At 36.9% G+C, this 52,476-nt stretch overlaps 1 protein-coding gene across 1 annotated transcript; it reads left to right on the top strand.

Annotated features, from left to right (window-relative positions):
• Positions 1 to 25,798: 25,798 nt before the first annotated feature.
• On the top strand, positions 25,799 to 51,942 carry SLC38A11 (solute carrier family 38 member 11). Its single transcript, XM_054209195.1, has 12 exons — positions 25,799 to 26,096; positions 28,547 to 28,664; positions 29,833 to 29,907; positions 32,172 to 32,306; positions 33,752 to 33,817; positions 35,573 to 35,679; positions 36,130 to 36,209; positions 44,310 to 44,380; positions 45,361 to 45,522; positions 47,258 to 47,370; positions 47,899 to 48,030; positions 51,129 to 51,942. Exons 1-12 carry the CDS (start codon positions 26,052 to 26,054, stop codon positions 51,372 to 51,374), a joined length of 1,350 nt encoding a protein of 449 aa, XP_054065170.1. The 5' UTR covers positions 25,799 to 26,051; the 3' UTR covers positions 51,375 to 51,942.
• Positions 51,943 to 52,476: the final 534 nt, after the last annotated feature.

Raw genomic sequence — 52,476 nt, 5'->3', positions numbered from 1 at the left:
TACAAATAAATTATCTGATTATACAAATATCTGATCTTAGGTGCATTAAAGGAACATAGCAGAATAGAGGCTAAGGTTGCCATTAGTGCAGAAATGTCAATATTAGTACTTTCTCATTGTACATTTATGTACATTCCAATCCTTATATTTGTCTTAAATTCACTCTTTGAACTGTCCCAATTTCTTTATTTTTAGTTACAACCTTCTTTGGCCTTTTTGTCTTACTGAAATACAAAGGATGAAAGAGAACAGCCATGTAAATATATGCTGGTTACTTTGACACTAGTCCTGGATAAAATCATAGAATGGAAAATAACGACTGCAATCAGTTTAGAAATAGAGATGCTAGAGTAACTGATGAGCATCAGAACAGCTTTAGGAGAACTAAGTCTTGCCAAACACTGCTTTTTTCTGAATACAGGTTTATTTGATCAAAGTAACTGTATTGACATCAAATGCCTTGCAGAAGTCTGTTAGCAGGCTTATATGACATTCTGAGAAAAAAAAAAAATCAGTACTATGAAAAAAAATATGTATAGGGTCTGAAACCAATTATATCTATAAGTTACAGGTATTAAAAGGTAAATGTAAATGAGATGCTACTAATGCAAGGGAGTATTCCCATGTAGCTCCTATGTGGCTGGTTTTGGCCAACAGTAACACAAGCATCTTTATCATAGACCGGAACACGGTCTTGCATCACATTCTGTCATACTCACTTGAGAAGAAAAGAAAAAAAGTTGACAAACTGAAAATTATCGGGAAAAAAAAAAGAGTCAAGGAACAATTTTAGACCTTAAATAACGACAAATGAAAACTGTACTTCACGTACTAATTACTTTACCCAACTGAATACTGAAGCAATGTGATTATCATCTACATATTTTTATATGCAGAAGAGATTTCTTTTACATTTTTAAGATGTAAAGTGTTATGAGATCATATGGTTTGCATGCTATTCTCTTCAATACCATAATCTAGTAATAGATGCAAAGCCTAATACAGAGTCTTGGAATTCTTGTTAGAATACTTGCATATAAAAAGTTTGAGCTACAGCTCTGTAAAAATCACCCCTTTCCTTTAAGTATGATTTATATACCTTCTTTTACTCTTATAAGGAGGAGTTATTAGAATTATTACTAGAATACTAGGTAAAATACTATAATCAAAATTCCTGCAAGAAATAGGAAAAAACAAGAATTAGAAGTTTAAAAAAAAAAAATCACACAAACTTCCCTTCGGATTCACTGTATTATCGTGCACCTGAGATTACATACATAGGAATTCAAACTGCCCAGTTCCAGTATCGTTTTCACCATTAGTGCAGCTTTATATCTTAAAGGTATTTTTTTAAATCACATACAACCTGTTATTGAAGAATTCTGCCTTAGTGTGACTTATGTTTGGATTTCTTCTTTTTACCATTCCCTCATTCGCTTAGATAATCCATTTGCTTATGGTACCATCTGAGAAAAGATTACAGGTTAGCATCCTGGAACCTATTAGCCAGCAGACTGTTTCCCTTCTAGATCAGCACCTCTGGGCAGATGGTCTGGCAGGCCAGTTCGCTCCATCCCAATTCTCCCCAGACAGGGAGAAAAGTGATTCATCCCTCCTGGCAGATAAGCTGCTGACATTTCCATCTCTGTTTACTGGCTTAGCTGACAGATTGTTGACATGATCCTTTTTTTTTGTCCCTATTCTCTTTACATTAGAGCCGGGAACTTTAGCAGGTGAACAAGCACTTTCTGCTATAGTCTGGAGACGCCACATGGAGTCGACTTTACTAGTAGTTTCATTTTCAGAGCATAGAAGTTAAGCATGAATATTAAAAACCTACATTGCAAAACTCAGTTTGACAAAAAAAAGAAGGTCCTGAGAAAACAAAGGTATTGCAAGTCATGTGATAGATATTAATTTCACATACAGGTGTTATTTATCAAGAAAAGCAAAAGATTTTGCAAAGATTTCTTAAGGTAGTGAAAAACACTTATGAACACATCTTGCTCCATAAAAAAATTAAATCAGACCTCTTTTTTACCTTAAGTAACAAGCAATTAAATTCTATAAGCTAAAGAATTTTAAACTCAGAATTTCCAAAAGCAAATGAATATTTTAAAGCAAACAACTGACTTAAGCAGCTCCAGGAGTGTTAAGAGTCAGATCAAAAAGTTCTATCTAGCTATAAAGGAAGGATATATTACAAATTTTAATGATGCTTGCCAGATCCATAAATTTTAAGCAAGTTAATCTTGAGGCTGTTCAACAATACAATACACAAAAAACTTACTTATATAATAGCATTTCACAAATAAATCTTCCTAGACTGGAAGCTTACAAGTCCTATAGGATATAGAGAGAGGGAGGACAGGCTTAGATACAGGGTTAGCAGAATAAAAATAGACTAATAGTGCTCTAAGAAGCAGAGAAAGCAATCACTAACCACTCCTAGACATGGACCTATAAACTCCCAATGCCACTAGACTTCATGACATGGCCCACAAAAATGTGGAAAGCCATTTACTAAAAACTCACTAAATAGTGATTGTGTTCTAATATTCAAGAAAAAAACCCTATGTTTTGCATATTATTTCTAAATTATTAGGATACATTATAAAGGTAAAAGCTGACGGGATATTTAGCTCTGGATTCTTCCTTCTTTGCCCTCAGCCACCACCAGCTGTACTTTTATCTTTGAGCTCTGCCCACTGCTTTTTTGCTGTTGCCTCTCTCTCAGAAACAGCTCACACTTTTTTTTTTTTAATGTTGATGTGATGTGCTTCTTTAGAAATGCTAAGCTGGAGAACTTACATGCAGAAATAAATACTTAGTACCTCTAAGGCTAAATAACTATTTCGTCACATTCACCAGCCTCTAGGGTGCTTACTACTGTAGCATTTTTGCTGAATTAATTCAAAGTACATAGGAACTAATTCTAATGCCTGTATTTTAGATTTGACTGGTACCTGCAATCAATCCTGATAAAGAAGAAAAATACCCTAAGGAGCACAAAAAAAATATTCTTTCACTGGAGTCCAAATCTCCAAATATTTTATTTTTAGCTTATAAATAAGAAATTAGACTATACAAATAATTATTTATTGTATCAACATTGATCAAACATTTCTTGTGCCTGTGATATTTTAAACAGATATTTTTTTCCTAATTCAACAACCTGAAGTTGCAACAGAAACAATTCAAATATGACCCATTTCAAATACCCTTCTCCTATTCACTATTAATGATTTAAATCACCTACTAGCTCCTGAAATTTCTAAGAGACAAGAAAAAAATACCTTCAGATAATCATAACAGAAAATGGAAATAATTCTTATCAGCATGTTTTCAGTGATAGTAAGAGTGATGCTGAAAATCTGCCTCTCTCTCACCCATTTCCTGCACAATAATGTAGAAATCACTAAATACATGGGGAACATTTAAAAGGGAACGTGATTAAGCATTTCTTTTCAAAGTCTGTAGGATGGGAATTATTCAAAATAGGAAGGATACCTCAGATTTATAAACACAGAAATTAGTGTTAGACAAAATAAGATTGGGGGACGCCCCAGGAGACTGGAAAAAGACTACTGTCACCCCATCTACAAGAAGGGCTTAAAGGAGGATCCAGGAAATTACAGGCCCATCAGTTTCACTTCAGTACCTGGGAAAGTTACGGAACAAATACTCCTGGGAGCTATTGCAAGTCAGATGAAGCACATCACTGGGAAAAGCCAGCATGGATTCACCAAGGGCAAATCATGCTTGACAAACTTGATCATCTTCTACGGCAAAGTAACCTGCTCCGTTGATGCGAGGTAAGTGGTGAACGTTGCCTACCTGGATTTCTCCAAGGCTTTTGACACTGTTCCCCACAGCCTCCTCCTAGAGAAACTGATGCGTTACAGTCTACACATGTGGTCTGTGCGGTGGAGGGGGAACTGGCTGACAGGCTGCACCCAGAGGGTGGTGGTAAACAGCTCCTTCTCAAACTGGCAACCTGTCACAAGTGGGGTCCCCAGGGATCAATATTGGGCCCAATGCTGGTTAATATCTTCATAAGTGATCGGGATGATGGGATCAAGTGTACCCTGAGGAAGTTTGCTGATGACACCAAACTGAGGGGGGAAGTGGACATTTCAGAAGGGAGAGCCACCCTGCAGGAAGACCTGGATAGGCTGGAAGTGTGGCCTAACAAGAATATTATGAAGTTCAGCAAGGACAAGTGTAAGGTCTTGCACCTGGGAAAACATAATCGAGGAGTGCAGCACAGACTGGGATCTACCTGGCTGAGGAGCGGCTCTGTGGAAAGGGACCAGGGAGTCCTGGTGTACAACAAGCTCAATATGAGTGAACAGTGTGCTGCAGTGGCTAAGAAAGCCAGCAGGATTCTGGGTTGCATCAACAAGGACATCACCAGCAGAGACAAAGTCATTATCCCACTCTACTCAGCGCTTGTCAGGAAGTGGAATACTGTGTTCAGTTTTGGTCCCCAGTATACAAAAAGGATGTGGACAGGCTGGAGAGGGTCCAGAGAAGGGTCACCAAGATGATCAAAGGCCTGGGAAGCCTGCCATATGAGGAAAGGCTGAGAGAATTGGCTTTGTTCAGCCCTGAGAAAAGAAGGCTTAGGGGAGACCTTATCACCATGTTCCAGTATTTAAAGGGTGGCTACAGAGAAGATGAAGACTCCCTTTTTACAATGGGTGACATGGAAAAGATGAGGGGTGATGGGTACAAGTTGCTCCTGGGGAGATTCCAGTTAGACACAAGAGAAAAATTTTCCACAAAGAGAATAATCTCCCCAGAGAAGTGGTGGATTCCCCATCAGTGGACACTGTTAAGATTCAGCTGGACAGGCTGCTGGGCCATCTTGTCTAGACTGTGCTTTTCCCAAGAAAGGTTGGACCAGATGATCCTTGAGGTCCCTTCCAACCTGGTATTCTATGATTCTATGAAAGCACACTAGCAAAGGGTTTAAAAAGTAACAATAAAACAGAGTGCACAATATAAAAAACACCAGTATCAGACCTCTAAAACATTGGGTATATACTTATTTTTAATTATTTACAGAACATTTCTGAAAAGGTATCAACTAAACAAACAGATGGAGGATATAGCTAAAAATTGCCTCTACAGCTTCCAAAAGAAAGAAGTTTTGAAAGAAAGACTCATTTTTCTGTTCAGGGCTTTTGCTCTTGTAATTTATTGCTTTTCATTCAGCAGAAAAGAGTATTTTTCATAAGTTTCCCTTGAAAACCACTTTAGATAGACACACACATGACAAAGTACATTTGGCAAGGTATGTCCTTGAGTCACACTGATTTATCTGAACCTGAGTTGAGTTAGACTCAGACTGTTGTAAATACAGTGTATGGGAAAATGGACCTATGACAAAAAATTACAAAAAGATTCAAGTTTCGCAAGACCTGAGTAAGAGTCCCCAAGTGAGCTGGAATAGTAGTATAATGTTATTAGAAGTATATTCTCCTTTGCCATCATGAAGGAGCTGGAATAAATAATATTCTATCCTGAAATGGAGAACTAGAAAAAAAAAGTTTGAAGGATTTATCCATCTTATCATCCACGGTTTAGCATTACAGGGAAAATAAGACTGATTTTAGAAAATCTTAGTATCAGGAAAAAAATTCTGAATCAACAAGACTTCAAAAAGCTATGTTTCTTATTATTATTGCATCTGTGAATGATAAAGGCAAAATAAAAATCAAGTTAATTAAGCAGTGAAGAAAGTTTTCATAGCTCTGCTAAATATTTCCTCCCAATATTCCTAAATCACACAGGAAAAAAAGAAAAATCCCGTATTTTCCAGTTAGGTTAAATTACTTCACTGGAAGATGAGAAAACATCTACAACCAAAATACAATTCAAAATCTATGTTGATACTCTGTGGCCCTGTAAGTTTGATTTGCATACAGAAGTTCTACAGAGATTTCAAATTTAATTGTCTCCTCCCCAACTTCAACACAAACAATGCACTCTTTGTAACGAATAATGTCTATATTATCATCAAATACAACTGTACAGTACTTCTGATATTTTAGAAAAGCTTTGTATTATTTGGCCACTATTTAAGATGCATTTTCAGAATTTTGTGCAGATAAATTTTAGTACTTTTAAAAAATACTTAAATTCTAGTTTGCTGTGAGGACATCTGCAAAAATAAAATATTTTGTTACATTCTTATTATACATTTTTATGTTCATGATTTTGTGAATCAAAAATGCTACTCCCCTTTATGAAACAGATAAACCTTTTGGGAGGGTCAGCAAATTTAGTCATTTACAGCAAGAAAACATTTTGTTAAATTACTGAATTAAACAATAACCGATCTGAAATGTTTTCATATGACATAATCTACAAAATAATTGAACTACCAAGGAAAAAATGAATATAATTAAATGTTTAAAAGTCCTTACAATTTCTATTGTCCCGGTATGCCCTTAACTTCCTACTTAGTTATTCTAGTGCAGCAAATAGAACAAAGCTACACTGATACCAGTGTTTCATTCCTGTTATATGTAAATTCTGTCTCCTGAAAGAATGATGCTCACTCACTGTAAATTGGTTCACAAGATGTATTCACTCAATGTAATTAGATGAACTCAACACTGAAAAGGGGAACGTTTCCTCACAAAATTTTCTGACTGCTTAAATACTTGACCTCCTCCAGGGTAAGTGTCTTTTCCCTCCATTTTATTTACTTAAATATACAGCCAACCATTTTAAGATTTTACATAAGATATATACCCCCAGAAAGCACGTTCTGTCTGCTGACTTACTAAAAGGGCAGCTAGGCCATTTTACAGTGAAAACACATCAATGATCAAAAAAATACATTGGTTTTTTTCCAAAGAATAAAGCATCATCAACAAAAAGCACCATTTTGCACACATATTTATCTGACAAGGATGGTTAAAAACCAAGATATTCTGCAGCATCCTAGTACAAGACAAAACTCACTGCCTAAATTTTAACATACTCCAGAAATTCACAGAATTCCAACATGCCCACTTCCTACTCTCTAGGTTAACAGTCCCTTTTTTCTCTTTCTTAGACCTGAAAAAGCGCTGCTTGCGCACAGTGTCTGTAAAAAAGTTTATTAGCAATAGCCCCTGAAAATAAACCAAAATCAACTTACTCTGCTGAAGCACATCATGAGCTGCATTGTTTCTACATATCCTTAATCTCTTCCTTTCTCAGTGTATTTGTTCCTTGTCAGTTTTAATGGGAGAAGGTGGTGAATGGGACTGAGCACTGGACCCACCAAAACTTCACTATTCATGATGCAGCACCTAATGGGACAGTAGAAAAAAGCTGGTTTGAATAATTTAATGTAAAAAAATAAAGAGGGGGGGATTATCGTGTGAAACAAAAACAATCTTTGATTCCCACAAACTTCTAGGTTTGAATTCTACCTGTTTGTGAACACAGACTATTTGTGGTGAAACTGAAAGAATTAACTGTACTGAAATGGGACACAACTATTGAAGGGTAAACTAGATAAGTGAAATCTTGCTAAGACTATAGAATAGTTTAAAGATTTGAATCTCGTTAAATTCCATATTGATCAAAATTATGAACATGAATTTATTACTCAGCAGTCCACTAAGCTTCTTGTTTCTGAAAGATTTGCTAAACTTTTGCTGGCAAACTTTTTGCTGGCAAACTTAGAATCTAGAATCAACAAGAACGTTGATCCCAGTAAACTAAAGACCAGGCTACCGCAAGATACACAGGGAATTTGATATATGTAGGACCTTCTCCTCACGTCTCAGAGGTGGACATTCCATTGCACTAGAAATGAGTTGTTTCAGATGCTTGCATGAATGAAGTTGATTTCTTAGTTTTTACAGCATATCATGGTTTTCCACTTAAGAATGATTCTACAGCTCCCTCCCTGCTCGCCCCCCCCCCCCCCAGTATTCATCTGCCATATTTCACCTCATTTTTTGACAGGAAATAAGAAGGATTTTTCAGATTCAAAATGCCTTTCAGCTTATTTTAAGGAGACTTTAAAACACAAAACTGAATTGGGCAGAAACCGAACATCTTTTTATATTTTATAAAATGGAGACCTGCAAGTAAATTCAATTTGTGGTCAAAAGAGACACAATGTTTCCTTCAAATGCATGGTAGGATAGCTCAAAGTGCCTGTAAAATGTGCTCACTGATGCAAATGCTTAAAACATTATCTACTGCCAGTAGCTGCACCACTGGCAGTAGATTACAACTGCAGAAAATTTCTATCTACTATAGCAGAAAACTGACACTTTGTGCATGCTTACAACTAGGCAGAAAAGCCTAGCAAAAAGAAGAAAAGCATTTTTAATAAATATAATTATAAAAATCAGGTTTTAGATAAAAATTTTCATATACCATAAAACCTTATCTCACTGAGATGGTGCTGATGAATAAAAACATTTAACAAAATTATTGTTACTGTAGGTTTTTACCTATGTCTGTAAGAATGGGCCTTTAAAATCTGAAAAAGAGGCGACCTGAGATCTATAGGCTTGAAAGCAAAGAAAGCGTGTTATAGTAGCCACCTAGCTGTTATGACTGGTACAGTTCTCAGTTTTGAATTTCTCAATGCATTAAATATCTCAGATTGTCTGTAAATGTTTCCATCAAAGCTGCTTATATTAAGTGAAAATTGTGTTGTGCAAACATTTTATTAGGTCATTCTTTCTTTTTACTGTCACACCTCAGTGACAGATGAACATTTCCCATCAACTGCTGACAGACTGGGCCTATGAAAGCTGAAACTGGAAAATTTCTTTCATGGGTCTGTACAGAGCAGTAAAGTCCTGGTGGGAAAGATACCAGAATCCACTGGCCTAAGCACAATTGAATAAGTTTATGGGGAAGCACAGGAGCACAGGATGCATTGCTGCTCCAACGATAGATTCCACCATAGCTTCTTTCCACATTTCGATCTCATTCAGCACAATCACCCGAGATTCACGTACATACACAGCCACTGTGATAATTTTTTTTTCACCATATTATCTGAAGGTAAGAGAAATCACTGAATCATTTAGGTTCAAAGGGACCTCTTGAGACCATCTAGTCCCACTCCCTTGCGCACACAGGGTTGCCCAGACCAGGTTGTACAGGACCATGTCCAGACAGCTTTTGAATGTCTCTGCAGACAGAGACTCCACAACCTCTCTGGGCAACCCGTTCCAATGTTTGACCATCCTCACAGTAAAAATGGTTTTTCTTTTGTTCAGAGGGAATTTCAAGTGTTTTAATCTGTGCCCATTGCGTCTTGTCCTATCAGTAGGCACTAATGACAGGAGTCTAGCTCCCCCTTTTTCATTCTCTCACAGTAGGTACTTATACACATAACAAGATCCCCACTGAGTCTTCTCTTCTCCAAACTGAAAGTCCCAGTTCTCTCAGTATCTCTTCATATGACAGATGCTCCAGTCCCTTGATGATCTTTGTGGTCCTTCTATGGACTCAATCCCGGAAGTCCACATATGTCTCATACTGGGGAGCTCAGAAGTGGACATAATACTCCATATATGACCTCACCAATGCTGAATACAGAGGAAATGGATCACCTGCCTCAATCTCCTGGCAGTGCTCTTCCTAATGCAGCCCAGGATGCTGTGGGATTTCTTTGCTGTGAGGGTGCATTGCTGGCTCATGTTCAACTTGCTGTCCGCCAGTACCCAAAAGTCCCACTCTGCAAATCTGTTTTCCAGCTGGGTGGCGCCCAGCGTGTACTGGCAGGACTTGGCACTGCCTCTTGTTGAACATCATGAGATTCCTCTCTGCCCAGTTCTCCAGCCTGTCCAGCCCCACCTGAATGGCAGCACAACCACCTGGTGTGTAGTATTGTATAGGAACTCCTCAACATTTTTGCATTGTCTGAAAATTTGCTGAGGGTGCACTCTGTCCCATCATCAGGTTATTAACAAAGAGGTTGAACAGTACTGGTCCCAGTACCAACCCCTGGGGTACACACCAAACAGTGACTTGCCTCCAACTGAACTTTGTACTATAACGTTATTCTTCAGCAAGTAATGCAAGAACTTCAGTTAGTTTGCTTCAAATTCATTATTTATATTTTTTCTTGGTTCAACAAATTCCATAAATATTAATACACATGCTATCAATTAAATAACTTGAGTACAGTTTTTCTATTTGACCATCTGCAGCCAAAATAACTTTCTGCAGCAAAATGGAGAGGAAATCTAAGTACTACAAAGCCTAAGAGGACACGGATTTAAAACAGAGACTATCTAAAGATAGGTTTAAGTCACTGTGTCCTCAATCTGTGGCACCAATTTCTGAAGATGTTTTTATACTGTGTTGTCTTTGTAATATTAACAATACTGTGCATATTTTATCACCATTTCCCTTTTGACAGAACTAGGTCTTCATAAACACATACATATCTGGAAGCAGAGTAAAAGTGTTTGAAAACAAGCATCTCAAATGTTGGACAGCATATAAAAGCTAAAACATTATCATTGTTTTTACCATTATTGGCCCTGTATTATACAAGGAGGTTACGCTGGATTTTATTTTTTATATTAGTATCACAACAGGAAGCCAAAATTATAAGACCCTTATAGTCTGAAAGCAAAGGTGCTGTTAAGTTCTGTCACAAACCACTTTTTCCACTTAGAACTGCTAGTAAAGACTCTGTAGGCTATGGGACCCTTGCTATGAGACCAAAGAGTCTTACTATTCATAATCCCACATTTTACTTCATTTAGTTCATGCACAGTCACTGATTTTTTTAAGTCACTTATTCTTTAAGAACATTATCCAGAGGAATACTTGAAGTTTTTGATATCATGTTTCTTGTATCAGGATTTTCTGCAGGTAAATTCAGGTGCTCCAACACCATCAAAGTCTACCAGAATTTTAACTCCACTGAGCACACTTTAGACCAAGTAAATCTAAAGGTAAGCTAAATTTAAACAAACAAACAAAAACAAACAAACACACACCACCGCAAACACTCACCAACACCCCTCACTGGTCGTTCAGGTTGGGAATATGAGAGAGAAATTAAGTAACAAGCCACGAAATATCACTGTAAAAATAAGTATTTTTTAAATCCTCCATGGCTTAAGTGCTGTCAGGCTGCTCAGGAAGGACCAATCTCAAAAACTGGATTATGCTTGGTCAGCTCCTACAATACTAAGCAGAGTTCTTCTGTCAGGGATGTACTACTCAAAAGGTCTTTCATCTAGCTCAAGACAGAGAACTCCATTTAGTTGAGTCCAATGTATGCAATCAGCAGGGTAGAAATAGTGCGAGCTATACTTCTAGAGCCAAGGTTGCCCAATAACTAGATCCATATTGTATAAATTGATTTCTTGCTATATATAGATGTTAAGTGATTTGATCAATACCATACCGTGCATTTTGCCCATGTATCTAGCTGGGTGTTATTCTCTGCCCACTCAGAGTATTTATATCTATGCATGTACTAGATGTGTTGCAGTACTTCATAAATGACTTAACACTTTAAAATGCTCTACATACAAAAGGAAATAAAATTCTCAGAAACAGCTATTAAAAACAAAGCTGTCAATATAGAGTTTTTAAAATGTGTCATGTTAGATATTTGCTTTGTAGATTATTTGCCTACATTATTAAACATCAATTAAAAAAATGTAGTGCAGTGGAATGTATTAAAACACCCAGAGAGGTGCAAAACATCTATGGGAATTGTGACTGAAATATCTTACAATTTGAGAAGAAGAAAAGAAATGAAGTAACTTATTTTTTAAAAAACTGTATGCAAATACATGCACAAAATACAAATTAGACACAGGTAAAAAAACACTGAAAAGAACATTGCTCATGCATAACACCTACTGAGATAGTTTTAAGTCGGTTTCTCATTATTTGTAAAGAAACTGTTGAGGCTCTTGCACCTAAAGTTAGACTTACTATATCAGTTATGTTTCAATTCTTAGCTGCGACATTCTTTCAGCCTGCCCCTACACTGCACTCTTGTGAGCTAGTGTGGTAATGCAATAGCTGAAGATACTTGTTTCAACAGTATGCAGTTTCTTCAATACAGAGATGCGCAATGGGAAAGGAGTGATCTAGCAGTTGTATGCATGGCAGAGAACTCCTTGGCCTTAATTTGTTGGTGTTGAATGATTCAGCAAGAAAACCGGATTTAACACACCTGCAAGCATTCTGTAGATCACTGTAGGTACTGTAGATCACGACTACTAAATATTTATTTTGCAGATCAAACTGACAGAAGAGAAAGCAGTCAGACAAGCTTTTAATATCACATGCTATTGAAAAATAATTATTCATAGAATAATCAAGAAAAAAAGTATTTTAAGTGGAAATAATCTGCTGTAACTCATTATGTAATTCCATCTCTTAGGTGTAACAGGAATCAAGATACTCAACTCCTTCATAGCAATATGTGTATCTTGGCTTTAAGCATACCTATGCTTATCCGGCCTATAGTGACTGTGGCCACACTAGCACACTTCTCAACCAAATCTGGTGAACTGTACCTATAACCTGCTGCTACTATCTGGATCATGCAGACGTTTCCAATTTTATAATCAGTGTGCTTATGTTTTTAACGTAGCATCAGTAATTTTAAAATCATCTTTAGAAGCATTTAAATAATATGATATCTCTACTGCTGTGCCAGAAAATCAACAATTGAAAGCCTAGGCAAGGCCGTTCAGCTAGTTTTCAGTTATACAAATCACATGCTTATTTGCATATGTTATGTTAGTAAAAACACGTAGTAAGGAAAAGAGGAAAGGAATTGATGGAGGATCATCTTAAATAACTAGAACTACAATAGCACTAATCCATAACTATAACAATGGAAACTCTAGCTGCAGTCCTTTCTGCAATGTCACTAATGGTTGCTGTGGAAATAACAATGTCATTAATCCAATATTGAAAGCAGGGAGTGTCTGGAAACTCAAAGCCCAGCCTGCAGCACCTCCAGTGTTAAATTTCTAATGTTAAAATTTATTTACAGGATTGTATTTCTCACACATAAATCATATTCTCTCAATCCTCTTTTCTGCCTCCCACCCAGCTGCACCTCCACCCACCCTTCTTCAAGGCTGTACTGTTTGTGCAAGGTAATGTTCATCGCTGCATATAGTAAAATGATTCTACCTTCTGTTACCCAACAGTGCTTCTTTTCACTCCATATCATTAATAGTTAGTCATAGAGCTATTATTCATTCTCTGAACTCCTAAAATGAGATATCACTGATAGATTTATATCCTTAGCAACCGCACATAATGTGGAGAACTGTATTTTGCTCAGCTGTATCATCACATGTTCCTATTTTTGCTTGCAAACAGACTCTTGTTGTTGAAGAATGTGTGTCAACAACAGGCTTTAACAAGATATTTCACACCAGTTAATATTTAAAACATGTCTTTATCTTCCCAGCAACGTTACTAGTTTGAGTTACTGCAGTCTTTCAGCCCAAAAGTAGATCTCTCTGCCAGCTAGTACTAAGCCAGGTACCTTGGTTCTAGTATAAAAATATACACATGCATACATACGTATCTATGTGTTATGTATCTATGCATATGTATCTAGCCTTTAATAATACTGCCTCTTTATATGTAAAAGCATGGCAGATATGTTAAATTGCACTAAATTTTCACTAAAACAGTGACAATTATTCCCATAAACATAAATGCTGCTTTTTATTTTAAGACTATATTTACTGTATTTTACTCAAATCTCTCTCCACATACACAGTTGGGAGTGCCCCAAATAGAAGAGGTAAGATTGTGAAATCTCTTATAGCAAATTAAATTGTTTCAACAATCACAATCAAATTTTATATTCACTAGGAAAAAAGTGCAGGATATGCAAGGACTTTAAAAAATAATGTATCTAACCTTAGATACATGTTTGCATTAGCATACTTTCATATAATAAAGGAAGAGGTGTTGGAAGACACCTTTTGTTATACTAAGAATGAACTGGGTTCAGTGAAGTCAGTTGGTCTTTCAACATAGACCCAATCTGAATAGACCCTCTATCATCTATAATTTATCCATTTCCTAAGACAGTAACAATGTTCAGAAATGAGGAAAGTCATACGGTCAGAGAACACTACAGCAGTAGGAATACTTAAAAGGTGACATGTCTGAAATTCTCCGTTCAATAAGGAAAATATGTCTACTGTTCAAATCCCGTGTCTTGTTTCTGGATGGTTTTTTTGCCAATATTAGCAGCAGACTTCTTACAACCCTAAATTCCTTTTAGATGGACCGTGCTTCAAAAGCACTTAAAGGAACCCAAAAAACCCAAACTTAATACAACTAGTATCTCAGTACCCAAGGGGAACTTTTGTACATGCCATACTATAGCAACAACTTGTTCCATGCACAGAGCTGGTATGACCTGCTTCCCTTTTCCATATATACAACCATGTTAAAAACAAACAACAACCAAAAAGATTAAAAAAAACCCAAAAAACCTCAAACCACTTTAAAAATCATTTATGAAGTTACCCATTACAAAATAGTACCATTTTGCTCCATTTGGCCCTCCTGTTATACTTTTGCCAGAGCCTCACTTTCCTAAACCCTTCCAAAAGACATTCAGAGCCACAGCATTTTACCGTCAAAAACACTTTACACCCAAACCAGACAGGAAGAATGATTTGAATTTTGAATAAGGGAGGTGAAAACTACAGGGACTACTTTTGTTTCCCTCAGGCTCCAAAGACAGCCAGAAAAGCCCATTACCCACTTTCTCCAAGGATATTATCAACTCAGACAGCACAAGGAGGTTTTTTTTTCCACTGTAAAGTCACCTGTCCCTTCTGGGGTCCAACCACATTTCTTCTTACCTTGCTAAGGAAAAATAACTATTGTTCAACAATTTTGTACTTGTCCATGTAACCTCACAGTTCCTTCAGAGGAAGGAAGGCAGAAATGGGGGAGGAGGTAAGGCAGTGTTTCTAGAGGAGCAGAGGGTAAAGTCAGGCTTCTGAAGGGATAGCAATAAGAGCAATATGGGACTAAAAGGTGTGGGGAAGTATTTAATGCTTAAACCAGAGCATGTCTGTATGTACTTCCTTTTTTAACAAAGCAGTTCAAATGACAGAGGGGCACAAATTAAATAAATACAGCTGTTGTGTTACATGCTACCCCTACTTCTATCAAACAGATGTTCTCAGGTAAATTATGCACCTTGTATGCCAAGCTCTTCAGAAAGGTGCCGCTTTAATATCTCACTTAGAGAAAGTATGGTTTTGGTCTTGAGAGGGAGATGATACTTTTTAATACCTTCATCTGAATTTGTCTGTTGAACATAGATATCTGTATATATATGTCATGCATACATTCACACAGTTGCACACACACAGTTATCAACATTTCCTTTTCTTCCTCCCATTGAAAATGCTATGAGTGTTAAATAAGTCTCTCTCTTGTCAGTTATCTGTACTGAAAATAGAAAAAGATTGTTTTTATAAACAAATACTTTATTGTTATAATTGTCTAAGATTATCCTTTCCTTTAGTTAGTTGCTATTGCCAGTGGAGATGATTCTCAGTCTTTCCCCAGTGACGCTGTATTTGTCACTATTCTGGGCATTAATCCAAGTCCAAAGATAGGAATGAAAATTATAGGCTCTTCCTACATAGCTTTCCTTTTTAGCAACTTCATGCAGGCTCCACATTAGCAACTTCTAACTTCTCTCAGATTTATTTCTACATAAGTCACTCTCCAAATGGATCAAAAGTGAAACAAATTCAGCTCATTGCTATAAGGGAATTTATTCTTTAACTTCTTACTGAAAATACACTTCTTTTTTTCAAATACAAATAAAGCTAGCAGTTTTTTGTGGTTGTTTTCTTGTAGCATTTTCTATAGCACCTATCACATGAATACCTGAGGAAATATATTAATGGAATTTTCTTCACAATAGTTCTATAGAATGGAAAATTTCATTATCCTCATTTTAGCAGAAGGGAACTCATGCACAGAGGAAGTGTACTGCATATTCAACATCATAAGAGAAGATTATGCTGAAATCAGGAATACCTTTCTGAAAATACAATCTTTCTCATTCCTAATTTTTTCAGTATTTCAGAAAATATTTCTATATATTCTTACTGCTGTTCCATGATGATAATTAAATAGAATGCTGAATGCAATTTTTTTATTTTATCTTATTCATGATTCTACCTTAATGAGTAAGGGCCCCAGTCATCGGTCAGGATTCATTCTGCCAAAATGTTAAAAAACTAACGAGTTGGAAATGCTAAAAGTACTAACTAACCGAAAAAATAGATAACAAAATTTAATTGACTCTTAGCCTGAATTAACTGACAGCAAGTCTATTTTGAAGCAGGAGACAGAACTAAGGTGTCACTGATACCATCTGTCATTTATGCTTTGACACAGAAGAGAGACTTGTAAGGCACATCCATATCCTACTGCTAATGAAAAATCTCTATATTCAATTATATGGAGCCCCTACATAGCAGTAGGGGTGTACTCGGCTAAACGTTGTTCTCTATGTGTTTACCAAATCCCTTGGATCACATCACATAGATACTTTAAAACAGACTTACTGTTTCACTGAACTTTAAATGGATATATTGACAACACAACATTGGGTCTCTCTCCTCTTGAGACCCTTCTTCTTTCTTCACTTCTCTTTATTTATAATAATGAAAAGAGAAGGAAACCATATTTGCATGTAGCTCTTTAACCTCACTCTAAAATAAAATCAAGAACTGTTGCCAGTTCTTGATTCTCGGCTGCCTTTCACAATGAAATGTATTCATTTAGGGTTAAAATCAGCAATCAGATATGATTACAAATTGAATGGTGATTGGGAAGCACTTAATCACCTAACTAAGATAAAGCCTTACAAGTGGCAAATCAGAAAATACTTCTGAAAGAAAAATCTGAGAGGCTGCAAACACAATCAAAAGAAACTAAATGGCAGGGAAGTCATTAGCAAAACTGCATTTGACAAGCCCATTTGCCTCCTACTTATTTCTGTCCTACCATTTTAAAATCATCACTTCCCAAAGTCCATTCCTAGTTTTCTCCCTCTTTCCTCCTTCCCCTTGCTAGCCCTTCTGGCAAAACAAAAGCTACCTATTCTTCTACTCCTTCTCAGAACACATCAGTCTTTTACTTACTAACCCCCTCCAAACCTGGTTTGCTTTAGAACCTACTTCAGGATTTCATACACACAAACAATTCTGTCAAATATACCAGTAACAAAAACACACAAGAAGCATAACAAAATAATCCATTACATCCTACAGGTGTATGTAATTGGTTAGCTCTAATTCATACAATACCATAGAGCATTTAGGAGTTATACCACTGACTTCACTTTGTCCAAGTTTTCATCATTAATATTCTATCCATAAATGAGATTTTAAAATAACAGACAAACAAGAACTTATGGGGGGTTCACAGTTTCCAAAAGCATAGCAAAAATGTTCAGTCACTTGGTCCATCGTAAATAAACTATAATCTGTTTATTGCCTGTAACATTTTACACTGTATGTATCTTAAATACTTACATAGCCTGATTCAAACACCAACTTTCTTCATCAGATTTGCAGCATCTTATCTCCTCACCCTCTGCATAGAAACAAAGAGAAACATGAGTTTGAAAATGATCAAGACTCATAAATAGACAAACATCTGTAAGGAATGCCAAGTTAGTAAGATGGTTATGAACAAGCCAAGAGACAGAAGGAGTTCGACTCATCTCTGACACAATTATCACTTACTGTACTTAATTTTTGTCATGTTTTTATAATATGACACTCTCTTTTGAGAAAAAGAATTGGAACAGTATCACTTGATTTTATTTTTATTTTCCATCCCTGACAAATCTTTTCAAGCATGTCAAAATGCCCACATTGGATTCTGAGTTCAGGCACTGTTTTCACCATTTGTTTTCAATTGTCATTGTGTTTGTAGAAAACTTTCCCACTAGAGCCTGTATAAGCAGTAACTGAAGTGAGTGAGAACCCTGACACTGATTTCAGTGCTTACCACATACCACCTACATTAAGCTACATAGGTCCACAGCTCTTAGCGCTTTGCACTACACAACCAAAAGAAATCAAATATTGCCCCCTAGTGCCTGCAGGACAAAGCATGTCGTTTATGAACAGCTGACTTTTAACATTATGTCTTAAAAATACAGAGTCTTTTCATGGGAATTTGCCGCAGAAGCATGGAGGATTGCAATAATGCATAATTCCAAGGCCCATCAATAAGCTGTGCTCCTTAACCCTTGCTGGGCGAGTTCATCACAATAAAGCTCAGAAATGAGTTGCGTGTGTATACATCTGAGTAAGAACCACTCAGTTCTTCAAAGAGGAATTAAACACATCATTAGCAAAGAATTTCAGGAAAAAATTAATATTGTGTGTTAGGGGTATGCGTTAGGGGTATGTATATCAAAATATGAGGAAAAAGGGTCTTTTTATACTCATATATATATAGTATTCTTAACTAGAAGAATACTGAGTAAATAGATCTTAGTTTTTCAAACAAGCCCATTGCTTATCACATAAAAGGCAGCATTCTTTAAGCTACTATAGGCGTACATTCAGTTCACCATCTACCTCAGAAAACACAGAAGAGATATTCCCTAAAAAGCAAGGAAATCATGCCATTGATCAGTATTCATTCTGAAGACATTCAAGGATTAAAACACAAAACAGGGCCAAAACAGCAAGCGCTAATAACAGAAATTAATACAGTAACACCAATTTGAATCCTTTGAAAACAGAAGCACCTAAGTAGTAATCAAAGCAACCTGTTTTATTGCTGTATAGGATCTGTTAAGGCACTGGAGAAATACTATAGTAAAAGCTTTACAATTCTACATGGCTTCACGTCATCAGTGAATCACAAACATCCAGCATAATACCAGCACTTGCAGTATCATCAGCTTCTGCTACGGTTCAGAAAGAGAACTGAAGCAATTAAGCTAACCAACTGGTAACCACAATGCCATTACTCTCAGCACAAATCAAAACTATGCATGTAGCAAAGAAATTTAGCACACTACACAAAAACACCCTTTATACTTAAATACATGCCTGCCAAACATGTCTCTGTGCCCTTACCTTTCTTTTTGTGAACACTGAATGCCTTCAGGCTGGCTGCTGGCTAGCATGTTATCAGCCACTTGCACCTGACTCCTGCCTCCAGCTTTCCTACTTGTCTTTATTATGTCTATATTCTTTCATCTAAAATAATACTATAGTATTATGTTTTTATGTCTATAATCCTGTAGTCAGAAGAGAAATGTAAATAAAAAGCCTGAAGATCCCACAGTTCAGCTCCTCATGACAACACCCATTTCTCTGTTATTGCACATTCAGTAAGTAACCTATGGTATACGCTGTACATTATCATTCCTTTAAAACATTATCAGGACAGCAATCTCTACCATCTAGGAAAAAAAAAATCTGACATTAAGGACTTACAGTACAACAGAGATTGTTATAATATAAAACTAAGATCCAGCATAAGAGGAAAAAGACAGTAGATACTAACAGACGAAGCCTCTAATGAAGAAACAGGGTAAGCCATCCTACTTAATAACCCAAGGCTGTAGCCAAATACCATTGTCTCCATTTAGTCAACACTGAAGGGGCAGAAAGGGACACAACTGAGTAAGCTGATTTTATTATGGTTACAGCTTCAGGCAGCTACCTAAATCCGTTCTTATATGTCTTCACGAATTAAAATTGCTTTAATATTTTTTCCTGACAACTAGTCAACTTTCCCCACCAGATACCAGCATAAAAATTTATCTGCTGACTATGAGGCATATTGAGATAGTTTGTTTATATTTTTTGGTAGACCTGTCTGAAAAAAATGAAAATAATCTTACCTTGGCTTTTGAGACCAAAACCATTGCAGAAGAAACTATAAAAGTCTTCTCAAAAACATTCCTTTTCTACAAAACTAGCTGGTTTGTGGAAACCAATGCCTGTTACCATTTACTTCCAGCTCCAGACAAAACTGATAATCTTTGTATGAAACAGCAAAGTAAAATGGGAGGAAAAAATTCTAAACTGATTGACAGTTTGCCTCACCAGTTTGTCGTTGCAGAACACAACTCATCAATCACAGAACTCTTCCAAATGGTTCCCAACTTCATCCCAATTTATCAAGACCTCAGGGATCCAGACAGATTGTTTCTCTTTTATGCCTTGCTCACTGCTACCCAACTATACCGTTTGTTCTTCCACATTCATTCCTGGCACCAGACTCAGTGAACGCTGGCACACTTACTCTGGGGGACAGTAGGAGAGGGGAAGACTTTTTTCATACTCTGTCTTCCCCCAGATATTTTCTGCATTCCTGTAAGCAAAATGTGATAGACTTTAGGCATTTGATGAAAAGTTCTGTTTGTGAAAATTTCACAATCAGTTCATAGTTCAAAGTACCCTTCTTTAGGCTTTTTCCCCACTAGCAGATTTTATATTAAGTTCTATATTAAAACCAGAGAAATATCAAACTTTCCTATAACTCAACAGCCTTACTAAATAAAGTTTGCAAACTTCTTCATACTGTTAAATCACGGCCCTCAACGCCCTCCTTCATATGTTCAGTATCATACTATAGCGGTATGGAAAAGAAGTTTCTTGGAGACCAGGCAATATCTTTAATCTTTCTCAAAATTTACAGATATCTATGTAGCCAACACTCAGATGGAGGGAATTAGCAGGTGCAACAATCTCTAAGAAAGATTTACACCTATGTTAATAACATAACTTTGATAACCATACTACATTGTATCTTTACATAGGCAACAAGTTTGAGACACATGGAAAACAATTTCACTACTATTGTTATGATTTGTAAGGAAGTCTGCTCTGTTCAGACTGAGGATAAAAAATTTTTTTCAAGTGATGAAGGGCAATATTTGGCCTGCTTTCTCCTACCTTATCAAATCTGGTCAGGCAGCACAAAAGGAGATATCCAGACCTGCTACGGCATCACTTCAAGCAAATCTCAATTTTTATAACCTCCTCCACACTCAAATTCTAACTCATTCCCAGATAAATAATCAAGCAGACATAACTGGCTTCTTCAGCTTCTTTTTTTTTCTCCCAAGTAGTTGGTCCAGCAGGTGATACTACCTTCAGTCCTAAACCCTTAGGACAGTAAGCACAAGCACAGTTAGCTGCACTCACATGCTGTTCACTTAGTCATCTGAATATGAAGCAACCATTTATTCTCTTACTTGCTTTATCAATTTTAGTAAATAATCAACAGTAGAGCTACTGGGAGTCAAAAGTACACAAGGAGGACAAAAAAAAAAAATCCAAGTTCCAAAAAAGGTGAAAGAAAGATCTAGGAAAGCAGATAACTAGTTCTTTTTGGGCTCATACAGCTCAACTGAAAAGTTACAGGGTGGAACACAGCAAGGCAGTTCCCAATTCACAATCAGGAGTTCTTAGCACAGCTCTCTCACACCAGCCTGCCTGCTCTCTGGACTTCACTGGGGCTATTTTGAACCAGAACAGATCCCGTGAATTAATGAGTTGGAGAGAAATCACAAGTTTACATTTCAAACTTGCCATAAGAAAAAAACATATGTAAAGCTTCAAATTATCTTATTTAGCTGGGTTTCTGTGAGATTTAAATTAAATAAATAGTGTATTATTCATCACAACCAACTAGTAAGGCAGATTCAGTTGCTGTTCAAGATTTTTTCCCTCCAAATGCTTCTTTTGACCACAACTGTGCAGGACATGTTATACAGGAAGCAGAAAAATTTTGCTATCACAAAAGACTGAATACCCAGGATCCACATTAAGAACCACCAACAAAAGGTTGCCAACACTGCCTACACAAGATTTATCACCTATATGTTTAAAGACTCTATGTTTCTCCAAAACAGATTGATTATGGTAGCTACAACTCATAGGAGAGGAAAAGGTGTAACGGCAACTTCCAGCTCAGTTGTTTAGCATTTATCCAATAACTTCACAAAGATTGTGGGTTCTTATGAAGGCCAGGTTATAACTTTCAGAGTGTAAACATTTTCCTCAAACCATAATTCTTTTAAATAGTTTCTCTAATGCTCTAAATATTCCTCATGGAGACCAGGTGCTTGGTGTTTATTAATCTCATCCACTAAGCAACACAAGCAGACTGCTTACCGCTGTAACATTAGGAGGTTGCATGCCCCTGTAACCTTGACCATTCTTGCAGGGGTGCCTGATTAAGCTTTTGAGATTGCTTCCCTCCAAATGCTTCTTTTGATGACAACTGCGCAGGACATGTTGTATATGCATCTTGTTCAGACACATCACAAACGCATGTTTCTCAACAAAATCTTTTTTTTAAAGTGGTCATAATCACTTCTACTGGCAGACTAGTAGGTATCTTACAGCTAAATAAATTTATTGTTGAAAACAGTAGTTATTTTTTAGTATGTTTGCCTCATGGACAAAGACACTATTAAAAAGTAAAAGGTTACTGGCCTTTTCAGGAAGGACTGATGAGTCTGACATTAAAATGTCATGTGATTATAATAACCCCCTACAAAAAACCAAAATACTCTTTTTTTTCTGTTATATTAATTCATTTAAAGAAAGAGATAAAAGGAAATGAAATCTCTCTTTTATGTCAATTCACATCACATGGCTTTTCTTTTTCTAGGCCTGCTTTGTGGCTAATCTTTCTTTCATCTTTTATCTCACATGTTTTCAGATGATCTAGACCACATCCTTGGAGTATGCTAGGAGCATACAGTAGAGTTTTCTCTGTTTTTTTAATGCCTTGTTTGCTTTACTATATTTAATGCTGGTGAAAGATGTCAGTGGTTTTATTGGCATTTAGAAATTTAGTTCTCAAGCAGTAACACTAGCAAAGCAAAAGCTCTAACAGTGCAGGCTTCTCCACAAAGCTCGGCCAACACAGCTCAGTGCCATCTCATCCTACTATTTATTACAGTTTCTACTACCTTGCCCAGTGGAGATGTCAGGCATATTGGTATGCAGTTACCTGGATTATTCATGGAGTACTTTTAAGCAGTCATATTTATGTCACATTCACCATCTTCCAATACCACATAGTACGACTGATATTAAGCAAAAACTCAGCACTCCTCTTTCCCCAGCTACAAATTAATTTAGGATTCCAAGATGAATACATCTGATCATCCCAAATCATTATTGCTTATCTTTTCCATTCACTCTATTGATAATACAGTTTAAGGCATATTCTCTGTCTAGTCCTCCGTATGGGAAGAGTTCTGCTGTGTAACTCCTCACAAGATACTCTCCAGTGAACAAAAAAAATCCTCCTTACTTTATCTGGTTTTATCACGATTGCTCTTCCCACCCAGCCTTGATTCTCTGTGGATCTTCAGGATTCTTTTGCAAGATTTATTCTCACAAATATTAAAGTTACTAATATCAATTCCTTTTTGCTGGTTGTTGCTCTAACTCATTTTAGCCTGCCTTAATGTGTTTCCACATTTCACAAAGATTTATGAACCTTTCTGTTTCCTTTTTTGGACACAACTTCCTTTGTGTCCTTCTTTTTGGAAGATGCCTACATTTTGATAATTGCCCTACCCCTGTAGTTCAACTGTGTTGGCATCCTTCAGAGCTTAGCCCTCCACTGCAACCACAGGAGTAAACAATTGTACAAGCTGTCCTGCAGCAAACTCCCAAAGAACATAATGCAAACACTTGACTATGGACTTTCAGCGCACCCTGTAATTTTAATTCACAATCTCATTGCTAAGATTAAAAACAGCATTAAGCTTTTCATACAATAACCACATCCCAAAGCACAGCAAGGAGCACAGAACAATCCAAATGATCACAGACTACTCTCACAGTAAAAGAAAAAGACCCTCTACACAATCTTTTGGGAAGTGCTAATTCCTTTCCCTAATTCACTGCTGGAATACTGAATTAAAGCTTTTAAGTTTACAAACACTGCTCGGAATTGTGCCAGTGTGACTGATACAAGTAAAATTCTGGGACTCTTAAATAAGTAGGTGTCACATTCAGGCACCATCCCCCTCACATATTAAGAACTGCATAGTGGGAGCTTGACTTAATTTGTGTCAAATAAATGCCTGAAGAATGTATCTGATTAATAACAAGGACATGCAGGAGAAAGCATTTGCACAAAACAGAAATTATTTTCAGTGGTAACAAATGCATACTCCAAACTGGAATTAAAACAAAATCGCATAACTTGGAGGGACTATTGTAGAGCATGTGGGTCTTAGATAAAAAGGCTTTGTGAGGAAGTTGCTACAGTACTTAAACACAGAGAGCCTGGTAGAATAGTGTCATGAAAACCTACTATACGCTTTATTACGCTCTGCTTTAGAGCAGCTTAATTCCCTGCTTTTACACAGAATTCTTTGTACAGTGCAAGAAAAAAAATGTTACTACGAAATGACAGGAACTTTCTCTGCACCTTAGGCCTCTAAAATTTTCTCTGCTGAGTCATGTCATCTGACTGGTCACACAAGAATACATGTCAGCTTGTAGCTTGTCATGGAGTTGATTAAAGATTTTTTTTGAAGGAGCTGAAGCTAATGTGCTTAAGCTATTGAACAAAAAGGTCATATATGCTCTTTATGGGCACTTTGTTCTCCATATTAAATCATATGCATCATAGCTCTTTAAGGACAAAATTATTGATGCATAGCATATGCACTCCTTTAACCACCGCAGTTTACCCTAGCAAAGTATTATCAAATGTAAGAGTTCATAAGACTATAGAAAGGAAATTAGCATGCTCTATTTTCTTCTGCTATTTAGTTGTCATCTCTCAGGTTTTTTTCCCATAATGATTTAATCTTGTTGAAAATGTTGGGTCCACATTATATTGATGGGGCCCTCCAGTAACTGGACTAAGTTCCCAAAGTTATTTTTTGGCTCTTGTAGGCCCTAAATTTTATGTCTAGTAACACTTCACAAAATGAATGTCTCCAATTTTTTTTATTATTCCTTACTACTTCCTACATGTTTTTGTTTAAGATGTACGTTTCTTTGTGTAGCTTGTTCTATGTTTACAAAGCATGTTTTGCTGGAGGTTGCCTGGTCTCAGCTGAAGATAACGCATCTACAGAGTCTAAACCTTCAGCACTGTAATTCTGCATCTTTTAATTAGTTTGACCTCTTCCTATACTTTCACTGTAACCCCAGTACGTTCTTTATCTGACATATCTTCAAACTGGAAGACTTAGATTAGATATAAGGAAGAAATTCTTTACTGTGAGGGTAGTGACACACTGGAACGGGTTGCCCAGGGAGGTTGTGGAAGTGTTCAAGGCCAGGTTGGATGGGGCTTTGAGCAGCCTGGCCTAGTTGAAGGTGTCCCTGCCCATGGCAGGGGGGTTGGAACTAGATGATCTTTAAGATCCCTTCCAACCCAAGCCATTCTATGATTATCCTCGTTTTGCTGACTTAGCACTTGTTAGAGTAGCTTGCTCTCCCCTAGGAGAAAAAATGATGACTGCAGCAGCGAGGCCTCGTAAATAACATTGATATTGAAAAGCAATAACAAATAAACAGCTATGACACTGGAGCCAGTTTTTGCTATACACCCTACAAAGAAAGGTCTGACAAATAGAAGGCAGATGCGCTTACTTTCTGGCAGTTTCAAACGAAGGACGGACCGGAGGAGGGGCCGCCCCCGCCCCCTTCACGCCGAGCCGCCCCCAGCCGCCGCCTCACAGCCCCGGGGCAGCGCCCGCCCGGGCCAGGCCCCGGCTCCCCGGTACTCCTCCCAGCGCCTGACCCCGGCTCCACGCCTCTCTGTGCGGACACGGCGCCGGGACGGCCGCCGGCGAGCCAGGCCTACAAGTTCTCGCCTTTCTACAACCCGCGGGGGTGCCGCGGGACTCTTCCCAGCCCGCCAGAGAGGAGCCCGCCCGCCCGGGAGCAGCGGCAGAGCCTGCCCGCCGCGCCTCTCCGCTCCCTCCTCCGCCTTTCCCGGGGTCCGCGGGGCTCAGGCACCAGAGCTGCGAGGGAAGCTCCTCCGCGGCAGCCGTGATGGAGCGCGGCGGGACGGAGCCGCCGCCGGCCGCCACTCACCAGGTACCGAGGCGGAGATCGGCGGCGGCAGGGAGGGTTGAGGTGGGGGGCTGTCCGCGGCTCGGCAAGCCCGCCGACATTCCCCTGGTTTGTCCCTACTCTCCGCGGCCCGTCGTGGCGGGACGCTGGAGAGAATGGGGGTGTGAGGGGCGCCGCCGCCAGTTTTGGCGGGCTTTATAGCGAACTGAGGCGTCCGGGCGGGTCGGCGCTTCAGCCCCGGCTCCGCTGACGAGCTGACAGAAGCTACGGCTTTTTCGTCTTTCTTCAGCTTCCCCATAACTCGTATGAGGAAGAAAGAGCCATTGGTACAGGAGAGGAACAAATGCAATATGAGGGGCCTTTTCCTTGTGAGCGAGGGGCACTGTGGCAGCTTGGTGGGGCTAAAACTCAGTCTCACTTGAGGACCAGAACTCGAGTGACCGGTCCACTGGTGGGCTGCTGCTATCGATACGATAGTGCGTGGCCGTAGCTGTGTCATGGCCTGCAGCTGCTCTCTGGGAGAGGGGCAAGAGGCCAATGCATCCCCTTCACCTCTTCTGCAGCCTTCCAAGTTGCATAGCTCGTGAGGCAGGCATTCCCTCCTCTGTCCATAGTCCAAGCACACCTTCAAGAGTGCTAGTCTTCACACAGGGGCCATCTCACCTCTGTCACAGTTTCTGCTGCCCTTTCTTGTCCTTTTTGCCAATTCAGATGTGTTTCTTTCAAGTGGGGAAGGGACCAGGGTTCACGGTAGTGCCTTTGAGCTGTACAATTCACATCGTGTTCGTTTTCTTGTAACAGCTGAAAAGGGAACCGGACTGTTCTAGTTCAGTGCAATCTCACATGCACTGTGCTGTAAGTAGCAGAAATCATTAACATTTCAAGAGACAATGACAGTGATGCTGCTCAAATCAGTGGTGAAATAAAATGGAACACCTGTTAAGCCTAGATGAGAAACAGCTAAGGGAGCATGTTACAGGTAAAACTGTATGTGACATGGCAAAGATAAGTAGGAAGCGGTCATTGGTTTGTCTGTGATGATACACAGATTTTTTTGGGACACCAAGTGGAGCTGCTTAATGGCAGATTCAGATCAAAGAAGAGTAGCTGTCTCCATATGACGCATAATCAAGATGCGGAACTCATTGCCACAGGACATTGTAGATGCTAAAAATACATGTGGTTTCAAAAAAGGGCAAATTCAAGGAGCAATCCATTAAGGGATGTGATGCACCAAAGGGATAGCTGCTTTGGGAAGTCTGGCACATGCAAACTGATGAAAGCTGAGACAGGAAAGTTATTTGCTAACCATCTGTTCTTCATGTTCTTACACTTTTCCCTAGGCACCTCTCATGGCCACTCTCAGAAATGGGATACCAGGTTATACTGGCCTTTGATCTGAGCTACTGTTACTGTTTTTCTGTTAGTACTGCTTAAGGATTAAGGGTTCCACTTAAATATGTAGCTCTCCTTGAGGCACTCTTATGCTTGTCAATTTATACCACTATCTACAGATGACTTAAGATTTATCGGTCGTTTAATTTTTTTTTTCCAGGAGTATTAGTGACAAGCATCTGAGTTTGTAATACCTGCTATATATGTTAAATAAGCTCCTGCATGCATGAAATAGTGGTTTTGTTTTCATGGTAAGCACAGGATGTTTTGCTTTTGTAGAACACAGGCAGGCATTTTCTTCATTAAATGAATGTTCTTCTTTTGAATTACACGACTTCGTTTAAAATACTGGCCTTAAAATGAATGATTCTAAAATGTTCTCTGACAGCAGTGTGGTGATCTAAGGATAGGACCACTGCATGCTTATGAAGAAATGCTTTTTGAAGATAAGAACTTTAATTTTTGAAGCCAGTGGCTACAGATTGTGCTTTGAACTTTGGTTTGTACCAGACCTTCCCACAGAAACTTTCTGGGATTAGGCAATTTTATAATGTCATTAACTATTCATAATAAACCAAACGATTGGATGACACAGAAATATTTAAAATGCTGGATAAAATCTTGAATTAGAGCATCTTCAGATGTTGGCATACTTTACTAGTAACTCTTGAAATTGATTTCATTCTTCTGATTCAGGGGCCTATTTTTACTGACCAGTCATTTTAGCCAAAATATTTTCAAAAATACTTGATTCACGTTTTTGCCTTTGCAACATGACTAAAAAGCTCTTTGTTTAACAGTCTACCTCTGAATTTATGCAGATTTCTGTCCCTCCACTTTTTTTTTCTTCAGAGAAGAATTAATTACAGAAGATTATGGGTCAGGCTTGTAAAGGAATTAGATGCCTAACAGCCCTTTGATTTCTCACTGAAAAAAAATGTGATTTAGTTATCAAAATACCTCTACAAATATGAGTCTTTTTTTTTTTAATCTTGAATGGACTATATTAAATATGTGTAAAATCCTTGTTCTCACCTATTTTTCTCATGCGTAATGTTACCATTGTCTTTTTTAAATAGGTAGAAACAGATGACCAAACAGCCCTCGTTAGTAAGCCCAGGAATAAAGGAGGAAACAGTGATCTGGCTTCAGCTGGTTTTAACATTATCAATTCTATCATAGGATCAGGCATTATAGGTAAGCATACTTTTCTTTAGTATCCTGTGTTCAGCCTGGTTTATACATGCATGACTATCCACTTTGGAGAATAACACTGTGTTCTTACTTTCTTCTGATGTTCCTAAAGATTTTTCTCTATGTTTACTTGCTTACTACATGAAAATGCAGAGGTGTCAGCTGAGATCATGTCTCAGTGATAAATACCCTACAGCCTCTTTTACCATCATCATAGAATGGTTTGGGTTGGAAGGGACCTTAAAGATCATCTAGTTCCAACGCCACTGCCATGGGCAGGAACACCTCCCACTAGATCAGGTTGCTCAAAGCCCCATCCCACCTGGCCTTGAACACTTCCAGGGATGGGGCATCCACAGCTTCTCTGGGCAACCTGTTCCAGTGTCTCACGACCCTCATAGTGAAAAATTTCTTCCTAATACCTAATCTAAATCTACCCTCTTCCAGTTTGAAGCCATTACCCCTTGTCCTATCACTACATGCCCTTGTAAAAAGTCCCTCCCCAGCCTTCTTCTAGGCCCCCTGGAAGGCTACAAGCCTGGAAGGCTTGTAGGTACTGGAGGGCTGCTATAAGGTCTCCCTGGAGTCTTCTCTTCTCCAGGCTGAACAACCCAACTCCCTCAGCCTGTCCTCATAGGAGAGGTGCTCAAACTCTCTGATCGTCTTCATTGCCCTCCTCTGGACTTGCTTCAACAGGTCCGTGCCCTTCTGAGGGCTCCAGAGCTAGACACGGTACACCAGATGGAGTCTCAGCAGAGTGGCGTAGAGGGGCAGAATCACCTCCCTTGACCTGCTGGCCACGCTTCTTTTGATGCAACCCAGGATGCGGTTGGCTTTCTGGGCTGCAAGTGCACATTGCTGGCTTATGTTGAGCTTCTCATCCACCAACACCGCCAAGTCCCACTCCTCGGGGCTGCTCTCCGTCCATTCTCTGCCCAGCCTGTTTTTGTGCATAATGATCAGAGAGAACTGATGGGGCAGGTGCTGACTGAGCTTTACACCTAGGCAAGACTTTGTTCACTGAAAATAATCTTTCTTAGGTTATTAAGCATGCTGGTCCAATTTGGGAGATTGAGATATTTTTTTAAATCTGAATATTTCTTTATTTTGGTATTCAGCAAATAAATATTTGGAAAGGTTCTTCTATAATATCTCCTTTTCTTATTTACAGGATTGCCATATTCAATGAAAGAAGCTGGTTTTCCTCTAGGAGTACTGCTTTTACTTGGGGTTGCCTATATCACAGGTACTCTAAAAGCAGTTTCTATTGTAAAGTGAAAATTAGTCTTGCAGTGTTTAGCTGGTCTTGAGCTTACTCCTAGCTTAAGCAGGTATATTTATGACAATAAAAATGACAATTTTTTTCCTTATCTCACTAATCCCTTGAGCAGATTAGTAAAAGCAGAGAATTATACTGTACAACATATAAAGCTGCTTTTTGTGTGCATTTTATTTTCGTAAAGCCTAGTTTCTTAGGCTAGGTCAAGGTGACATTTGGAAGAATGGCTCTTATTTGTGCGTCATAATCACCTGTTTTAGTCCACTGTTTTTATCCTAATTGAGACTGACCCTTGAGTGGGTTGTATATCACTTTTTTAAAATAAACTGCAGAACTAAAGCCTTTGGTTGTACTATGATTTTGAATATTTTATTTTATTGTCATTCGTCAAGAAAATAACGAATTTACCTTCAAAAAGGGACAAGTTCTAAAATCACCTAATAAATTAACATAAGTAAATCTGTTGTCATCAAAGGAGAATTTTCATAAAGACTCTGTGGATTTGAGTCTTAAAACTACAAGACAAGTCAACGTGAGTGGTACAAATTCTGTTACCTGTATGCTGAGCAGCAACTGCGGCTCTTCATTGCTTGAAATACCATTTAAGGATCTGCGTAAATGATCAAGGTTTGACTGGAGAGCAATATAAAGTAAGGAATATGTTCCTTACTAATGGAAACTTTTCCTCTATAGCTGATGGCAAAATACATTAATGAAATCATATCATAAACATAGCTCAGAAATTTCAGTTACTTTTCTATAGGAAATCTACTTAGTTCTTTGCATTTCTAAGTATTTTGAAGACTTTATAGCCATAGGCCCAGAATTTGTGGATTAAACTCAGTCTTTTATTAGGCTAAAGATGTGACTCATTATATCTTGCATAAGCAAATTATAACTATAGTTACAGCTTTTTGACTTGTACCTTTTAAAATACAGGCTAAGTATGTAACACTAGCATTTATTTTCCATAGATTTTACTGAAAAATTGGCAAACAGCTGTTATTTAGCAATTTTCACTGTATTTCATTTTGGGGGGTGTTTTTGAATTTTATTGCGTGTAGTCTTAGATTGACAGAGAAATACAATTTTAGGTCATTGAACTATAAATCTTTTTTCAAGTCTTGTGGGTCTAAGATTTCTTGCTACAAAGACTTAATGTTTCTTGTACAAGATCAGCTCAGTATGCAACATAATTGATAATGAACAATTCTGTATTTCTGTTTTTGTCTGCTCCCAATTATAGCGTGAGTATATATTGTGTAAGAATTACGTATGCTCATGGGAATCTCTGGATTGGCTTTCATATTAACATACAGTAGAAGTCTCCTTTCTAAAGACTGTGAAAATTTCATCATTTTAGTCATCCCCAGAAGATAATAAACACTGATACTGTTCACAGAAAGGAACTCTTCCTATCACAGCATAGATTACAAGCTAAATGAAAGCCATATGAGGACTAGACGAGGTCTAGCTACTATCTATCAAGACATCTGCACTAAGGTAATAAATTCTGTGCTGTAACTAATCTGGACTGGAAAGTTCCATGGTGCTCCAATGAATACTAAAGCATAGTTTAACATAACAGCAACATTTTGTACTGTTCTTCATAAAAAGTTGAGGTTCAAGCTGGGAGTAATTCTGCTTGTGACATCAGGTGTCTCAAACCTTCGTGGTTTTCTAGACAAATCACTTTGTGAGTGTTTTATTTTAAAAGTATCCAATAAAAATGTTTTCAATATTTTTATTGTAAACAACAGAGAAGATATGAAATACTAACAAGGATTTATCTTTCACAAACTTAGCTAAATAGCACAGTAAATTGATCGAGAGTTCTGGCACTATGACACAGGCAGTCCTCACATTTTACTTGCTTTCAGGATACGATCAGATGCTCCATTCAGGACCACTCTGCATTATTAATTGAATATTCCTTTTTTGGTGCTCATGACAGTACTCATTCCCTTTGACCATGGTGGAAACCAAAGAAAATAAGTCTGGTTTTGCTGTCCCTAATCAGTATTTCCTTCCAGTATGAGCCTATAACTCCTGGTTTTGGTGAACTGAGATCCTTTGTGAGATTTCTCATGCCTGCTCTTCCCAGTTGCCACTGTTTTCCTTCTTACAGACTTCTTTTTTTTTTTTTTTTTCTTAAGGAGTGAAAAAGATGAGCAGTAGCCAATAACAAATTGCTTCATACTGTCTTTAACAGTAATTTGATATTTTAACAGATTATTCAATTATATTACTGATCAAAGGAGGAAACCTCTCAAGTACCAACACCTATCAAGAACTGGTCAGAAAAACATACGGTCTTGTAGGCTATCTAATTCTTTCAACTCTTCAATTTTTATATCCATTTATTGGTAAGATCACATAAAATATAAATTTTTAAGTTTTATAAATAACAAGCTTTTTTGCATTGCCTTATTCTTTCACTGGTTAAATACTAAGAGCTCTGTAAAGAATATACTGTATATGCCTCTTCCATAAAAACAACAACAAAAAAGAAAACTAAAAATTACTTGGTGCGTTCTGAAGAGTGACTGAGGAAGAATTCAATGAGTTGGAGGATCAGAATAATAGAAATGAACTGAAATGTAGTAACAGAGAAATTCATGATCACACACTTAAAAATAAATGACAAAAGTAGCTTTGAGAAATAGCAAAGAAGAGATTCTGTTCTAGAATGAGTAACAGAGCACAAATTCGATGTGCTTGAAACAAAAGGAAAATATGACTTTAGGAGTGTATTGAATTAATGTTTTTCCAAATATGTAGTATTGCTCTCATAGGAGAAGCCACTTATCAGATCTTGCTTGAAAATTACATCATTGCTCTTCAAAATCACTAATTCAGCCTCATACCCAATGAGCTGAATTTTTTTCAGGTAGCTGAGATTTTTAAGGGACTCAAGTTACTGTCACTGCAGGCAACAATGCTACACGTGTTGACTTAAAAGAGTATAATTACTACTTCATAGAGAACATGGTAAAGAAGTGTAGAGTTCTTGGCCCTTACCTGGGAACTAGTTATGCATATGTATGTGCTTGACTTTATTTCTGTAAGCGGTGGTAATGACTTACAATTTTACGACAGTGAATATGCATTAGGTAACGTCGATACCCATATGTATACTGTCTAAATGGTGAAGACCACATGAGTACATAAATATATGTTGCATGTATATATACATGCACGCACACATACTCACACTTCTAGTGTAGAGTAAGATAAGAATGAAATATGAATGTTAAGGCTCCAGTTCTTATTAATGAGAGGAAGGAATGGAAGTCCATATCTGTTAGCTTCAACTACTGTCTCCTCCTTTCTTCTGGTTTAAAGATTTTGCTAACTTTTTACATGAGCTAGCAAGTCCTGTGCATTTCATTGCAGGACTGATGATTAGACTAATACAGGAACATTACTAAATAGAGACAAGAATTTGAAAATAAACTGATGAAGAATTATTCTTAGAAACAAACAGTTTTAAAAAGCCTCTTTTCCCTTTTCTGAAGTAAGTTTATATGGCCAGACAGCACAATGGCCATGCTTCTCAGACCAGATTCTTGCTTAGATTGTTCCTGTTTAAAAAATAAAAATAATAATAATAAAAAAATAAAGGCAAGTGTTAAGAATTTGTTTGTTTGTTTGTTTTAAACCTGAAACTTAGAAGTTGTTGGTGCTAGCCAGAATTCATTCAAGAGGAATAGTGGCATATAATCCTGAAGTCTACAAAATATGTGTTTTAAATATTTATCAAATATTTCATATTTGACATGTACTAACAAAAAATTTTATTTTCTTTAAGCTATGATTAGTTACAACATAATAACAGGAGACACTTTAACTAAAGTGTTTCAGAGAATTCCTGGAGGTAAGATGCATTTAAAAAATTCAGAATGGGGAAAATGTATTGAATAGGAATATAGCATAAGTATTTAGGAATTAGCATCCTGTATCAGTCTGAAGTCCTACCTGTTACTTTGCTTCTGAATTACTCTTAAATATAGTACCAGTTAAGAACTTGAAGCGTATTTGTACGAGTGGTGTTTTGTGTTGGTTGTTGGGTGGGGTTTTTTTAGCAAGTTTTTCTGAAATACAAACTATGAATCGTAGTCCTTGGTTAGCATTGGACTCAGTGCCAGTGAAGAGACCGTGGGCTTCAATGAAATACTAAGCAAACAGAAGGAGTCTTCCCCAGTAGTATATTTATACGGTCATAGTATTTTTTTCATCTTTTTAGATACTTCCTATAATAATAATTTGAATACTGAATACATTATCTAGTGAATAATTCTGGATGACTTGCAAATAATGTAATGGATTTAATGCTTACTTAAGCATATCTGTAATAGTTGGTCGCGAACATGTTAATTTCAGTTCTCTTAGACGTTCACTGCAAAACCAGATGTGGTGGTTTGAGATTTTAATTCATGCACTTGTTACACTTTCTCTGCTCTAAGTTTTCACAGCAGAATCAGCGGAGCAATTTGTATACATGTTTGCCATCTGCTTTAGCAGAAAGCAGCTAAGTTAAAACATTCTTCACTGGCAAATTAAAATAAAAAGAACATGTCTGCAATGAGGTAGAAATTAGTATTTTTATGAACTGTTTGATTTCTGTAGGAGGACTGTAATTTTCAGCAGGTGAAGCCTGCAAGGTGTGGATGCAGTTTTAACTGCTACACTCTGTTCTTCTGTGAATACCTGATCAGCTTGATAGTGACAGTGAATATTTAATCATTTATATACAATATGACTTCTGTAATAGGAGCAACCGCTCGCATGGCACATCTTTCACCTGGCTGTTAGAATGCCTGCCTGAAAAGAGTTGGGAAAGCATTATAATCTCTCAAAGCAAAGAGGAAATTGAACACAGACTTTCTCTGTCAATTGCCAGTCACTTTCCAGCCATAATTATTCAGCAAGCTTTCATTCAAGCCTGTGATTCATGGTAGCCTGACTGAAACTGAGATATGTTTTATTTAAAATTGTCATTGGCTTGAAAAAAACCACGAGTTACACAAATAGATCCCAATGATTGCAGGGAATATTATAACATTGTTGTTACCCTCACATGGTAGTCTGTATTTTGCAAGTGGAAGACAGCTGACAGCAAGAAAAGAGGTGCTAAAAAAAAAACCTCAAAATTAACTTACTTGAGGGTTGTTCTTTACGAATTTGCTTATCTTTAACAGCCCAGTAATTGATGTCAACACACAGTGTCAAAAAATCCTTAAGGGTAAATGGCAGAAAGAAGTAGTAGAATGTTTTACTTCCAGTCTGCCAACATTGACCCAGGCACGATGAAAGAAATTAATACTAATTTATATGTGGAATATATATGTTCCATATATATGGAACAGACTTTCAAAGTTTGGTATAATATATTCCATATATTATGCCTTTGGTTTAAATTTGCAGAATTCTTGTGATTATGCACGTGCTGTTTACGGTTTCCTCAAGGTTAGTTAATGCCTAGTCTTCGTTTCAGTGTTACTTAGCTTGAATAAAGGGGTTGAAAGCCTGGTCAGCATCAAAGTTTGTTACTCCTAGCCTTTCAAATGTAACTAATCTGTTCCTCATGTCAGTCTCTTAGAGAAATAAATTATGTTCTTTTTTGCTTTAGTTGCACCAGATAACACCCTTACTGACCGTCACTTCATAATTCTTCTTACCACCATCATCTTTACCTTGCCTTTATCTTTGTATCGAGACATAGCAAAACTGGGAAAGGTAAATCAGAATAGCAGCTGATTTTTGGTTCACTTTTGTATATGCCATCAGAAAATAAGTGCCAATCATAACTTCATGTCTTTTAACTCAATTACATCTGTCTAGAGGACGTTAACTATTTCCATCTACTGCTAGTAGAACTCAAATCTTGTAAAGTTCTGGGTGACGTAGCCCGATCTTGTAAATGCTGAGCACCATCAATTAGAAATGTTTAAATGGGAATATCACTTGAAATTAGACAAATAGTTGCAATTGGCTGGTTACTCAAAAAGAATAACAAATCAAAAGATAATGATATAGGACAAGATTTCTAATTATAGATATTTGGCAAGTGATAGTTAGCACTTTACTTGGTTGTTAATTTTTTAAAGAAAAAAGTAGTACATTATGCTGCTAAGAGGACAACCTTTCAGCAGTTTACTGACTGAAGTAATGTTTTTACCTTTACAGGTATCTCTTATTTCTCTGATTTTAACCATTGTCATCCTGGTTATTGTGATGGTGAGAACAGTAACATTCAGTCCACAAGTGTAAGTATTCTTACACTTGCCACAAAGTGAATTTTTGATCATACGTAATCTGTTATTTCACTATTACATATATCTGCATAGTTTTGGAACGTGGCTGTTCTGGGAGAGACGGATAATTGAAAAAATAAATCGGTATTAATAGCAATACAAAATGAACTGCTAAGACATACTGTATCCTTTTTTTTTCTTTTATTGCACATAAGCAAAGTTAGAAAAAGTCTCCAAAAACTACAGATTAATTGGAAATTGCGAGTGATATGGCTCATAGCAGGTGGCTCCTGAATGGGCATGTGAGTTTGTCTGTCATTTGAGAAATCTTTAATTTTGTCCATTACTGTCAGATGGCATACGTTTACAATCTTAAAATAGATAGCATCTTATGAATATTTCTGTTAATATAATTATTTCATAATAAAAATAGAATAAAAATAATGAAAAGAAAAAAAGAACACAATAATAACTTTATTCTGTCATTTAAGAAAGCAACAATGTAAGCAAGCAAAACTTTTCCAGCATTCCTACTCTGAAAGTAGTATTTAACATTGGAGCATTGTAGACAATTTAGTAAACGTGAATGTATGTTGTGGCAATATTTTACAATTATATTGCAAGAAAGTGTTACGAATCTATTATCTTTCCTTTATGGCCTAGAAGGTCTGCTTTATTCCTTTTTCCTTATCCTTTAAATGTGAAGATATATTAATAAAGATGAAAAACTAAATTTCTGAATGTGCTTTTTTATTTATGGGAATAGTTTTATATAGTATTTCTAATGTTTCTGTAGGAATTGGATTCTTCTACCATGATTGGTTCAGCAGTGTTACACATGATTGTTCATTTGTCTTATTGCTGTGGTACATGGGTTAATTACAGGGCATTTGAATTTAATGCTAGGAAGATTGCTAGAATAGCAGCTTCTAAAGTTGTACCAGATGATGCTGTCTATCACCTGTAAAAATGATGCTCTCAGAACAGCGTGGGACTTCCTCCCCACCCCACTCCTTTCTGAAGCAGCATGTTTTTCATACTGTGTGTTAAAGGACTGTTTGAAAAGGTAATCTCAAAATCCCCTGTCAAAAAAAGAAGCAGCTATATATAATGGTTACTGATGGCCTTGTTACTATGGTAACATTTTTTCTCAACAGTTGTGAGGCACCAAAAAATACAGAATGTGTGGGTTTATTTTTTCTTAACGATAAATAATGTTGGGTATTGAGTAATTCTTGGGGTTTTACTTTTTAATTTTTTAAAGACTTCCATTTTTGCCTTTACACTTCTTGTTTTCAAAAACGCATCTAGCAAGTTGATAAACTATTAATCAGAATTTTTTGCCTCACAAAAAATTCTATCGATGTCTATTTTTACTCTTTGTATTTTACAGTTAGAAATAGATATATACTTTAATTATTAAAACCCTCTTCTAATATTTTGTTAATGGTATGATGGTATGCCATCTCTTTTTTTGCAGTGAGAATAAAGAACTCTAATATATTTTTATATGGTCCCATCACAGTATTTTAACAAGTGAAACAAGTAAATAACGCATTTACTGTGAATCCTTATTAAAGTAAAATAGAAGTTGGAGTTTTCAAAGAGATTTAAAAAAATCGTGTTTATGAAACACAGTCCTCGGATCTGTCATATAGGAAAAGAATTTGTACAATCCTAGATAAAGGCTTGACAGGGCCAAACCAGAATATTTAATCCCTATCGTTACATGGCAGAACTGATTGTATGCCTGTCATTGATGACAGGTGATTGTCTAGTTTGTTCTTGGCAATTCCGTGATTTCCCATTCCAGTTCTTAACAAGACTTTTCTTACAAATTCTTCCTAAATGTGTGTCATATGTCTCTCTTACTGCATTTCATGTTGGTTGCTTCTTGGCCTAACTACAGCAGATACAGACAGCAAACTGTTCATTCTTTTTCAAATGCTTAAAAAACACCTCTAAAGAGCTGTAACTTGTCCCCCTTTGCTGATTCTTTCTCTAGACTAAACAAACACGGTTCCTTTACTGTTTCTCTTCTTGTCATTTCCTGTACTACTGATCATTCTCAATGGCTGCCTTAAGTTCTCTGTGATTTACAGCAATACTGTGGTGCCCCAGCTGCCTGTGGTATCCCCACTGAGGAGCAGAGGAAATGGATCTTACATACAAAGTCTCTTGAGATCCCTTTCAACTGTATCTTTTGGGCATTGCCACGCTCCTGTTTATGTAGCTTGGTTTGATGTTTGCCTCTTTGGAAAATAGCTTGACGTGGTGGACGTGCCTTGAGTTTTCAGTCTAATAGAAGCACCAAGCCCTTCTCTGCGGAACTGTGAGCTGGCAATTTTTCCTTACTTTCACTCCATTTCTCATGAAGTTTGGGGGTTTTTTTGCTTGTTCCCCCCACCCTCTTCTTACGAAGCCTTTTTTGCTCCTGCATAGCTGTAGAATTTGTCATTACAGAATTGAATACTTCTTTATCAGATGATTTCTCCTTTTACCAACATATTTATGATTTTTGTTTTTCACCCTGTTCTCTACCATGCTTGTGTTAACTGCGCATTTCATGCTTTCTGTTAAGGATGCTGCTTACTTTTTGTTCCATCATTCAGGTTACTGCTGGATACGTTCAAAAGTGCTGGGCTCAGGTCAGGTTCCACTGGAATCCTGTTGAGAGATCTTCCCACATCAATAATAACTTTCTGAGTAGTAATCAGTTTTCGCTTACCTTTAGATTTTTCAAAGTGAAGGTTGCTTCCCTTTGAGAGATACAACAAGATTATGTAGGGATGATAAAACTGTTTTTTTGCTTAAATGACATCCATGTTCTAGTTGAAAATTATATGTGTTATTTGGACAACAGAGAATATTATCTTTCCTAGAAACCTTCTGCAATGTGTTAGAGCATCAGCGAAACAACAACATTATGACTGTTTTTAATGATTTGATGTGCTTGAAACTGTAGGCTGAAAAAGCAGTAATAAGTCTTTTGAGTGTTGCATTTTTATTTTATTTATTTTTCTAGTTGCTTCGGGAGTGGAGAAGGTTGTGCGGGGACATTATAGGAGTGTTATTTTCTTGTTTGTTCTCAGGAAAAAAATTAATGTATTTATCATGAGAGATTACTTGGTTTAATTTATTCCCTCTTATGACAAATATGCAACTGAGGTGGTACTTTTTTTTTTCTTCAGTTTTGCTTTTGATTAGTGTAATCCATGTGATTACCGTTGCCTGAAGAACATAATGAACCTGCAGATAAAATCCAGTGTTCTGGACCCAGTGTTTACTCTCAGTAGTTTAAGATGTTGCGTAAAAATACATTTTGATGATCTGTTCTTTACTTTATTTCCACCTGCTTATAGCTGGGTATTTTTCTGCTGTGATCAAAAAAAATGGGTTAGAATTATTTCAAACTGTAAATGTGCTGTATGTTAATACTGTACAAAATAACTTCACGCTTCAAAGCTGAAACTAACATTCATTGCTGTAAAAAGCAGTATTTTCTGTAGCTTATAAAGATGGATCATTTTGATTTGGTGTTCTTTTGGAAAGAATGTCATGTCAGTGTCTGCATAATACATAAATCTCTAGGAAAAACTTAAAGAGCATCTACTACACAAAAAATAGTATGTGAGAATTACTCAACTGGCAGCTGATCACAGGGGTGAAACGCCAAGTCTTCAGGAAAATAACTTGAAAGTAGAAAGTTGATTCTTTCCTTCATATAAAGAATCCAATAGTAAGCAAAGATAAACTTTATTGTGTGAAGAAAATAAGCTACTGTATATTTACAGAGCTGCTAAGTAATTCATTAAGGAAGACAGGGGAGTTAAAGCAGCCGTAACTAAGTAGGGCTGACGCATAGCTTTCCCTTGTCTGTGTTAACAACCAAGATCACTTTGATTAATATAAAATTCGAGGCTGATGTGAGCATTTCTCATTTTCTTTGCATTATATTGATTGAAGTTATATTCAGTATCTATTAAATTTTAAAATTCAAACAAAAACTAAAAAGGTATTTCACCTTAGAGTATAATTGAATTGAAATTTTACAATTAATTTCCTAAATGTCTAAATCATTGGATTAAACCTGAATTAATCTGCCATGTGTTCCTGGATTATTTTGATAACTGCTAGTTTGCACCTAAACTTGGTGGTTTGTCACTGATCTTCAGTCTCAAACAATGGAAGTCGTCTCATTCCAACATGTAGCTCCCCTGTCAAACATATGACTTTGCTTCCTCTCTAGAAATTAACTTTTCTTTTTTTTTTTCTGTTTTTTTTAAGTCAGTGTTACATACCTGCAAGCTGGGTTGAGGTCAGGGGTGTATGTTTCTCTTGCCCTGCTTAAAGAAATTTTGCTTCTGATGCACTCTGCTGCTGTATTATATTTGTCAGCATTTCTACATAAATGACAGAAAAGACTTTTTTGCATAGCATGGATCTTAAGATGGGGAATATTATACTGTAAATGTTTCACAGGAAGTAGAAGATAAGCGGGTTTAGACCGCCAAACGTATTTGCCCAACTTACTCATGATCTGGATGTGAAATGCCTTTTACCCTGTTAGGACATCTTAACCTTTGCCTGGTTTGTTTGTTCTTTTCGGTTTCCCCTGTTCTTATGTGGATAAACATGAGTATTTTCAAAACTTTTAAAAACTCACTAGTATGTTTGTTATGCTATTTTTTTCCCTTATTATGCTATATACTTTCCCTTAAGTATAGTGAAGACTGAGTAGAGTCTTATTTTCTCAACCGCTGGGCTTTCTTCATCGCTAGACTTCACTACCTTTCTATGGGCAGTTCTTATTGTCATTCTGTCTTACTGTTGTCTTACTTGCAGCTGAGACATTTTCCAGTCTGGGATCTCCCTTGGAACATCTTTGTATTCGATCTTTTATTATTTTTGTTCCAAGAATCACAGTTATATTACCTGTAAGCTTTTGCTTTGTGTTACAACTTCTGCTGTATATGATAGACAGTACATGTCTCAGCAAGTGCATTGAGTATCACAAGTGTGTGTTTTCTGTTAACTTTCATTGTGTTTCATCTAACTGCTTCTCCTTCTCCAGCATGAAAAAGACTTTGTGTTTATGCAGACATAGCATGTGTTTTTATACACCGAGTGAGGAACAATAAGCTATCTGGTTTTGTCATTCATGGATATTCGCAGCTACTGCTATTCTTGTATGAGCAGCAGTTAAAATCTGTCCCTAACAATTCCTAGCAAGAATGTAGGTCAAACTGGTCAGAACAAAGGCTGTTCTCAAAAAAAAAAAAAAAAAAAAAAAAAAAAAAAGTGTCTGAACACTAGCAGCAGGATTGAAAAAGTGGAACAGGTATAGTGTTATCTGGTATTCTTGTGAGACTTTCAGCCTATGTATGTATCTGCCTACACAGATGCACAATTTTCTCTTTCCCAGTCTGAAGTCTTATTTTATATAGACACTTTCGTGTCACCTGCACCCTTTTCCAGGAGCTTTGCATAAGTCTCTGTGTCCTGCAGACTGGACTTGGGGGGTGATTTGTTGTTGATAGGGTCAGAACTATAGAGCTGCTAACTCTAAACGCTCAGAAATGAAATTTCTTACTGTGTTGCTTTCGCTTCTTAGTTTACATAGCACATCTGTGTGAGATCCTTCTATTCCCAAGGTATGAAAAGGGTTTTTCAAAACACATGCAGCACTATATGACTTACTGTAGGAAAGAGCCATATACTGTTGCATATGTCACTGTACCAATGTGCATTTTATGATGTTGCAATCTGCTGGTAGCGTTCAAATTGTGGATCTGAAATTCTTCCTCCATACCACAACTAGAATGGAAGGGATTTATCTTCTTATGCTGCTGAATAAGCAGGATTTTGTTCTTTTGAAATTTTTTCCCCCCAAATAGTACTCCTAATCTGATTTGCCATTCATCCATAAAGCAAAGCTATATTTTGGTGTGTAGCTTATGCACTAGCAATATCCAAACACTGTGCTGGGGGAAAACTAGGTCCTGTGATTTTTTTTTTTTAATTGATTATTTGGCCACTTTATTAAAAATGAAATTAAATTCAACAGAAATTCACATGCTTTCTACACTCCATTTTTTAAATACCTATTTGTAGGAGTTTATAATATAGTTATACTGTTGCACAGGACATACCATTTTCACAGAAATTAGATGTGTTTCAGACAAAAGCATTCTTTATGTCTGTGCATTTTAAAAGATATTTTGCTTTGTAGAGTATTAGATAATCTAAGTGTTGATAGAAGGGGAGTAAGGGGGCTTTCACAAATTCTGTTGTCAAAGGATAATAAAACAAATTTTCATTCTGTATGTTTGATATCAAAGCTGACCTCTAGTGGTTATGGAATAGAACAGTTGTAATGTTAGCTTTCTATATTCTATTTTTATTTTGGAATATTACTGATAATTTTTTTCCCAATCAGATGTGAATGTTTTCTTGAAAAATAATACATTCGAAATTATGAATATGAATTGTCCACAGACACCTCTAGTGACTTGAAATCAGTGGTATCAAGGAAAGGGAGGCTACTCTATATGAGGAACTACAGCAGCAATAGTGAGTCGAAACTCCTATGTCACAAGACAAATGCCAGATATCTCTATTTCATCCATAGTATTTATTACATCTACATGCTGAGTCTGAGAACGTTTTAGAGGGGACATATTCAGCTGCTTAAGACTAGAGGCAGTATGTTACAGTAGTCAAGACAACATGCTGCATCTGAGGACAAAAAACTGAACTCGATTTTGATGCTCAGGTTCTGTGTGTTTCAAAGTGAAGCTTAGCAACCACAGCTTAAGAGCGGAAAAGGTGCTCCAAGTCTGAACTGAATGTGCAGTCGGTATTCTAAATGTTTTTTTAATATGGGAAAAGGAAGGACTGACTATTTGAAATCTCAAGAAATAGTAAGGTATGAATTCTGAAAGGGGAAACAGCTACATCTTTTTTTTGTCTTCTTTTTTTTTTTTTTGCTTTTTAGGGGGTGGGGGTGTGGTTTAAACATTTGAAAGCAATGAAACCTGGCATAGCATATGCCACTACGGCTGTCAAAACCAGCTAGTTATCACCAGATAGAGGGAGAGACAAAGCTGACAGAGACAAAGCTGTTTCTACCTCCACAGAACTGGTGTGAGTGTCACTGCTTTCTAGGGCAGTAGAAAAATGGCAGCTAGGGCTTCAGGTGGCAGCAGCTTTCCCTCTAAATAAAAACAGAGCAAGTTAGCAGCAGCCAACCTTTTAAGAGCAAGCTCTCTGTACGGTTTCTTTGTCTGTGCTTTAATATTACAAATGTAATGTTCAACTGGCTTGTGAATTTCATTTGATATTTTTAGCAAATTGTAGTTGTGGAAAAAGATGTTTCCTGTCCTTCCCCTTAGCTTCATTTTGACTGTTTATTTAGAGTTCATGCATCAGATGGATTTTAACAAAGATCACTGATGATTTTCTGGGGTCCTCCTTTAAGACTTACAGTTACCACAGGCCCAAAATTGTGGGCATATCACAGAGGAGCAGATGTGGGGGATACTACATTCTTGCCTGATCATAAAAGGCTCCATATACTCTTTTATACTTTATTTTATCACTCCTTTGGGAACTAGATTAGTCCCTTTACTATGAGGGCTAGTTGGAGCAAACGTAAAGACAAACCACCTCACTTAATTTGTAGCCTAGGAAAAAAGTGTCTCTAGAGTGCATGGATTACATGTGCAAATTCAAAGTAGGAAGAAATTGCCTCTAAATAGTCAGAGGAGATTTTGGGTTGAGATAACCTTAGAATCAGTAACAGCTTTTACCTTCCCTGTTGCTGTTTCTTGGTATATGATGACTTGAAAAGTTTCTTTACAATACTGGTTGCTGAAACAGGCTGACATTTTGGGCTGTAAAAACTGGTTACAGAAATACTTTAATCAAAACAAGGGAGGTGAGAAGGGTATCTCCCTAGTTTCAGCTTATTGTTGATGAACGCTCTGGCATACTTCAGAGAGTTCTGGAGATCTGACTATCAGTTCTGCATTACAGCATAGTATTTTAAATTATTTTTAATAACTGATTGTTGGAAAGAGAATAATCTATTAAAACAAATGTCTGTTTTAGACCCAAATCAGAAAATGCATGGATATTTGCAAAATCAAATGCAGTACAAGCTGTTGGGGTGATGTCATTTGGTAAGTATTTTTTTCTGTATTTTCAGTATTCAGATTAACTGTAAGAAATTACTTCATTTAATATTTTGGACCTCAAAATTACATATTTTTAACTGCATTTTTTTTAATATTCATGTTAAGCTGGCTTAGAAAAAAAATTAAGTTTATTTTGAGTTATCCATAGGTGAATTTAGTTGTTATAGTTTAAGACATTATCCCCATACATTGCCCATCTGTCCCTAGAGGCTATTGCCACTGTAGCAGAGACAGCAGTGTGTCATGTGAATGCAGCTCAACTGTCCAGGTCATCTTAAAACACCTGCACCAATAGAATTAGTCTAATTGATAAATTGAGGAGGCTGTGATCATTCTGCATTCTCTTCGATAACCTCTAACAGAAAAATCTTAGACTGCAATGCATACATTCGCTAGAGAGTGCCTGTTGTTTCCCTTTTCTCACAATGAACCATTCAGGTGAGTCTCAACTCACCTCCATTATCCTCATTCTAAAATCTGTTCCTTCCTGGAGGTTCTGGTATATTACTTCTTGTTAACACTGTGATAATCTGAGCCTCCCAGCGCTTGCTGCTGCCTAAAATGGATGTCATAGGAAGTCTGAAAGTAGCAAACTGCTCTGTGGATTTAAAAAAAAAAAATTGCAACTCAAAAAAACCCTGCAGTTGGGTTCTTAAGGAAAAGAAGAGCAGGAAGACAAAATAGAGGTGGAATGAAAGTGTGAAGGATGGGAAGCAGCATGGCATTTTAGGGTAATGTAATCAGAATCAGGATGAATATAAACCTTCATCAAATCAAAACAGTAAGTAGAAGTTCAAGCCATTTATCTTTGCCACTTGTTGCAGATTTAATGCTTGTATTTATTACTGAGGGGATTCAGACTGTGCTGTGTCTCTCTTACCTTGGAATATACACTCTGTGAATTTATTTTATATGCTTATAAGCATGAATTCATACATTAGCTTTAACTGTCATGTGTGTTTCAGCATTCATCTGCAACCATAACAGCTTTTTAATATATGGATCTCTGGAAGAACCCACATTAAAGAACTGGTCTCGAGTCACACATGTGTCTGTCTCACTTGCTCTTGTTATCAGTGTAGTGTTCGCTGCATGTGGATATATGACTTTTACAGGATACACAGAAGGTAAACTACTCGATCTCTCAATTTTGGTGCTTGCTGTAATCCTTACCTTTCCGCCTTTCTGTCTGACCTTTGCTGTTAATATCTTAGTGATTGTAAAAATGCCAAAATGACACTATGTTTGGACAAAAATAGTTAGGATGTTCCTTGTAGTTACACAACAATCAAAACAGGACTCAAAGATGTCAGCTACGTGCTAATAAGTGTCAGATTCCCAAGTGTAAGCCTCATCGGTGAAAGTCTCCTTTGAATACTCCTTATGAATACATAAACAAAATACTTCTGAGGATTAAACATCTATAATTTAGCTACACGGTCCACTAGCAGAGAGCAGTAAGAACAAAAATTGCCTTGATTTTTCTACAAGGTGCCTGACGTATTTTTTTACATTCTGCTGTATCTTTTCCTGTCTGTTCTACTATAGCATCCTAGCTCGAACTCTGAGATATTTCCTATCTTTACAATAGCTGTTCTGCTGTAACTAATCCTACTGTCACCTCTATATAAGTATACGGATATACATATAAATGTAAATAATCAGTGTTACATCATACATTTTAACATCATTTTGTTGAAGTGGAAAAGGTGCTTTCAGAAGAACAATGCATAAATTTCTTCAGTAAAAATACACATTTCATAAGCAAGCAGATTTTATGTTATTTAATAGTGCTGTTCCAAATTGTAGGAGAAGGCTTTGCAAGCTTTTTTCCTTTCCTGATGAGCAGCATGTAGTTGAGAACAGAGGAATTGTAGGATGGGGGTTACTGGTTGATCTGTCCTTTTTTCCTGCCTCTAGTGCTGTTTATGCAGAATAACTTACTGTCCTAGATGCAGCTGTAGCTAGACTAAGTGCAAATTGGCTGAGATGTTTCAAGTATAGAAAGCTCTGACTGCAGCTGTCCTTCAGCATATGACTCTGCTGTAAGCAGATTCCGTCTTACCTTCTGTCTCCCCTGCAAAATCTTTTGGCTGTTTTCTCTAAAGTACACCTTAGTGCTTCCTCAGTGCCATTGTGATCCTAAAAAGTAGTAAATCATAAAATAGCATAGTAATCGGGTAGAAAAGACCTGATAGATCAGCTGATCACTGTCTTGCCGTGTCTCTTGTAACTCAGAGATCATTATTCCAGATGCTTTGTGGAAACACTAAGAAAGATGATGATTTGAATTCTCTAGCAATGCTTTTGTTGTTAGATGTCAGAAGATTTGCTAGGTAATAATCCATCTGTTTATAATGGCCTTTTGGGGTCAGAATATTTGAAATTTTTCACCGCAGCTTACCAGCTATGATTAGATACCCTCAGGGAAATGCAGTTCTCCAGAGGTAACTCCCTAGTCTTCCTTGTGTAATTGTTGTTGTTCTAGGAATTACGTTTTTAAAGGAAATGTATCTTTTATATAGAAGCTTACTTTCTGAATCTGTCACATATTTATTCAAACAGCGTTTCATACAAAATCTGTGCTAAAGAGAAGATAACAGATGACAGATTCTAATGTGTATACGTTAAAATATTTTTGAAAGATAAATGCTGCTTGAAATAAAAACATTGCTACTAGTAGATAAGGTGAAAGTTCCTCCTGGGTGTAATTTGTGACTGTAACTAAAGATTCTTGATATGTGTTAGGAGAGGGGATCAGAAAGTCTCAATTACTACAGTAACTCCAGTAACTTACACTTCAATTTGCAAATAGGCAAATGACATGAAGTTCAAACTAACTGATGTTTTGCTATGCCTCAGGAGATATATTTGAAAACTACTGTAGAGATGACAACCTTGCTACATTTGGAAGGTTTTGTTACGGAGTTACTGTAATTCTGACCTTCCCCCTTGAATGTTTTGTGACCAGAGAGGTAAGACTTTATTACATTCTCCCTTTAACAATGTTGATATATATTAATAATATTCACACATTATTAGTACATATTGTAGCTGAAGTCAATGGTTGATCTGTAATAAATGTCAGCATATCCTATTCTGCTGCATGCAATGAGTATGAGGTACTAGTTGTACTGTTTAGATTCTGGCAATATAATGTTGTATTACATTTATTATAATATTATCCAATATTGTATTAATAATTACTTAATAATATCAGGACTGCTTAAAATTCCAAGTTTGGCATACATGCCGCTGTTTTTATTATGTTAAGAATAGCCAAAAATAGCATATTTATCATGCTTACTAGTTTTGCTTTATGAAAGTATCTCCATCTAGGAAATCCATCTGTTCAATAAGTAATTGTAAGTGTTTTTTCTTCTGTAGTGGGCAAGTGAGAAGAAAGTAGTTTCCTTCAGTTTCCTAAAGTTACAAGATTTGGACTAAGCTGTTTGCTAAGATAAAGAGCAAAATCAGGATTTAAAACTGTGGTTCTGTTTCAGGTGATTGCCAATGTGTTTTTCCATGGGAACCTCTCAACAGTTTTCCATATTGTTGTGACAGTAGTTATCATTGCTGTGGCGACTGGTATATCATTAGTGTATGATTGCCTTGGAATAGTTTTAGAGCTGAATGTAAGTGAACCTGTATATTCTTTTATTTAATATATCATCTTTTTATAAAACACTACTCTGAAAAATCCACAGCTCTACTGGAAATCTTATGTACTTCAACACAGTAGTCAGTAGAAATGTTAGTAGAAAAAAAGAAATTATCCATTGCTTCAAAATTGGATAATTAAAGGAGAAAGGAAGTTCAGGAAGTAAAGTTCATATGGTTGGGGATGGCTTTTAGAACAGTTCTAGAGATATGAGTGGCTGTGACTTACCAAATGTATTTAAACTGCAGTGGAAACCACTAAAATACTCATCCTAACTGTATTTCCGGACTGAATCTAGCATTTCTTTCTCTAATCTCTGCTTCTAGTGAAGCTGGCAAATTACTAAACACTGGCAGATTCTAATGACTGTCTTGTGCCAAAGAGGCAAAACACAAAGTGGAGGGGAAAAACACACACGCACACACACACACACACACACACACACACACACACACACACACCCACACCCACACACACACACACCCCCACAAAAAAAAAAGGACTGAAAGAACCAGAAGTTGCGAGACTACAAAGGTAGTACCTGGAATTTTTCCCAGCTTTGGGCTTAACAAGGAACAAAACTGAGTAATTTCATAACCTGAGTGTATGATTTTTAGGAGGAAACTGCTTTGTTTGACAGTAAACATTCCTGTGTCTGGTATCGCCTCATATCAGAGATGGAGCTTACCAGGCAGGCCACACAAGGCGCTTATTGACTTGAACCAGTTCTAACACATTTATGTGGCCTTTTTGCTTGGCTGGAACTGCATACAGTCTACTGGAATCCTAGACTACTAGTTACCAAAGTAGATTTACCAGATGAAGTCAGTCTGTTTTGGCACAGGATGTACATTTAATCAAAGGAAATGTTAAAAAAAAACAAAACAAAAAAAAAAAAAAAACAGTCTACATTTATGATAAACATTGTTTACCTTAACAGTTTACTTTCAATTTCAGGTCAGCCATTTTTAATAAATAAAGCAGATGTGGAAATACCACACCCCAGGATATAAAAGTTAGAAGGTAGAGAAAACTTATTAAGGGCAGCCTTTGCTTCTTTATAGAAATATTTTAGAATTACCTCCTTATGTCCCTGTCCACATGTATATTGCATGCTTATCTAAAACTGATGGAACAAAACGGAGGGAGTTGTTCTTTATGTTATGTGATACATGTACTTGTATGTATGTGATGGTACATGTACACTGTTCTGATCCACAGTGCAGTTTATCTGCTGACCGAGCGGTAATGAGTGATTTTGTAGCAGTGATTTAGCAGGTCATGTTTGCGCTAATATTACAGAACAGGTCTGAATGTTCAGATAAGCTATCCAATTACCCTCTATTTAAAATAATTACCTACGTAGTTCCTTCTCAGTTAATCCAAATTATAACTAGCTCAAAATAAACAATATTCCTATTGGTTTGGTCAGGATACATGTTTCCGTTAAAATCTCTCATTCATGGCATCCGTTGGTAATTTCTCTTTCATCTTTTTTCCCTCTATTTTTACATTACAAGTGTAGAAAATTCACCTGTGCGTGTATATACATGCCAATAAAAGGATTTAAATGTGTGCATACATACACACATGCCTGTTCCATCCAAAGATCTGAATACTGGTATAATGAACCTAATTAACTACGTGTGCCCATATATGTCTATATATGTGTATGTGGCTTACATTTATTATATGGTATAATATGTTAAAAATGAATTTACACCAGAGAGCTGCCAGTGAACCTTTCTAGCGTGAATAAATGTTTGTGATTCCTATTCTGTAATTAAAATTTTTAAATTAATCACTCAAAAGCAAACATTCCATCAATGCAATATTTTTACCAGAGAGGCCTAAGCAATTACTCAATAGTCAAGCTGATAACTTGATTCAGTTACAAACAGAAGTTGATAGCCAGGCATTTGAGTGGATAGCTCATATCTTTTGTTGGTTTTTTTTTTTTTCCTTTTTAAGAGAGAATTTGACAATACAGCTGTACACATTTCTTAGGTGTAATTGTGCTTAGAAAGATTGTTTGGTCTTGATATGCACCGGTAGAGGGGAAAAATGAATAGGCAGAGTTTTTACATGTGAAAGAAAGATGATCCGTCTTCTCAGCAGGCTTTCTGTCCAGCAGAAGAGCTGTCTTTTGGCTCTTCACCACAAATAGCATTTGCTGCTGTTTCTCTGACTCTGCTTACTTTTCCCCTGCTTTCTGGTTTTAAAGCACAACAAAAGTTATTGTGTTTGCCCTGTAGTAATTCCCTAGGGAAACCATTCAGTCATTCAGGAGTTAAGGGTCTACGGGTTTTGCTGTGCTATTCTTTCACTGGGATGCTGACTTGTGTTGCTTCACATACTTGAGTGTCTCAGTTTTTATGAAGAAGATACTTTGTGCATGTACCTCTTTTGATCTCTGTACTCATCAGTTAGCAGCTTCATGTTAGCTCACCATAATTAAGTTGAAACATAGTGTTTAAGTATGTGACAAAGTAAATGTTCAGAATTTCTGCATAAAAATGCTCTTTTGGCATGTAACTCGTATGTTAATCTGCAGTGGCTTTACTATAAAAAGCATTTAAGCAGGTGTTTTTTATTTGTCTCTATCTAAGAGAGCATTTAAAAGAGGAGCTGAATTTTTAATAAGAGGGGGCGTTTACTCTCTCAAAAGGAGCTTTGCTTTCATAGGGATGTCAGTGTAAATGAGGTCATAAATGTAAAACTTGATTAGAATTCTTTGAACTCCTACATGATGTTTCACTTTTTTTTAAGGCAGTATTATATCTACGCTCCTACATGGATTTAATAGTACTTGCAACATAAAATATTATTCTGTATCAGCAAAGCAAAAGCACTTAAATCCGAATTATTTCAAGTAATTTTACAGATATTTTTGCAAGTTATGTGTGATTTTGAAAAGAAAGTTTTCCATATAGCAACACTGGAAAAGGCCTCTATTCTCTGGCTTTATTGTTGCATCAATCTAATCACAACCATTTAAAAACGTAGGGGTTTGTTCTTTATATCTAAATATATATGCTTATGAGGGTTTTTTCTATTGTTTCCCACACACAGGGTGTTCTGAGTGCTACCCCACTTGTTTTTATCATCCCAACAGCATGTTATCTAAGACTGTCCAAAGAGCGATGGAACCATTCAGATAACCTCATATCCTGCCTGATCCTTGCTGTCGGTGTGCTAGTGATGACAGTTGGGTTTGTTTTGACTATCTTGAATCCCCAGGAATGTAGCCATGGAAAAGAAATGTTCTACTGCTTCTCTAGTAATGTTTCTTTTCGCAACAGTACACTTCCACCATAGGTCGCATGCCAGTCTCCAGACTAGATCAGGTACATCTCACAACAAGCCATACATGTCAGTTTAAACAAGAGTGGAACAAAGAGCTTTTATGCTTTGATATGCACTAAGAATTTTAAGCTGTGTAACAATATTTACATACTTGGTTTTATGCTGCCATCCTTTTCCAGGTAAGACTTAAGTTTTAGCTGTCGAAACAGAAATTCTCAGAGGTGCCTTTCAGTAGACGTTACTTGAATAACTTGCAAATCTATCAAAAAGGCTGCATTTTTTTTAACTTAGACTGCAATGCTGTTTAAAGCTAGAAATGAAACATGAATGTAAAGATCTCCCATGTTTCGTTGCTATCATTTAGTTTTTATTAATTTTACAGTCTTTTAATGTATATTTGTTAGCACACAATAGTATGGAGGTTTTTTGAAGTCCTGAAAAAAAGTATGTCTCAATCTCTCTCTCTGTATTAAACTTCTGCTGTTAAATGGAAAGACCTCTATTAATTCTGTTGTTGATTTTGCAATAACTCTCCTTTAGTGCTGAAAGCATCCCTTATATGGGCTCTTGAGTTAAGGGCAATTTTGTATTCTGACTGAACTGTAACTGATACAATTTAACTGTAACTGGTACAATTTGTGGTCTTCCAATTAAAAGATTTTCATGAATAAATCCACGCAGGTGAATTTAGAGATTCAAGTAAACGGTCTTTGTAAAAATGTCAAGATTGACAGAGAAGGTGACATGGGTAACAAACACAGCTTGATTCTTATAAAGCTATTTATTATCTCTGAAACTGGATTGAAACGTTGCTATATGCCAGGCACGTGCAGCTTGAGCAAATTGTGTAAGAAAACTTTCCAAACTTGGTTATCATTCTAATCCTCTGATTCTTTTCAATATATAGCTATTGATTTTGTCATGGTTTGTTAAATTTTGTGATTTGTTATGTTCTCCAAAATTCATTTAACATTAAGGATTCATGTATGTATATGTCCATATATACATATGTATATATAAAAATACACACACACGCATATGCCTGTAGCATATGAGTAATTTGAAGCTGAGAATGAATAATATGAGTATCCTCTATATCAGTGCTTGGATCTTT

This window comes from Rissa tridactyla, chromosome 7, assembly GCF_028500815.1.
Source record: "Rissa tridactyla isolate bRisTri1 chromosome 7, bRisTri1.patW.cur.20221130, whole genome shotgun sequence".
NCBI lineage: Eukaryota > Metazoa > Chordata > Aves > Charadriiformes > Laridae > Rissa > Rissa tridactyla.
This window is presented reverse-complemented; position numbering and strand designations above follow the sequence as displayed.

Excerpts from the sequence above, each read along its gene's own strand:
- SLC38A11 (XM_054209195.1), top strand. The coding sequence starts at position 26,052 with ATGGAGCGCGGCGGGACGGAGCCGCCGCCGGCCGCCACTCACCAG. Across the intron at positions 26,097-28,546 it reads CGCCGGCCGCCACTCACCAG|GTAGAAACAGATGACCAAAC; the intron begins GTACCGAGGCGG and ends TTTTTTAAATAG. Across the intron at positions 48,031-51,128 it reads GAATAGTTTTAGAGCTGAAT|GGTGTTCTGAGTGCTACCCC; the intron begins GTAAGTGAACCT and ends TCCCACACACAG.